The 72,089-nt window shown below is 34.1% G+C and overlaps 1 protein-coding gene across 1 annotated transcript; it reads right to left on the bottom strand.

The window, feature by feature from the left end:
* Positions 1-17,115: 17,115 nt before the first annotated feature.
* On the bottom strand, positions 17,116-65,836 carry LOC134842629 (uncharacterized). Its single transcript, XM_063859056.1, has 5 exons — positions 65,620-65,836; positions 63,265-63,427; positions 41,951-42,126; positions 17,787-17,920; positions 17,116-17,617 (listed from the first exon to the last, which is right to left on the bottom strand). Exons 1-5 carry the CDS (start codon positions 65,669-65,671, stop codon positions 17,153-17,155), a joined length of 990 nt encoding a protein of 329 aa, XP_063715126.1. The 5' UTR covers positions 65,672-65,836; the 3' UTR covers positions 17,116-17,152.
* Between the last annotated feature and the right edge of the window lie 6,253 nt (positions 65,837-72,089).

The raw sequence follows: 72,089 nt of genomic DNA, 5'->3' as shown, positions 1-72,089 counted from the left end.
AAAACATTGCCAAATAAAGTACAAACCTACAAGCAAAATAAAGTTCAAAGTGATATATTTCAATCGATTCTACTAACAAATCAATTATGGCTAATAAGCTTACTTCAATGAATTTGGAACAATTTTTCAGACGGATTAAATCTTCGATTACGCGTTAATAGCGCGAAATAAATCGCGCGTTATTTTTCCCAATTTGGCCAAAATGACAATCTTTAAACTTCAATAAACTTCCGAAAATTGATCCAGGTGAAAAATCGTTTCAAAGTTAGATTCAAGACAACGATACTTTCTTGATGATTTTGAAAAATTCCGTCAAATTTTGCTAGCTAAAAAGTCGAAATTTGTTCGAAGAAAAAAAACCCAGCCCGAGCACAAATAATCCGTTTTTTTTTGTTATGAAAACTTCACTGAAAAATTCCCTGTATTCGTCGCTAATCGTGTCGGCGAAATCCTCGAATCGACCACTTTTGATGTGTGGCACCACGTTCTGAGCGGCGATAATCCAGCTGATACCGGGACGCGGGGGATTTTTCGGAAGCCCTCAAGGATAGCAGCTGGGTTATTGGTCCGAGCATTCTCAGGACTACTGATTGGCCGTTTATACCCGACGAAAGTGTGATCAATAAATTTAGTTTGAACGGTCCTCCTTGCAATGTTGATAATTGCTTGGAAACATCATCTTCCTTCGTCACCGATGATGTCACTTCCATAAAAAATCCCGAAAACGGGTTCAATTGGGAAAGGTTCAGTTACTTTACGAGTTGTGAAAGAGTAGTCGCTTTTATGTTGAGGAAGCTGCCTTCACATAAGCATTTTTGTGGTGATGACTTACGAATCACCGACTCCACTGAACTTAATATTGCAGAAAGCTAACTGATTCATCTTGCTCGGATGGAATCCTTCCCCGTTGAGTTAAAAACACTCACCGCTGGCAAAACTATTAAGAATAGAATTAAAATTGCCACATACTCTTCGTTTATCGGTCCCGCTGGTATCATTTGTTCCACCGGACGGTACGTGCGCTTAGTGCATACCAAGTTTGATACTAAGCACCAAATATTACTCGACGCCCGACATACCCTAGTTCGTTTGTTGGCCCGCAGCGTCCATCATAAGCATTTTCATCAAAGCTTAGATTATATGCGCTCCGTTTTAAATATGAAATATGCAATACTTGGGTTGCGTCGACTACTTCGGTCTTCGAAAATTAATGGGTAACATGCCTTAAACGCAAAGCAAGTACCATCCAGCCTATTTTGTCCGATTTACCTGTCGAACGTCTCGGATATAAGCAACCACCCTTTAATCTAACGGGTGTGGATTACTTTGAACCGCTTTACGTTCCGGTTCGCAGAAGCACTGAAAAAAAATGGAGGATTTCTTTTCACTTACCTCACCTCACCACCAGGGCTGTACACCTTGAGATTGTTCCATCTCTGGACACTAGTTCCTGTGTCATGGGCATTGAACGGTTCATTGCGCGTCGTCGTATACAAAGCACGATCTGGTCGGATAACGGCACGAATTTCGTTGGTGCGGAAAAGGAATTACTTGCCTGCATCAAGAGCTGGAATGGCATGGCTCCGACAATTTTTTGCCCACAAAGGTGTTGCTTGGAAATTTAACCCGCCACGCGCACCCCATCATGGCAGCTCCTGGGAGCGCCTCGTCCGAAGTGTGAAGCGCGTGCTTTACGACATACTAGGCAGTAGACGAGTCACCGAAGAGGTGTTAGTAACAACCTTATGCTTAGTTGAGCAGGCTTTGAATTCGAGGCCAATCACTCCCGTTAGTACTGATTCACGTGCGTTATAAGCATTAACCCCAAACCACTTTTTTCTTGGACAACATGCCACAAGCTTTCCTTCGCTTTTACCTGGGGAGCACTTCGACCACAAAAAAAGGTAAGTGCGCGCGCAGTCGTATGCTAACGCTATTTGGTCTCTTGGGCTTCGCTATTTGGTCAAGTGGCACACTCAATCTGACTCCACTCTTAAGACAGGCAATCTCGTTTGGGTGATTGAGCCCGATAGTCCGCGTGGGTACCACCCCCTTGCCCGAATCGTCAAGTTATAGTACGGAAAGGGCGGTTGCGCCCGATCCGCCCTGGTTAAGACCGCAAACCGTGAATTCAATCGGCCGACTGTTAAGTTCGCTCCGGTTCTTCCTTCTTCAGGGGGGGGGGGGGGGGGAGGATGTTGCAACGCAATTATAAAACAGAGTTTAGATGCATATAAAATAAAAACAGTTGGCCGAGCGGCCTAAGCTTAAGTAAGGTAACGCCGACTAAAGAGACATGACAGTTGACGTAGGTTCGAGTTGTCCACCTGCCTATGTATTAATATACTAAAAAAGGGGGTTGTATCCTATTTTAACTGTTTTTGGTTCTAATTCGGTTCACCCTTGATTAAGGCTGACCGCCAAAAAGAGCAATTTGTCGCGAGGACATTATCGACCGCTTCTTGTGGCTAGCTTGCGCCAATTTGTTTATTTTGAAGCTGAATATTGGTGTTATATGAGCTTATGTTTTTGGATGAAATTTATCAAAATTGCCAATAATTTTATCTTGCCGATAATACGAATTTATTCTCGATTCTTTTCGAATTCAAATTCATGTTACGGAGATTGAGCGCACAGTATAAAAAAACATTTTTTTTAATATGAATGTTTTATGAAAATCATCTCCATACGCCATATAAAATTCAAAGTGATAAATTTTGCTCCTAGTAACAAATCAATTATGGCAAATAAGCTTACTTCAACCAATTTGGAACGATTTTTAAGACATACTTTTGTTTCTTGGCCAAAATTTCCTGTTAATTTCGCGTTAATTTTCCCAATTTGGCCAAAATGACAATCTTTAAACCCCCATAACCTTACGAAAATCGATCCAGGTGAAATATCGTTTCAAAGTTAGGTTCAAAACAACAATACATTCTTGATGATATTAAAAAATTCCGTCAAATCTTGCTAGCTAAAAAGTCGAAGTTCGTCTGAAGAAAAAAACCCACCCCGAGCACAAATATTCCGTTTTTTTTTGTCACGAAAGTCGCAACAAAAACTGAAATCGTATTGCTGCACAAATGATTTATGTTACATGTTTTCTTGAGCGGAAAGCTTAGATTATTTTATATCGCCGCGCATAGTATAAACAAACATATATGTAACTAATTTAATCTGATTGAACACCGATCTGGATGCGTTTCGCAAATAAACGTTTTTTTTTCCACAAATATCAGATTGACTAATTCACATTCAAGCCATTTTTTCAGAGATCCCTTGTTGTGGATATATTTTTGCTCTTTTAAAAATTCTTTTACGAGGCGCTCATCCAATATACGAGACCTCAAGCCTAAAAATAAGTGATACAAAATAACTACCCAAGAGAATGGGTTTTTCCATGAGAAAAATTGTCAGTTTCTCCCAAAATGAGAAAAATTGTCAGTTCTTGTCTGAACTTCTTCTTTTTCTTCCTCTCTCTCTCTCTCGCTATGTCTCTCGGCCGCTTTCTTGAAATACTTTCATCTTCTGCTGTAACTGCAACAACTGAGTTCTCTTTTTAAGGCCATGTGTGCCTATTGACAGTTCTCTATTGTCTATGTGACTTTCCTTCTTAATCTTATAATCCTTTTATTACACAACTCTGACTAGTGAAAGAGCTCAGATTTTTGTTAGAAACAATCAGTTTTGTTTTTTGACATATAAAGTTTCAGGAATATGCAGGAGACTAAAGTTTTGATAAGGAAGTTGTAGTAATCTAAACTATAAAAGTTTCTGATGTGTTTTAATACGTAACTACGCGAACAAGACTGGCCGCATCAGGGCAAAGCCTTGAATGTTCCCACTGCCACTTAAACGGCCTCGGTTATAGATACGCCACGCGTGTAGATTATAAAACGAGCAGTTTAGTCATATTCGTTGCAGGATGCTATAGTGCTGTGCATAGCAAGCTGGTACCATGGGGAACAAGAGGTTGATCTACCAAGGGACCAGAGTTTTGAAAAAAATTGATTTGAATAAAAAAACAACACAAACATATATGTAACTCAATTTCTTCGAAATTTGGAACAAATAAGACTGTTCGATCAAGACAAAGCCCCCCGGGTCGACCAAAATTGCTTATCATACAATTCTCATTAATGGGAACTTTCTTGTCATACAATTTCATACAATTCCATACGTACAGAAAATTTTAGGAAATCTCTATAATGAACTTCTTCCCATAAATGGAAATTGTTTGACTAACATTTTTGTCATAAATGGAAATTGTATGACTAAAAATTTGTCATTTATGCGAATTTTATGATAAACACTTTTCGGAGTTTTTTTTTCAAAAATTACATCAGAGCCCATCTAATATGCCGCGCAATCTCTGAAGAAGTTGCAACCTCAGTTTCCTAATTTTCTTCAGGAAATCTTCTCAATTCTTCAGATAGCAGATATCAACAATCTCATGAGCGAGCTAGAAGCCCGAAAAACAATTTTTTTTCTAGCAAAGATAACTATATCGTCACATTCACTTCGAATTGAGAAACGTTTCTTTTTTTAAAACCAAAATTGAGCTCTGTTAATGTTACGCCGATAGCTATCAACAAATTGCAAAAAAAATTACTGCGAATGTTTTGATATATGAAGGGCAGATCAATTTTTGAAGCGATATTTCAGGCCAAATCAAGCCCCCCAAACTGAACTATTGAATTTTTTTTCATCCAGAAATATTGCTGTTAACGCACTTCTATAACAGTACTGAAAATGTTTCAATCAATTGCGACACTTTTCTTCTAGATATTTTCATCTCTGAAGGATTTTTGTAAAAAAAAATTCTCACTTGTTTGGGATAGGCAAACTCAAAAAGTGCACGCCCAAGGCGATCATTTCAACCGTAAATTTATGAAAAAATAAAATCACTTGCAATAAACATTTTAAAAAACCTGAAAAATTGGTTTGTACCTCGCCCAACTAACCATTCTGCAATTCCAATCAATTTCTGCTAACATCTAACAAAAATAAGAAAAATCACTGCCTCAATTGCACCAGAGTTGTATAAAAACGAGAAAGTTAGGGCACAATTTGAAGAATTTATCGATAAAAGTTATCGACACTAGAAAACGATATCGAAACTAGCACGCCGTATTGAGGACTGTAAGCGCTTCAATTTGAGATTTGTAGCAATACACACAGTGTGAGGAGCCAAGCAAGTGTCTTCGAAATTAAGAACAGTGCAAGAGCACAAAAACACCTAAAAAACAATTGAAGCCAATCTTTGAGCGAGCCCGAAGCCCAAAAAAGGTATTTTTTACTTAAAAAATACAATTTGTCACAATCATATTACTTTTAGGAGCGTGTTGTATATCAAAAATAAGCTCTCCTAATTTTTTGTCGAAGCAAAAAAAGATTTAAAAATTAATAAGTTTTCACAACTCTATGACACAAAACTTGCGATAGGCAAGGATTTTGAAAAAAAAAATTTTTTTCAAAAAAAAATTAGTATTTTAACAACCACGCTGAGTTACGGAAAGTACTATTCATCAAATATTAGTACTGTTAAAAATCTAACGATTGCCAAAATTTGCAGAAATGAAATCTTTGTAAATTTTGATAAACGGCAGAACATTTTTTGAAGCGGTTTTCAGGCCAAATCAAGCCCCCAAAACTGACCTTCAGAGTTTTTTCAATAAAAATATTGCTGTTAACGCATTTCTATAACAGTACTGAATAGGTGTCAAGAACTTACGACGTTTTACTTCTGGATGTTTTCATCCCTGGAAGATTTTTGTAAAAAAAAATCTTTTTTTTTGATAAATTTAGGGCAGAACACTTTTTGAAGCGATATTTTAGGCCAAATCAAACCCCCCAAACTGATCTTATGAATTTTTTCATCCAAAAATATTGCTGTTAACTCATTTCATTAACAATACTGATTACGTGTCAATCAATTGAGACATTTTTCTTTTGGATGTTTTCATCCCTGAAAGATTTTTTGGGGAAGGCAAACACAAAAAGTGCACACCCAAAGCGGAATGTCGAATTGACTGTTCATGAAAATTTTGATTTTTTTGTTTGGTTGCTTTCATGCACCAAATAATTTTTTGTGACTAAATTACGAGGTAAAAAGTAAACGACGAGTAAAATAGTTCAATTCAGCAATAGAAGAAATCATTTCAACCGTCAAACTTTGAAAAAATGAAATCACTCGCTGTAAACATTAAAAAAGCCTATAAAATCGGGTTTTACCTCGCCCAACTAACCATTCTGCAACTTCGATCCTTACTCTGTTAATGGTCAACACATTTAGTGAAAGTGACTGCCTCAGTTGCACCAGAGTTGCACCAGAGAAAACAAAAAAATGGGTCATAATTTGAAAAATTTATCGTTGAAAGTTATCGACACCAGAAAACTATATCGAAACTAACACGCCGTATTTAGGACTGCAAAAGCATCAATTTGAGATTTGTAGCGTTAAACAACGTGTGAGGAGCAAAGCAAAAGTCTTTGAAATTAAAAACAGGGCAAGAGCTGAAAAAATAACCTAAAAAAATTGAAGCCAATCATTGAGCGAGCCAGAAAACCCAAAAAAAAACATTTTAAAAGTAAAATGTTATATTTGGTTACCCGTGCAGCGTAAAGCAAAGTTGTATATATCAGAATTGATTAATGGTATTGTTTTTTGATTCCAAAAAATCAGAATTTTAGTAAAAAACTGCGACGAGGCAGGAATTTGAAAAATTGGGTATTTTTTTGTAAAGTTGATATTTTCACAACCACTGAATATGGAATTTACTAGGCATTAATAATTAGGCTTTTTAGTTTTTTCCCGATTGTCAAAAAAGCAGTCAGAAATTTGTAGTATTTTTGATATTAACATCAGAACATTTTTTGAAGCAAGTTTTCATGCCAAATGAAGCCCCCCAAGTTGAAATCGTCCCTTTTTTGATCCTAAATGCTTCCTTTTAACGCTATATTTGAACAGTTTTTTAATTGTGATTACAATTCATACTGTTTTTTTTTTGAAAAATGTGACGGAATATGTGCTCGGGGTGTTTTTTCTCTCCAGATAAAGTTAGACCCTTTAACTAGCTATTTTTAACTGAAAAAAATAGTTTTCTAGTTTCGCTTTGGTTTTTGCCACGACACCCAACAGACAAATATTGCTCAAATAAAAAATCGATGGGTAACTTGTTATGAATATTGCTAACCAATGTGATTTTCATGAAATTTGAAAAAAGTTTTGATAGATTTAAAAATTGATAGAAATTGAAAAGAGAATAAAAATTTTGAGAAAATATCCTCTCTCGATTTCTCTAAGTACATATCAACCATAGGTTTTTCACAAAGCAACGCAAAATTCGCAGATATCACGTTTGGGTATGGAATTGTTAAATGTAAATTTTGTGAGCTCAAAAGAAATTCCAAATTTTTTTTTTCATAAAACCTGATTTGCAAAACCTGACTTTTACTACCCTTGTGCTAGAAAAAAATTTTTTTTTGCCTTTGTATCAAGTTATTGGGTCAATTTATTTGCCTCATTTCATTTTGGAGTGATTTTTTCTTGTGCACTCGCAACGAGTTAATAAAAACTAACATCCTCCTCCTTAATTTAAAAAGTTATATTTTGATTTACTTTAGTCAAACTAAATTTGTTTGTACCAAACAACTAGTTTGTTTTAATTGAATTTGGAGGCGGGTTAATTTGCTGCGGTAATTAGCGCAAATTTGGAAAAAAATCGTTTTGAATACCGGCATTAGTTCCAGACTATAAAAATGGCTCCAATTCTTTTAAATCCTCAATTTGTTTTGGGAGACAAAACTGCCAAGTTCAAAAAAACATTGGCACTATTTTCTAAAAACGAAACAACAAGAGCTTCCTTGATTTTCATTTTAGACAAAAACTTGAATGTATTTAAGATACCCGCGTTAGGGTTTTTATAATTCATGTTTGAAAAAAATTTCAAAGTTTTTTTTGATGTTTTTGAATCACTCATAAGCAATGTCGAGTATAAAGTTATGTTTTCTCGTACCAGGTTATTTGGAGCAATTAACTTTACTGAAAAATGTTAGATTTTGTTAATCTTGAGCAGAGGACATTAGATCATATATGAAAACAAGACTGCTCGTATCAGGGCAAACCCCTGAAGGTTCCGACTGCCCAAAGGACCAGAGTTTTGTAAAGCTGGTCTGAATAAAAAATTACTCCGAGCATATATATTCCTCTTTTTCTTCAAAAGTCGGAACCAAAACTCCGCCAAAAACTGTTAATCAAGAAATCGAATGTTCTGACTAAATAGGAACTATTAAAATTATAACTTTTTTTTCTAATTTATAGCTGTTTTTTTTTCTAAATTAGAACATTATATCACTATGCGTTTTGCTTTGCCTGATGAGTTTTAAAATTTCATCTTCACGGCTTCGTTTTCATTTTTCACGTTTTCGAAACTTTCAAGTTTCACGTTTTAGAACATTCTTTAGCTTTAATCATAATGATCGCAAAACTGCCTCCGAGTTTTTGATGGGCAGTCGGAAACTTCAAAATTTCATTTCAAAAAGAACAATTTTGTCTTATCATGATACCATTTTAATTGAGGCTCTTGCTTTTCTCACGTCTCTAATAGGAAATTTTTGGACCTGATGAAATGTATTTAGTTCATATTTGAACTTGAGCCAACATAGAATGCATACAAATAATATAGCTGAAACTTCATCTGGGCAGACAAGATGGAGCGTTCGAGTGTATTAGTCGAATGTTTTGTTAATAGTCAATCCCTCACATTTGTGGGAAAAAGTGTAATAATCAAACCTATTAGAATTGCAGCAAAAGTTTTCAATTAAGCTTTTATGGACGAAATCATAAATGTTAGCATCTCGGTGTCTAGGATAGCAGCAACTTCCATGTGGTTGAAATCTAAGCCTTGGCAACCTGAATTTTTAAAACAACTCAAACCTGAAACTCTACAAGGGCAAAAAAAAGACTTCTTGTTCTCTCAACTTTCGACTTATGCTTGTTGAATTCCATCTCAATGAAATATTGAGTTTAATGTCTTTTTGTTTGGATTTTCAAAGAAAACGGAATATTTAAGCTTAATATGGTTTTTTATTCCGTCAATTTTTGGTTATCGAAGTAATAGTTTTTAACAAACAAATTTGTACCTCATTGAAGATACTGACTTTCTCAATCAAAATGTAAAAGATATTTCTAACTCTGACCTGTTTTTGCAACGATTGAGAGTTTGAAAATAGCACACTCGGCCATGCTCTGGACTAATTTATGCGCGCTATCACATTACGAGGCCAAACTGTGCACTGGATAGGAGCACAATTTTGTGTCTGTGTGTTCATGGGTTCCAGAAACAAGTCTTTAAACATGTGAAAATTTTGTCGGAACGATCAAAGAAAATTAAAGAGCAAAAGAAGAAAAAAGGAAGTGTCCTTTTTGCGGAATCCGCTAAAGGATTGCACAGTTTGACACGAAAATTGATTGCAAGATTGCGCAAAAATGCACAGTTTGGCCTCGTAATGCAAGATATTTTTCATAAGCCTAAAAACGTAACGTGATTTTTTTTATCCGTGGCAAATTGTCCCGCATAACAAAGTTGTTCCCAATAAGTTTGAGGCTAACTCTCAAATGGTCATATTATTTTGGTACGACTAAAACTTTCAAGCTTGATTTTCAAAGTTGTCCAAAACTTATAGTTTTACATTTTTCCTTTAGCAGAAATTAATCGAGATCATTCAAAAGGCAGTCGGAACAATGAGGGTTTTGCCTTGATATACAAGCAGTCTTGTTCCTGCTTTAAGATCGTTAACCAAAAAGAGGATGTGATCTTTATTGTGATCTTTAATTGTGATCTTTAATAGAAAATTCCATTCCCCAAAAACCCAGAATTTTATTTGACAAAAAAAAAACAAGATAATTCGTATCTCGTATCAGAGCAAAGCCTTGATTGTTTCGACTGTCTTTCAAGGTCAACGGAGCAGTGCTTGAATTTTTTTTAATCATCCCCCACACGCCATAGAAAAAGTGATCAATTTCTCTACTTTTAAGATAGCATTTATGACAAGTATCCTGCTTTAACCAATTTGAAACGTTTCTAAGACGTATGAAATCTGCGCTGACGCGCTAATGGCGCGAAATTGATAGCGAGTTGATTACCACAAATTGGCAATCCCAAACTGGCAGGTTTGATTTTTCTAGTGAGGTCTAGAAATAAATTAATTTGATTCCATTCAAACAGTTTTTATGGTGTGTTTAGTATGGTTTCTGAAGAGTGTAGAAGTTTTGAGTAAACGCACGATGTAATTATCATCATGTGCGGTAAACATATCGACAGTCTTACTAAAGGGCATCGAAAGATTATTCCTCAACCTTTCGCCACTATACTCGAAAAACGATCCCGGAGAAGCCTGAACGACCCTGTGTTTAACTAAAAGATCTGTTTAATGAAAGTTTGTCGCAATTTACAAAAAAAAACTAGTATCGGAGATCTAGCAGTCATTAGCCTACAAGATGCCGTCGTCAAATTTTTCCGTGATTCTGAAATTTCAAAAAAACTTAGAGACAGAAAATATTTTAAAAATGATTTTTTGCAATCTTGCAAAAAAAAATTAGACTTGAAAAAAAATTATTAAAAAAAAGACTGCTGGTATATCACTTAGTATACTGATTTCCCGTCAGAATATTTTTTCTAAACAACCTTTCGTACTAATTCTTCTGCTCAGTTTTTTGTTCAAAAACTTGCAAAAAACTAGATCCTAATTTTAATTTAGAGAAAGTTTCATCATGAGTACAACCTGTATTTTGTCAATTGTAAGCGGATTCCCCAATAAATTCGCTTTCTTTGTTCGTCTTTTGTTCTTTCGTTTTCTTTACTCGTTCAAATTTTAACATGTTCAAATAATTAAATTTGGAACCCAATTACATACAGACACAAAATTGTGCGTCGAACACAAATTATCTATCGGTATTGCAGTTTGTCCAAAATTGGTTTCAAATAATGATAGAAGTCATAAACATGCTTTTTTAAAAATAAAAACAGTGATTTGAAATTGATTTGCGACTACTTTAGTTTGATTTGAGGATTTTTCGGTTCCATTATTGAAAATGAATTCTTTTTATATAGGAACTGATTGTTTGTTCGAATTAAATTTTTAAAATTTTTGATATTTCGAGTTCAGTTTTCAATTTTTTCTCATTGCAGAGAAAAAAAAAAGTTCGATGCTAAGCTAGAAAAAAACTGAAAAAGATTTAATTAGTTTTGCAGTTTTTGTTTTTATTCTGTAAAAACGATAATGAAATTGGAGAAAATTGATGGTTTTGAATTCTGCTGAGAAAACCACGTAATACCACTACAGTCCTGATTTCAATCATCTGAAAAAAAAGCGTAAATTTGGAGACATAACCGCGTTTTTCTCAAAATGGGTTAGTTTTGACAAAAAAAGAACAGAACAGAAATTGCTTAGAGTTCTAGCAGAACTGAAATGGGGCATTTTTTTTTATGGATTGCAGAAACAAAATAACCCCCAAAATGAGCTTTTTTAAGTTAGTTAATCAAGGGTTACCCTGAGGTAACCGAGTGAATTTAAAATAAAAATTCCGAGGGAGGTGGCGGGGGCGGGTTTGGGGAAAGCGACTGCTAATTCGTATCTCGTATCAGAGCAAAGCCTTGATTGTTTCGACTGTCTTTCAAGGTCAACGGAGTAGTGCTTGAATTATTTTTTTTAATCATCCCCCCACACGCCATAGAAAAAAAGTGATCAATTTTTTTTACTTTTAAGGTAGCATTTATGACAAGTAGCCTGCTTTAACCAATTTGAAACGTTTCTAAGACGTATGAAATCTGCACTGACGCGCTAATGGCGCGAAATATATAGCGAGTTGATTACCACAAATTGGCAATTGTTTTGATTTTTCTAGTTTGTAGTGAGGTCTAGAAATAAATTAATTTGATTCCACTCAAACAGTTTTTATGGTGTGTTTAGTATGGTTTCTGAACAGTGTAAAAGTTTTTGGTAAACGCACGATGTAATTATCATCATGTGCGGTAAACATATCGACAGTCTTACTAAAGAGCATCGAAAGATTAGTCCTCAGCCTTTCGCTACTATACTCGAAAAACGATCCCGGTGAAGCCTGAAAGACCCTGTGTTTAACTAAAAGATCTGCTTAATGAAAGTTTGTTGCATTTTACAAAAAAAAACTAGCATCGGAGATCTAGCAGTCATTAGCCTACAAGATGCCGTCAAATTGTTCCGTGATTCTGAAATCTCAAAAAAACTTAAGAGACAGAAAAAAACTTAAAAAAATGTTCTTTGCAATCTTGCAAAAAAAAATTAGACTTGAAAAAAAATTATTAAAAAAAAGACTGCTGGTATATCACTTAGTATTCTGATTTCCCGTCAGAATATTTTTTCTAAACAACCTTTCGTACAAAATCTACTGCTCAATTTTTTGTTCAAAAAGTTGCAAGAAAACTTGATCCTAATTTTAATTTTGAGAAAATTTCATCATGAGTCAAAACTGTCTTTTGTCAATTGTAAGCGGATTTCCCAATAAATCGCTTTCTTTGTTCTTCTTTTGTTCTTTCGTTTTTTTACTCGTTAAAATTTTAACATGTTTAAGTAGTTAAATTTGGAACCCAATTACTTACAGACACAAAATTGTTCGTCGAACACAAAATATCTATCGGTATTGCAGTTTGTCTAAAATTGGTTTCAAATAATTATAGAAGTCATAAACATGCTTTTTTAAAAACAAAAACAGTGATTTTAAATTGATTTGCGACTACTTTAGTTTGATTTGAGGATGTTTCGGTTCCATTATTGAAAATGGATTCTTTTTATATAGGAATTGATTGTTTTTTCGAATTAAATTTTTAAAATTTTTGATATTTCGAGTTCAAACTTCAATTTTTTCACACTGCAGAGCAAAAAAAAAGAAATAAGTTCGATGCTAAGCTCAAAAAAAACTGAAAAAGATTCAATTAATTTCGCAGTTTTTGTTTTTAGTCTGAAAAAAAACGAAAGTGAAATTGGAGAAAATTGGATGGTTTTTAATTCTGCTCGGAAAACCACGTAATACCACTACAGTACTGATTTCAATCATCCGGAAAATAGGAGAAAATTTGGAGATATAACCGCGTTTTTCTCAAAATGGGTTAACTTTTGACAAAACAAGAACAGAGCAGAAATTGCTTAGAGTTCTAGCAGAACTGAAATGGGGCATTTTTTTTATGGATTGCAGAAACAAAATAACCCCCAAAATGAGCTTTTTTAAGTTAGTTAATCAAGGGTTACCCTGAGGTAACCGAGTGAAATTTAAAAAAAATTCCGAGGGAGGGGGCGGGGCGACTGCGGGGAAAGCGACTGCTCTTTTCAATTCTGGTTGCCAAAATTTATCGAAAGGGCCCTTTGGTATATCGTTACGATATCCATTTTTGGCTGATCAACCCAAAATTTTGCGAAAGGCGCCTTTGGCCCCAATATAACTTTTTTTGAGGTATGAGCGCGCGCCGAAAAAAAAACAATTTTTTTGTCAAAGTTTTCCAAAGAGATCCTAAAAACGTCTTTACCTGCGTTGCGACGCAGAAAATTGTTTAAAAAATGAGGCCCTTACAGCACTTTCGGAGATCTCGAAAATCAAATTGATCCACCAGAAATTAAAAAGATTACCCAAAAAATTCATAACTTTTCAAATAACCGCCCCACATAGAAAAAATTCTGCCCGCCCCACTGACAGAAGCATCGAATTGAATAGTCTTTCGACTCTTACTTCTATAATCGAAAAACAAGCTTAAAGAATTTTGACAAATCCTATGTTTAACTGAAAGATCTGTTTGATGATCAAAAGGAGACGCCCAATCTTTTGATCAAAGAAAACAAGGAGCAAAAAGTAGACAACCGCCAATCAATTGAGTTCAACTGAAACGTTTGCATTTTCGTATGGTCTAAGCATAGGTGTATGTCGCAACAAACTTCGTTGCATTGTCCAAAAAAATTAGTATCGGATATCCACGCCGTGCCATAAAACTTCAAACCTCCTAAGACTTTTTCCCGTTAACAAACTTTCTTACAAATTGTTCTGCTTAATTTCTTGCTCATAAGTGTCTTTTGTTTAAACGTTTACTACGGCTTGAAAATTGACTTTGAATAACTCAAGCTAACTCCAAGTTGAAATCACGTGTTTTGTCGTCGAGCAATAAGCGTAACCAGAGGAGCTATCTGTACAATTTAGTTTGACATGTTGTTTTATGTTGATTGTGAATCAAACAAGACTGCTTGTATCAGGGCGAAGCCCTGAATGTTCCGACTGCCTTTTAAGGTTTATGGAGCAGTAATAACATTAAAAAATTAAGTGTACGAAAAAATAAAATGAAATTTTTTTTTCTAAAATTTGAATTTTTTAATGAAAATCATCCCCCCACACGCCATACAAAATGCAAAAGGATAGATTTTGCTCCTTGTAACAAACCAATTATGGCGAATGAGCTTCTGTCAACCAATTTGGAACAATTTCTAAGACGGATTACCTCTCCGCTTACGCGTTAATAGCGCGTATTATATCGCGCGTTAATTGTCCCAAATTGGTCAAAATGGCAATCTTTAAACCCTCATAACTTAACAAAAAATGATCACAGGTAAAATATCTTTTCAAATTTAAGCTCAAGACAACAATACTTTTTGAATGATATAAAAAAAATCCCGTAAAAATGGCTAGTTAAAAAGTCGAAATTTGTCTGAAAAAAAACCCACCCCGAGCTTAAATATTCCGTAACTTTCGTATCGAAAGTCGGAACAATAAGGAGAACTTCTACTCTTTCCGAACTATCTATTGAGCATTTGCATGTTTGCTTTTATTACATAGAAGGATCATCTTTTGACAAAAAAGCAGGAAAGACGTTTATGTGAATCGGTTTTACAGTTTTTTAAGCTGGTTTCAAATCATGATAGAAGTCATAAATATCTTTTTATAAGAAAAAAAATTCAATAATAGTTTGCGACAACTTTAGATTAAATTGACGTTGCTTTGGTTCCAGTATCGAAAATAAATGGGTCTACTATCGGAATTGATTCATTTTTTTTCAATTAATTTTGTGAAATTTTTTTTGTGTTTCGACTTAACACAAGCTGCAAATTTATCGTATTGAAGAACAGAAATAAAATAGAAATAACAGAAACAAGGTTGATCTTAATTCAAAAAACACAAAAAGTTGAATTAGTTGCGTAGTTTTGTCTAGAATCTTAAAAAACGCTAACCAATTTAGAAAAAATTGGATACTTTTTCGTTCTGCTGGGAAAATCAAGTAAAACAACTCTAGTCCTGATTTCAATTATTCGGAGAAAACGAGCATCATTGGAAATTTAAACGCGTTTTGCTCAAAATGGGTAAGATTTGACAAAATGATAATTGAGCAGAAATTGTTTAGAAATTTAGCAGAACTGAAACAGGGAAATTTTTTTTTCGATTTGCGGAACCAAATTTTTACCCCCAAAAATGGTCTTTTTTAATTTGATCAAGAATTACGCTGAACTACCAAGTAAAATTGTAGAAAAATTTTTTTCAGACGGCACAGCCTAAATCTGCAAACTTTACTTTTCCAAAAATTTGATGGGCTGTGTATGAGGTTATATAATTTTTTGATATCATTTTTCTGATATAGTTTTTCTGATATAATTTTTTTGATATAATTTTCTGATATAATTTTTTGATCAATTTACTGGGTAGTTTCAGCATAATTTTTTATTAACTTACATTGGCAAAATTGAACCTTTTTTGGGGCAAAATTTTTTGGAGCAAAATAAAATGCCCCATAGTATTTTTTGTAATATTCTAACCAATTTCTGATTCGCTGATTATTTGTCAACTTTTAATAGAATTTGAGATAAACGAGTTTGAAGTATCTAATTTTGCTCATTTTGTCCGAGTACTTCAAATTAGCTTTGTAATAGTGCATCGTTTTGTGTGGCACCGCGAATTATCTTTGTTCTTTTTGTCGCAATAAACTTTGAACTGATCTATAGATGTAATATACTGCTTGCCTTGGTTTTTGGGAAAAAAGAAGAGAGTTATTACAAAAAAACTGCTCGTATGTCAGGGCAAAGCCCTGAATAATCGGACTGCTCCTGAATTCGCCAAAACTTTAAAATTTTAAAATGAGCTCTTCAAAACTTTTAAAAGCTATTTGGAGAAAAAACCACCCCGAGAAAAAAATTACGTCACTTTTTTTGAAAATTATGGGAACAATTAAAAGAAGTCAAATGCCATTTTGCCGATATAGGAAATCTATAAACTTAAAATCACTAGTAAAATCAAAATTTGTTTCGACAGTTGTTTCAGAGAATATTTTGCCTGATATTTGTAAAAGGAAATTTTAAGAATTTTTTAGATTTGTTCCTGAAAAGAAACGTCCTAAATATTAAAAAAAACTCATTTCTTTCTCTGGTGTCATAACGTGTTTCTTGGAATTTGGTAATTATAGATCATCTTGAACCGAAATTTTAAAAGTTACAGAACTAATTTCGATTTTAACTTTTTAGTCTCAGTACTGCATATAATTCATTATTTAAAACTTATAGTGTTTTCTTGATTACAATCGCTCGCACAAAACATTATTTTTTGGGTCATAAGCAGGAGAAAACGTTTTGCAATTCAGTTTGATGAAGCTTTTTGTCACTCAGTTTGTTAAAAAATGCTGGATCTGAGCCCACCAATAATCGCCCGAATTTTTTAATTGGAAATGGGGAGGAACTTTGCATTCGGGTGTGTTTCAGTTTTTTCCTTTTGGTTTCCACGCAAAATCAGGTACCTAAAAAAATTGGATTGGGTTATATTGGACTAATTTATAGTTTTACATCAGATCTTTTTATTACACCACGCTAATATGAGAATTTTTTTCTTTTAAGTTTTTAAAGACTATGGTTGGATTTTTTTGTGCTAAATGCACAGTAACCGGCTATCCTTGTTTCCACTTTCCTGCAATGTATAAATAATATTAATAGTAGTTCTAGGTGTCGTTTGATTACAATCAAATGTAAAAATTCAAATTAAACATAATTAGAGTAATTCTAATGTTTATAGGAAAAAAAATTGATATCAATAATCAAATCAGTACATATTAAGACGTTGAAAGCTTCTTGAGTCAAATGGATGCTCTTCCTCCGCCTATCTGCGACTAAAACCATTTCGCTTTTTCCGTCCTGCTTTATTACTTCCTCCGCTTTTTGCCCCTTTTGTTGTACTTTTGCTCCCGCCATTAGAAGTGCCACTTCCAGAAGCTCCGCTGCTGGAACCAGATGAATCGCCTAAGCTTCCGTCGCTTCCATTTTTCGAGGAGTCTTTTTTCAACCCCTTTTTGGAATGTTTCTTTTTTTCATTACAAATCCAGGCGTTATCTCGGCACATTATGTTGTGTTTAAACCAGTGAAATGTTAACATATTTCCTGGATCGTCAAACGGAAAAACGAAGGAAAGAATATGTTGGATCCCGATATCGCCGCCGATGTCGCTACCCGCGATGACGTAAGGTTGACCTTCGACTACTTCGCTATGATGATCACGCCGTAGGTTTCCAGGGCCAAAACCGACATCCATGATTAAGTTCAGGCAATATTCTTCCAGGTAAAACGCCTGAAACACAAAGACATCCATATTTGATGAATCAATCTTTTTGCTTAGCAGTGTACCTCCAAGGAAGTGTACTTCATAAGATTTAATTTTGGTGCCAAAGAATTTTGAGAAGTAAGCTCAGCGAAGAGAGGTTATCTTATAAAACACGATAGTCGTTATATAACTTTACCGATAGATAGTTGAGAGGCTTGTTGTCCTCGTTTTTGTAGTCTGTGAGTTTGGCCATGTAATCATCAGGAGCCATCTGTTTGTTTAAGAACCCATTCACAAGGTACTCCTCCGCCTGCCCTCTGCAACAGTCCTCTAAAACAACATATATACCTGCAGGCAGGGGCGGATCAAGGATTTTCTCGAGGCAGGGACGGATTTTGAAAAAATTTTCGAAAATTTTCACGAGCTTTTTTTCTTTTTTTTTTATGTCGACCAAATAGATTTTCGGAGCTCTCCTAAAGCACTTAAAGGTGCTGTTTTGAACAAACAAATTTTCTGCGCCACAAGCAAATTTTTGAAAAAACAGGTAAAAAAAACGTTTTTGGGCACTTTTTGGAAAATTTTGAAAAAAAACGCGTTTTTTTTTGGCGCGCGCTCCCCCTTAATATATATTGGCCTTAAGAAAAATTTGAGGGCCGGTTGGCCAAAAATGGATTTCTTAAAAAAATAACCAAAGGGGGGACCCTTTGGGTCGGCAGGGGGTCGAATCCCTAAAGGAGGAGGGCGTCCGCCCCCTCCCCCCCCCCCGCCCCTCCTAAATCCACCCCTGCCTGCAGTTATATCTGGACAAATATATCTGAATTACTGTGAATGACTGTTGAAATCTGATAAAAAGAAATCGTTGTATCAATGTTACTCCCTCCATTAGAAGTATATATATGTATATATATACGATGATTTCTTATCAGGTTTCAACAGTCATTCACAGTAATTCAGAGTAATTCACATTAATTTGTTGGTTCTTTCCTTTTTAGATAAATCATTCTGACTAACTGAAAATAAACAAAATTTTTAAAATGTAGAAAATATTTATATCAATTAGGTGCAGCAGCTTCAGCTAGGGCAGAATGTAATTCAAACCGCTAAAGCTGTAATACTTTTTTAGATGTTAACTTGTCTTGTCCTGATAAGTGAACATGGGTACTGGTTAACACGGAAAAGACGATAGAATAAATCAAATCTGCATTGGCAAAATTAATTCAAACTCAAGATTTCTGCAACTGATGCAAATTCATATTAATGCAAGTTTACTTCCACCTTAAAAACAAAAGGAGTTAATGTAAAAATTTGTACTAAACTTAAATTTTTTAGATTTACAGTTTTTTTTACCGTTTATAGTTCTGATTAAAATATTTGGAAAATGTTTGATTCAATATAAAATGATTTTAAGTATCTTTCTTCCATTTTTTACTTAAATAATCACAATTAGAAAAATAATAAATCCTACTTTATACATTTGCTGAAACAGTTTAAAGTTTAAAATTGACATGTGCATATTGAAATAAAAGGGAAAAATTGGTGTAAGTATTCAAACTGAGAATAATATTTTTTCAATTTCTATCAACCTACGTGTTTGGAAATCAATGATCTGTTAAACAATTAATTTATCAAAAATGCACTACTCGGGTTGCATTTTTTTTCGTTTGGGATTGCTTTGTATTAATTAACTTATCTCTTATAGCGTTTTGATTGATTATAATGAAATTTTCTGAGTGCTTTGAACTTATTTGATAAAAGTACTCGGGGTTGTTTTTTCTCCAGAAAAACTTCGAATTTTAAAGTTGGGCGTTTAAAAGTTGCCAGTTTAACCAACTTGAGATACTTAGCGCGAGATCGTTCGTGCTATTATTGCGTAAACGCAGATTTTACGCGTCTTTGAAGTTTGTTCCAAACTGATTCAAAGCATGCTTTTTGGTTTATTTTTAACTATGAGATACTGTGCGAGATTCATTTTTTTTCAAACCGAACACTATTCCATAGAGCTTGAAAACTAGTCATTTTATTCAGAGCCTCGTCGCACTGATACGAGCATATTGATATTGATAATTGCATGTCTTTCAGTTCAATTGTTTTAGCCGTCAAATCCGAGAGAAAAACGATTAAGATTGAACGGCAGATTATTGTTCCGACTTTCGATACGAAAGTAACGGAATATTTGTGCTCGGGTGGGTTTTTTTTTCTTCAGACAAATTTCGACTTTTTAACTACCCATTTTTGAAGGAATTTTTTTATATCATTCGAAAGGTATTGTTGTCCTGAGCTCAAATTTGAAAAGATATTTCACCTGTGATCATTTTTCGAAAAGTTACGGGGGTTTAAAGATTGCCATTTTGGCCAATTTGGGACAATTAATGCGCGATATATTTCGCGCTATTAACGCGTAAGCGGAGAGTTAATCCGTCTTAGAAATCGTTCCAAATTGGTTAAAAGAAGCTTATTTGCCATAATTGGTTTGTTACAAGGAGTAAAATCTATCCCTTTGTATTTTATATGGTGTGTGGGGGGATAATTTTCATTAAAAAAATTTCAAATTTTCGAAAATTTTATTTTCATTTTGTTTTATTTCATTGAATTTTTAAATGTTATTACTGCTCCATAAACCTTAAAAGGCAGTCGGAACATTCAGGGCTTCGCCCTGATACGAGCAGTCTTGTTAAGTTTGTATAATTGAATGAGAACAGACGAGCTGATAAGTTAACGTGTTTGATGAAAAATTGAAAAAACCTACGTGCTTTTTCTTAAGTGTTTCAATATGCTCAGCGACAAAAGTCTCTATTACACCATTATTGCTTAACACATTACAGTTTTCGTTAAACGAGCATTTGTTCCAAGTAAAAATTGGACAGTTTTCCAAATAGTGATGTTGTGTTATGTTACTTGATGACCTTTTTTTCAATCTTTCGACCCTTCTTTTAAGCCAGTAATTTTTTAAGTGTACCAAAAAACATATAGGTGTCAGCGCAGATAAATTCCACTGACTGTGCTTGGTCATTTTAAAAAAAAATATAGTTTAAACCGTTAAGGGTTTTTAAGACTAGTTTTCGGGAGATAATTAGTTATCATTAGCATTCGAAGCGTGATTTTGATTTCTTGTACTGTAATTTTCTCAAAAAACTTTCAAAGTTTAGTTTCACATATTCGTATTTGAACTACTGAGGGAATTATATGGTGCATGTATGTTCACGTAGATTAGTTTCTTGTAATTTTTTGTCAAGTGTCTAAACAACAGTAATTGCAGCAACTCAACAAAACAACGGTCTGGACAATGGTATTTTCATGTCGCATTCATTCACTTTTCGCAAGTTTTCAAAATAACCGTCAAAAAATAACAGTCTGCATAAAATAAATTGCTCTCAAAACATATCTAACAGTTAAATACTTTTACATATTCCCTAGACAAAATAAATATCGTTTTTGTAGATTGTCTTGAGAAAAAGATTTTCTTTTCGGTCGTCTATTATTTTAAACTTTCGCATAACTTGTTTCAAGATTTTTGAAATCTCCTTTTTTAACACACAATTTAAACTGCCTTCTCCAATTGTAACATGATTTACATAAAACAAATTATTATTGTTTTTAGGTGTATATGGGTTTATTTATGTATTGGAAAAATTAGTACTAAAAAATGTTTAATAAAATTTCTTTGTTCATTCATCTTCTTAAACCTGTCCAACTCAGCATGACTAGCGCTCTGTAAAAAACTTACTCTAAGCTATTGGAGGAGAAACTTGCTAAATTTTAAACTACTCCTTATTTTGACCAGAGCATTATTTTTGTTTTGTCTTTGTGACGTTAATTGATGATCACCTAGCCAAATAGTGAGTTAGGACCAAAGTGGTTAACTCATAGAGTAATTTCGGATAGGGTACACCGTCTGCTCGTCACGCTATCTTATTTTCGGCCGGATAGATTCGTGCAACTTCTTAGTCTAATACCGATCCTAATCTTACTCTTATACTATCTAGTCTCAGGGTGTTTAACTAGTCTCTGCTAGGCTCAATAGATCTAGGGTATACTGGTTTATTGCGGCTGCTGAAGTCTTCTTGGAGAGTCAACTAATTTCTAAGTTAAATTCAAATCTCTCTGGTGCTGAAATTACAAGTAACTTCAGCACTTACAAATAAGTGGGTTGTTAGTTAGATGGATCATGATTGGTTAATATTAAATACTTTACAGTGGTAAAATACCTAATTTATCCAATCATAAAATATAGTTTAGATCAGGTTCCACCCATCCGGGTTTTACAGAGTTTTTTAGAATAGTCTTTCTGCAATTCAAAGGATGGATGATGGACGTTGGTATTTGGCGAACATCTTATTTCTTCTGGGTTTTCTTATTAGAGAAGTCCCAGATTTAATCGTTGTGTCTTCTTAAGACAACGACTGGGTTTTCGCAACAAACTCAAATCTGATTTCAGAATGGTTGGCTATGACAGGTTTTTCCGTTTCATGTAGAGAACTTCTTTTGTGTTTGACCTTGTCTGGGAATGGCGTGGAGATTGTGTGTGGAGGGGATGCCTGGTTACTCGGATCTGTACGTATACTTGAACATCGAGGTGGTCATTGGTCTAGTTCAATGAAGTCCTTTTCTGCGAAGTCAAGTCGTACTCTAAATCCTTTGAGTTGTGATTGTGGGCGGCATATTGATTGTTGTTGGCCATTCTTTTTCGAGTGTATTGGGATCATTTTGTCTTTGGATGTTCGTCTTTGGTGTTGTATGCTGATCTATATACTGCAAAGTATAATTTACATTTTATAAAATTTTTATTAGTTTGGTGTTTTAATTATGATTTTGGTTAGTTGTTTTCACAAAAGCTTTTTGTTTTAGTTCGGTTATTTTGAAGAGTTACTCACCCTTGTGTACCTCTTATTAAAAATAGGAGTGTGGTCACAAAGCGTGGATGTAGCGCGGTGGGTTAGGCCGGCTATAGAGCATGCTCAGGACGTCCTCTCTGGTGGGTTAGGCCAGGAGTGGGAGTATGATTTCGTGCGGTTTCTGTGAGAGGTCCTGTTATGTGATAACGTTTTATGTTGGGTTTATTGTGGTTTTTCTTATGTTTCGTTGGTTGTGTCCTTTTTTCAAAAATCAAATTGTTTTTGGTATGGGTTTGTCTTTCGACTTTTTTGTGTTTTATTATTTCTTTCTTAGACTTTATAATAGTCTTCAAAAGAATAAATTATCCAGTTTTAAACTGGGTTAATCCGGTTTGGGTACTGTTGGTTTCCTTTTCTTAGTCCTGCTGTTATTCTATGTGTTGTGGTGTTTAGTAAGCTGCATTGGTTAGTTTTGTTTAGTATATAATTCCTTTCCAACCGGGTTAAAGGAAAGTTTGAAACTTGTTATCGTGTGTTAGAATTGTTGAGTGTGAAAACTGGAAACTAAAATTCATTATTTAAACAATTCTTCGTGGGCGAGCTGTGCGAGTTTGGATAGAATTCTTGTGCGAGTGAATGAAAATATCAAAAGGTTAGTACTGCATTTGCGTTTTATTAATTTACTACATAGAATTCAAATTTACTGTTGGTTTTTGGGAAAAATTAAGTTACAAATTTTCATCATTATTAGATTTACTGCTTGTGGGGAAACAATTTATAAATTAATTTACTACATTGGTATGAATTTTATTTAAATTAGCTTGTGCAAAATATTAATAGAGTATTGAACAATTTGAAGAAGTTTTCTATTTTTTATTTTTATTTTGCAGATGATCGTGGGATGAAGACTAAAAAATCTAAATGAGACATGAATAAAGAATGGTTAGTGTTTTATTTTAAATTTATTAGTTAAGAATATGTATAAATTATACTTACCGTTTAGTCGTCGGGGAAAAAACCGTGGGGGAAGATGTCGTGGATTATGTCGGAATTTGTTAGTAACTTTGCTAGTATGCGAATGATGTTTTTAGTTTGAAGCAGTGGCCAAAGCAATTGAAGTGCTTTAATGTTTTTTAGTTCTTCAGTGCCAACTGCAAAATCATAAGGTGTGTTTTGGATTAGATTATATAATTTGTGGTTATATTTAGTGTTGTGGATGAATTCTAATATTGGGATTTCTATAGGTTGAACAAATTCGTGTGGGATAAGGAAGGGTCTGGATTCTTCTGCGTTGAAGGTCTTTGTGATGGGACAAAAAATATACATTTGGGTTATGGGATCGTAATTGCGAAGAATACCGTGAAGGTTAGTATCTTTGATGCAATATGTGAAGTTAAGAAAAAATGGTGATGTGTATTTAGAGTTAATAAATTGAAAACGATGGTGTGGTTGTCTTGATGGAGTGTGTAGGTCAAAGTGATTTTGTATAAAGCGGTAATATGTATATGTGTGGGTTTGTTTAGTGCGTAACATAATGTCGTGTGAGCAGTGCAAATCTCGTTCATGTGGTGCAAGGAAATGAAAGGTTAGTGAAAATAATTGAAATCTTTCTTTAAAACTTTCGTAAGCTTGTGTGTCGGTTAGTGCTTCAGAAATGATGTGGTCGAATTTGCGATCAAATATATTGAGTGTAAAAACATATGGTGTTTTGATGAAAAATTTTTCTGTGATTTGTGGGTTAGCGAAGCGATCATCATCTAAAAATTGGTCTTGGTTAGTTCGGATGATGTTATGATCGTAATATTCTAGCGTATATTCGTTAGCTCGGGGTGCAGTGTATGTTTTTAGTGATTTTTTATATCCGATGTAAGTAAATTGTCTATGTGTTAGTGGTGTAGTGAGTCGATATAGCATATTTTGATTTCTTTCTATATCGATGTGAGTATTAGATAAAGGTAGGCAAAGGGGATTAGTAAAATGATAATATGATGTCCAGTGGAGTGTAGGCATTAAAACTTGTTCGTCTACAAAGCTACGTGTATCGTTAGTATCTGTAGGGGTGTTCAAAGTATACTGTGGAAATGAAGGTAAAGTGATTGCTAAAAATTCTTTCGTGTTAGTGTGATTTGGATGATTGATATATTCACGGGCTGTTCCTGGTTTTGTTGGAAATGGATGGTTTGGGAATTTTCTTTTGAAAGTGCGGTAAGCTCTATTAGTGTTAGCTGATGATTCGGTGGATGTGGATGATGGTGCTAATGATGCGGTATAAGCTGAAGAGGGTGTAGGGGTAGGTGGGTTTGATGATTCTATGGTTGATGAAATCTGGTTTATAATTGACGTGTCAAGGTGAAAGGGTTGTTGTTGTAAGGTGATAAAATTATCTAGTTCTTGGGAGATTTGGGGGGTGTCTGGAGAATTGGATGATCGGTCTGAATGAAATGAAGAGTAGGTTGGGGTAACTTGTGAAGCATAGGAGGGTGTAGAAATGGATGGGAGTGGGTTATTTGGTGGGATTGGTTGAAAAGGGGGTTTCGAAAAAACTGAGGGATTGGTTTGAAAATTATTGGATGGAGATGGTTCAGAGTCGGCGAATTCGTCAGGGGTTTCAATATCTGGGTTATTGAGTTGTGAGATGGAGTATAAAACTGAGATGTGTGAGTTAGTGTCTGAATTCATGCCTGATGTTATATTATTGGTTGGGAAATCGGGTGGTGGGAAGGCAAAAAGTGGAATTATTGTAATTGGAGTGTTGAGGTTGGTTGGGTGGGAATTTGAGCGGTGTAGGGATCCAAGTTGTCGGCTCATCGTGGGCTAAAAAAATTATTATTTTGAGATTGAAAAGCGGTGGTATGGGATTGTTCAATAATTTGTTCATATGTATTTTCATCTAGGGGATGGTGTGTCATTATATGTTGAATGGGACTTTGTGATATGGTTGGTCTAAAATTTGGACTATTTGTTATTGCTAAATTTCGAAAACTTCGTGGGACTAGTGATAATGGATGGTTATGTGGTAGTGGTGGTAACTGTGGTGCTGTAGGCGTAATGTCTACATTGTTATGTTCTTCATCGTATGTGTTCTGTCTTGTTGCTATTTTTGTGTTGTATTCCTTTATTTGTGCATCTAAAAGAATTTTGTTTATTGATGATGAAAAAATTCCAAAAAATCCTGCAAATAGGATGCGTGCTACACTTGCTTGTCTATTTACTTGTGTGTGTATAGCGCATGTATTATAGATTCCTTTTAAGAGTGAGAAAAGAAATCCTATAAAGTTAAACATTGCGTATAAAATAGTCAATTTTTCTAAGATGTAGTAGGACCATCATAGAAAATCAAGAATTTCATTTTTGAGTGTGACAAAGCTAAAAATATTTATAGGTGAGATATCTTGTGGTCGGTATTTTTCACCGTTTAGATATATATAGTCTTTAATGTCTTTAAAATATCCGCTATAATCTTGTGTATAAATATCTGCAAATCCTGCTGTTTCGGCAAGTTTGCGTAAGTTTTGGTCAATTGATTGTCTTTGTATAGTGTCCATTTGTGTTAATAATTCTTGGAATTGTTGTGTTCTGATATGATGTTGTATATCGGATTTTGAATATATTTCAATTGATTGTAAGTCAATATTTGGGTTTCGAACAATAGCTCTAATGCTTTCAGGTGAAAATTTTTTGAGTGATTGCATTAATGTGGGATATGGGGTAAGAAGGTAATATTTATCTTCATCAGGGTTCAGTTGTACTACATTGTGGCTGTTTTCTGATCCACATGGGACTGCGGTATCCCAGAAATAGGTTCGTCTTGAAAGTGTGTCAACGAAGTGTACTTTATTCTTATAAAAGATAGGGATTCTTTTATAGCATCGTTTATCTTCAAAAACATATAGTGGTGATACTTTTTTGGTACAAGTGTAAAACCATAAAATGTTTCCTTCATAGTCTAAAAAATTTGATCTATTGCCTGATAATAAATATCCTGCGTAGGGTATTTTTAATACTGCTAGTGCAAGTGATTGTAGGATTTGTGTCCTTTCTAATTCGCATAGCTGGTGAAGTGTTTCTAATTCAGATAGTGACATTTCTTGAAAAATTCGGCTAATTGTGTAGTCTAATTTCATATCTAGGTGAATATCATAGTGGATGTTACCGAAATATGTACTATTCATTAGTGATAGTTCTTGTAAACGTGTGCTTCTAGTATCATGGGGTTTTAGATGTCCACCAGGTTGATTTTTACTTTTTTGAAAATCAACTGGTATATACGATGTTCCTTCGTTTAGAGGATGACCTGTTGCATATGGGTCGATTTTTACTTTTCCAGTGGTTATGTCGAATCCTTTTTCGTATTCAACTAATATCTCGGAGTATTGTGTTTTGTGAAGTGGATTTCTGTATTTACATGCAAGTTCTGTTTCTGGATATATTTGGAAACGTGTCAATTTATTTTCTATATTGTCTATGTTTCTAAAATTAGAACTTAGTTTTCGTGATGGATGGACTTGTTCATATGGAATTGATTGTATAAAATATTTTTCGTGAAATTTTATCATACGGGCGTGTATTTTTGCTACTTGAAATGTTGTACATGTGTCTTCGGGGAACCAAACAATTGTTGCTTGTGTTCGTGTTGTAGGGTCACAATAGCCTTGGTCGTTTTTACAAGGTAATCTAATTCCTTGATAGATCATTGTGTTGTCTGATAAATCGCGTGTGAGTTGTATTTTTTCGAGTTGTATTTTCCAATCGAAAAACATGATTTCTTGATATCCTTTATTTTTTGTGTCTGCTTTGCAGTTTGATGGGTCATTTATACCAATGTGTGGTATCCAGTGTTTATCGTGTATATCATAAGTTAATCTTCCGTGTGCGCCGTTGTATGGGTATTTTTCATCTAATTTTACATGTCCTTGATATCTTTCAAGTTCTGCTTGATGTACAGAATCTGCAAAAACTTGGAAATATACTAGTTTTCTATCTGTGTTTTTATTTCTTGTGATATTTAGTCTGAGTAACTCGTTTTTACAATCTTCGGGATTGAGATGTAAAAGTCGTTCTATATTACTCTGGTAGAATGATTCGTGGTCAAGTCGGTTTTTATTTCCATTTGAAACTTGTGAACAATGTACTTTCTTTTCAGAAAATGCTGCTGTGAATTTATATCCTATAACTGTTGTTGCTCGGGCTTTTGAATAGAGTGTCGCTATTACATTTGTTGTTTCTATGGCTTGTGGTTCTGTTTCGCATTGTGATACTTGATTTATTGCATATTTGTGTAGTGTTTTTTGTTCGTTTTCTTCACAATCGTAATGTGTTACTAATAAATCTTGGGGTCCTGTGCGGGGGGAAGGGTTTATGTTTTCATTTGAGGTTATTAGAAAAAGGAGTTGGAGAAAAATTAAAATTTTTAGAATATACATGTGTATGACAATCCTGAGTACGGGTTATAAAATGTGATGTAGCCAATTGTCTTTTTGGTATATCTGTCGTATTTGTATATTACTTCAGTTGTTATAAATGGTGGTGGTAGGGATTGAGCTGTTATATTTGGTGGATTTAATGGATAGGGATGTTGAGTAATGTTGTTTAATTTAACCGTGATTTCAAATTTTAATTGTAGACTATTTTGTTGGAGTATTTGGATGTTATGAGCACGAATGTCTTCGTGAATGTCTTGTCTATATTGTAGTCTATTTAGTGCCCAATTGTGGAGTCGGTTACTTTCTAGGTGTTGTCCAAATAATGGTGGAGGTGCTGTGAATGTATTCCAGTCTAGTCTTAAAGGAATATTTGTTGATGATTGTTCTCGATATCTAGCGTCGAGGTTATTTGGGAAATTTAAGTTAAAAGGTGGTGGTGAAATCTGGCTTATTGATGGTGTTGATGGTAGTGATAATGTTTCTGGTAGTGATGAGGATGTTGTTGTATCCGTAGAAATATATATTGGATCATTGACTAAATTTAGTTCACCTTGTGTGAATGAATGTGTTGTCCAATATGGTAGTCGTGATGCTTGGTTTGGGGGGTTAAAGGGATTTTCACGTATTTGTTCAGATGTTGGTGTTGAACCTAAGTAATCTGATGGTAGGCTTGAGGTGCTACGTTGTGAAAGAAGCGTAGGGGTTTCTGGTAATATACCAATGGGGTTTTCTGGAGTGTTTTGTGATGGGGATTGAGGTATATCAAAATGAACTCGGGGAGTTTGAAAATTTCTGTTTCGTCGAGGATGTATAATTTGTCTATTTATTTCTACTGTATTTTGGTTTTGACTAGGATTCTGTATTCTACTTAATTCTTGTGGTAATGTTGGGTATAAGTTATATGTTGGTTCACTTAGAGGTGCTTGTCGTTGAACTGGTTCTAGTGGTTCTGATAAGCGAGCGTGTCGTTCTTCAAAGGTATATGGGTTATCTTGAAAAGAAATTCGTGTAGATGTTTGGGGGTTTTGGGTAGTTGAAGGTGGTGTCGGGTTTTCTTGGGATGATGTCGGTGAAGACTGACTATGTGATTGTTGGTTAGCAATTTTTGATGGTTTTCATTTATTCTTTTAGTGAAAAAATTTATGTTTATTATAATATTCTTCTAGAAAAAGAATTAGGAGGATTATTGCTAGGGCGAATGTGATGATTGCTTTCTTTATACATTTGCATATTGTCAAGATGAGGGATGATAGAAATGTTACAAAAATTACAAATAGTAAAAAAATATCTGTTCTACAAAAAATGGTTCGTATCATTTAGATAAGTTTTGTGAATCGTACCTGTGGATATAGTCAAAAGCTTTTGAAAGTTGGAGGTATAGTTCAAATAGGGAATAGAAAATTAAAAAAATATTGCAAAAAATGATTAAGATTATAAGAAAAGATTCAAAGGTATCAAAAAGAAATATTATTATAAGTTTAAATATCGTTAAAAAGTTTATGAAAATGTTGAGTATTAGGTTGACTGATTGATAGAAGAGCATTGAAGAAATGGCTTCTTGATGGAATATTTTTTGTTGTTTGGGGCGGTTTTCAAGTGTGGTCGAATTATGTATTGGTTTTTTGACAAGTGGGTTGAGTTTTGTGAAAAATTGTTGGGGGCGAATTTTATGGTGATCGGGAGGTCTTTTTTGTCTTTATTTTTATTTGTCAAATGATCTGGGGTATTTTTGAGATTATTACACTTTAGGCTAATTAAAATGGTCCTTCTTTTACTTTAGGCTAGTTTAACATATTTGTTTGGGGGGTATTTGAGGGCTGAGTTGGGGAAATATTGTTGATCTTTGGTTTATTAGATAAGGGAGGGTTATGATATTATGGTGATATTTATTTTAGTTGTCAAGTTGGAGTGGTTTGCTTATTTTTGACCTGGAGGTCGTAAAGTTATAGTTATAGATATTTTTAATATTTTTCGTCTAGTTTAATATTTTTAATATTTTTCGTCTAGTTGGTTTGTGTTAGAGTTATAGAAGGTGACGGATTGGATGAATCCTATTGGCTAATTTTGAACTAGAATCGCTGCGTGTTTGTCAGCATGTTATTTTGAAAAATGAAGGTGTAAAATGTTTCAGAGGTGCAAAGATTATTAAGTGTAGAATTAAAGTTGTTTTTGAAATTCAACTTTCTTTAAGATTTTAGATTGTGGAATGAATGTCTTATAGTTCTTACGTGGTTGATTTCTAAGTCGTGATGACTCTCTATGTTCTGATTTGTCGATTTGTTCTTGAGGTATTATTTTTTCTATCATTTTTCTATTTTTTCTTTCTTTTTGTGGTGTATTTTGATCTAGCTTTTTTGTATTGTTTTTTGTTGTAGTTGGTTTTTTATTTTGGTTTTCGAGGTGAATGTCATGTTGTTCCTTTGTTTTATTTTCCGTATGTGGATAATTTTGAATAACTTTTAAACCTGTGAAAGAATATAATTGAGTTAGTTCGCGTAGTGCGTATTCTTTTGGGTAATAAGGTAATAGGTTCTTTCGATGTTGAACAATTTTTTTTTGTTCTGAGTCGGTAATTTTATATGTTACGTCAGTGGGTTTGGCAATTATTTGGTATGGTCCTTTTCGAAGGGGTTGTAATTTTTTAGAGATTCCTTTTTGAGTGTTAAAATTGGGTAATAAAACAAATGTTCCAATTTTTAAATCTGAGGCTGGTGTAAAGCGTGAATTTATTTGTTCATTAATGTTTTGCCTTTGTAACAACTTTTTTGTTACTTTTTGGTAAATTTCATTGTGTTTTTTATCTCTGTTCAAAATCCATTCGGTGTGTGTACCGGAGGCTAATTTAAGAATTTGTGGGTGATGAAAATGATCTTCATCGTGTGTGTGTAGAGGTAGGTTGTAACAAATTGAGTCTTTATTTGGTTGACAATAACTTTGTGCATTTTTATGAGAGTTTGCTGTAAACATAATCGGTTTGCGTGGCTTTTGGTTAAAAACCATTTCATAAGGTGACATTCCTAGAGTTGTCGTGATTTGTGAATTATATGCTAAGGGAAATAGTTTTACATCTGCTGACCATTCGGTATATCTTGTATCATTTCCATTGATGATACATCTAAGATATTCTTGTAGTGAACGGTTCATACCTTCGACTAAGCCGTTTGTCCAAGGTGCATGAGATGTACGTGGTTTGTGTTTGATGTTATATAAATGACATAATGTGATGATTTCGTTATTTATGAATTCTGTACCGTTGTCTGTAACTAGAATTTCTGGTAGTCCGAATTTGGCTATCCAGTGTTCATAGAGTGTTGTGTAAGCATAATAAGCGTTACAGTGTGGTACTGGGTTAAGTGCTACATAATGCGTAAATGCGTCAACAATTACCATAATGTAGGAATTTCCTTCGGATGAGGGTGAAATGCGTCCTTTTGTATCAAATGAAATACGGTGGTTAAAGTACAAACTTTGTCCTTTAAAATCTTGTTTTTGTGCTATTTGTTTTTGATTTGGATAAGGTTTATTTAGCTGACATACTATACAATGATTGCATAGTACTTTTATCCAAATTGGTGCATTTGGAAAATAAAAGTTTTGTATGAAATTTGAATATGTTTTCTCTGATCCAGAGTGTCCTTTAATGTTTTGTGTATGTGAAATATTAAAAGCTATAAGAATCATACTTAAAGGGAGACAGGGAACTGTTGATTCATTTAATTGGTATTCTAGAAGGTCTGTGTTTTCATTAATTGTTGTATTATTAAATTTTCGAAAATATCGGAGGAGTGTTTTATTTCCTAAAATTGTGGTATCTGCTTTTACGGGTTTAGTTTTATATTTGTGCCATGATTTTAGTTGTCTAATTACTGGGTCAAGATTTTGGTATTGTTTCAAAGTATTAATTGTAATTTTATCTGTTGGAGGGAGAAAAATGTTTTCAATTTCTAATTTAGATAAAGAAATTGTATCAAGTGGGTCATGGAGGTCAAATACTTGATTTATTGTGTATTTTGAATCGTTTGTTTGTGGTTCTGATAAATTTATTTTATCAGTTAGGTTTTCTTTTTCAATTAATGGAAAAAGGTCTTTTTTATGCGAGTGTTGTTTTACTCTTTTTTGTTGGGTGTTATTTTTTATCCATTGTGAGTATGGAATTGGTTTGAAAGTTGATGTTCCAAGTAGATCAACTTCGTAGTGATTATTTTGGCAATCTAAATAGAGTGGGAAGTGTTGTAGATTGTTTATCTGTGATTGTTCAACGTCAGTTTTTACTGCATATTTGCATTCTAGTCGGGGTGATGTTTCGTTTTCTGCAAGGTAGAATTTGATATTTTTAGGTATTTCAACTGTAGTTTTACATGTAAGTAATTCAGGTGGTGTATTTCGACTTAATGTGTCTGGTAATGCAAGATTTTTTCCTGCTGTCCAAACTATATGTATATTTGGGAATTTCATTAGAATTAGTTGAAATCTATAAACTCGGTGATTTGGATTAGATTTTTGTGTAAAGAGAAAAATGATTGGTTTGTGATCTGTGAAAAGAACTGTTGGATGTTTTGATCCAAGTATCAGAAATTCATATTCTGTTAGTGTATATATTATAGCTGTACACTCTCTCATTAGAGTTGAGAGTCGTAGCTCTGCTTGAGTGAATAATCGAGAATTTGCTGATATAAGATTCATTTTGTTTGTGCCATTGTGTGATTGTAATAATGCTGCGCCGATGCCAAAATTCGAAGCATCGCACATTGCGTAGAATGGTTGATTTGGATCTGGAATTTTATTCGAAATTTGTTCAGTTAGAAGTTTTTTAATTTCTTCAAATCGTGCTTGATGTTCTGTGTTCCATTCAAAATTATTTTGTTGTCTAAGTATATTATAAAATGGTCTTAGGTATAATTGCATTTTATAGACATATTTACTTAAAAAATTTAACATTCCAAGGAATTCTTGGATTTTCTTTTTGTTTGTTGGTGGTTGGAGTTTTTGAATAGCATCAATGCGTGATTTTAAGGGGATGATTGTTTTTCTTTCTATATTATGTCCTAAGAATTTTACTCGTGTTAAAAAGAAGTGTGATTTATCGGGGGCGGCCTTCAGATTTTCGTTCTGAAGTATTTTGTGATAGTGTTCTAAAACTTTAAACATTTCTTCTTTTGTCTATGATTGCATAAAAACATCGTCTAAATAAGAAATTGCGTTTTTCTTGAGTATTAGTGGTCTAAAAATTTTGCTCATAAAAGCTGAAAATGCTGCTGGTCCTATGGATATTCCATAGAATAGGCGGTTGAATTCATATTGTTGATTTCCAATAAAAAATTGTGTTAAGCGTCGCGATTGTTCATCTAATGGCATTTGGTTATATGCACTATTCATATCTGCGGTTGTAAAGTATTTTCCGTTTATTTTTGTTAAAATAACTTGTATTGGTTCAATAGGCCAATTGCATTTTGATTCGTATATTAGTGAGTTAAGATATCTAGCGTCTAGAACTATTTTTAATGATTCTCCTTTTGCTAGGATGATAACAGGGTTGATAAATGTGTTACCTTTTGGTTGTTCTTCTTTGTGTACCGGTGAGATTATATTGTATTGTTCTAAAATATCGAGTAATCTGTTCACTTTATCGTGTAAATGAATTGGTACTTTACTTGCTCTTTGTTTTTTGAAAACTGCGTCAGGTTTTAATGGGAGATGTAGTGATGAACTGATTTTGCCAACATCAAATTTAGATGTTGCATAGACTGATGAATATTTTATTAGCTGTTTGGCTAATTTATCAAATTCGTCTTGTGTTATTTGTGAATGTTGAAAGTTAAACATTGTTAAAAACTTCTGTTGAGATTCTGTGTAGTTACTTATGTTGAATGTAGGTTTGAAATATGGAGTTTTTGTGAAATAATCTGTATTTCTTTTTTCATTACTTATTATATTATTTATGGATAATTCTTCATTAAGAATTGTAGATTGGCAAATATCTAATAATTGGAGTATATTATTTACGCGATATTCTTTTTCGTGTATTGGTGATATCGTAGCGTTGGTTTCGCAATAGCCTAAAAGTCCTAAAGGTAGTGTTACTTGATAGGGTGTATTGTTGTATACATGTAGAGAAATAATATCTGAATTCGAGTTTTTCAAATATTTTATGGATGAAATTGTTATTTTGAAAAATTTGTGGATAGGTTTGAATTCAAAGTCTGACATATAGAGTTGTTGTTTGTTTTGTTTTTTATCATATTGGTGAACTTGTTTTATTGAAAAATTATATATGTTTCCTGATAGTGGTTTCAGGTGTTTTCTTTGTTGGTTATATATTGGATAAAATTTTGAAAAGAATGGTGGTTGTTTGTTTATTCTTTGAAAAAATGTTAGTGATGTGTCTTTTGTTTTTGTGTATTTATCTTTGATTAGTATTTTACTATTTAAGATGTTGATTGTTGGTATATATTTAGAGATAAATGGTATTCCAATGATATTGTGTTTAATATCAGTGATATGAAATATTTGTTTAAATGGTTTATTTAAAATTTTATTTTGCTCTATTGTTCTTGTGGGGAGAAGAAATAATTGAATTTTTCCATAGTTTACCAATGTTGATCCTTGTGCTGTTGCTAGTTTACTGGAGGTTTCAAGAGGCGTTAGTTTTGGGTGTAGTGATTTTATCTCATTCCATGTGGGAATGTTTATTATGTTTGATTCTGCTCCTGAATCGATTAAAAAATCAATTTCAAGATCTGGTGGTTGAAATTCTTTGTTTCTTGGACTTTCTAAAAGAAATGGTATTGTCCAAATTTTTTCTTTGGGTTGTTCTTTTTGTATGTTTTGATAGATGTGATTTGTATTTAAGCATTTTGTTTTGTCATTTTCATTGGATTTATTTGTAGTGTTAATTTCGTTTGTTTCTTGTGTTGTTTGTGTAGAATGGATGGGTTCAATATAATAATTGTGAAGGAGTTCTAATTGATTTTCATATATATGTGATGAAAAAGGTTGTTCATATATAATAGGTTCGTAATCATTTTCAACTGCTATCATATTTATGGAGATAGTGTTTTCTGTATCACTTTCTGAATCTGATGATTCACAGTTTATTTGATTCAGTTGTAGCTCGTTATTTCCTGTGTCATCAATACCTGGGGGGTCTGATGTTGTTTCTGGATTTGATTGTACTTGATTTATATTTCTTTGATGCTTAGGTGTACTACTTCTGTGGCGATTGTTAAAATTATTATAATGGTTATTATTCCTGTGTGGTGATTGGGAATAATTTCTATAACGATTATTATAACTTGAATGTCGATTTTGTGAATTATTTCGTGATCTGTTTTGGTAATTATTGTTTGGTCTGTTATAGTTCGATCTATTATATGAGTTATTCCTTGATCGATTGTTCGGGTAATTCTGGTTTCGGTTGTTTGAATAACTTCTATTCCGATTATTGGAGTAGTTTCTATTTCTATTGTATGATGAATTTCGTGATTGATTGTTTGGATAGTAATTATTTCTTGATTGGGAATTAGATCGAGAAACAAATCGTGTTGTATTTGAATTTGATCTGGAGTAGTTATTTCGACTATTTGGTCTATTGTAGTGATTTTGTGATGAATTTTGTGTATTTCTTCGTTCTGGTGATCTTCCTCTATAACTTGAGTTATATGGTGATTGATTTCTCATGTAGTTGGTATTGTTCGGAAGTGGTTTTCCTGAACTGTTGTTGCTGTATACATTTTTGTTCGGTAGATTTTGATCTTTCTTCATGTACTGATAGAATGATTTATTTGGTTCTTTATATTTTTGAGGTTTGTTTTGGTTATCTTGTTGTTTTTGTCTACATTCAGGAATACTATGTCCGTATCGTCGGCAATAATTACACCATTTTTTGAAAGATGGTTTGCCTTTAAAGTTTGGGTGCTTTTCATAAATATTGAGTATTTCAGTGATTTTTTCAACGAGGTCTGTATCTGAATCCTGTATGTTATTGATATTTGTGGTATTTGTTTCAACTCGGTTAACGTACTGTAATTTCAGATTTTCTGTTTCTTCAAGTTTCATTGTGATTTCCGCTTGTTCTAGCTTGTCTACTAGTTTTCGAAAATCTAAATCGGGCTCTCGAATTGAGGAGGGATGGGATGCTCTCTTTTTTATTGCTATTTTCCTTAATTGAGGTGTTAAGGTCATCATTAAGATTTCTGTCATCTTTGTGTTTTTATAGTCGTGTGTATTTAATGAATATGCTTTTCGAACTAGTGTTTCGATGCGTACTGCTAATTGTTTGATGGTTTCATTTAGTAATCTGCGAATTTCATTACATAATACTCTTTGTTGTTGTTTGTTTCTTTCGGAGTCAAACATTTTTGAAAATTCTTGTGTAAATCTCTTCCAATTTGATTTTATTTCTATAGGCAATACTGAAAACCATTTTTGGGCTGCGCCGTCTAGGGTTGTCTGTATCAACGCTGTGCGTCGATGTATCCAGTTTTGATGTAGTGGCGTATTAATTGGTTCAGGTCCTATATTTAAAATTAAATTTGCTGTTACTGCATTTAAATAATCTTCTACAGAATATTCAGGGTCTGTTCCTGTGAATACCATTCATGGTTTGTTTGACGTTATTGATGATCCACCCATAAGGTATGGATTCATTGTCATTTGTAATGATTCTGCTGCATTTGGCATTTGTGAAAAATTTGAAAGTTGATTTTTTGTTATTTCGTGTTGTTGAAGATAATATGGAAGTGGTATTTCATTTTGCATTTGTGTTGGTTGATATGAGTTTGTAATTATTGGGTTTTGTGGCTGAATTGGTTGAAAGGATTGTGTATTAATTGGGTTTTGCATTTGTATTGGTTGTTGATTTTGTGTATCTATCTGGTGTGGAGAAAAATTTCTATAATGTGTATATGGTTTCTGCATTCCTTGTCCGCGATATTCTTGGGTATATGGTGCAAATATATCTGGTTGTAAATGATCATCATCAGAGGATAGATAATCCAATTGATGAGATGCTTGTTTTTTATTTTTATTCTGTTGAAAGAATGGGTAATTTTCGCTATAATCCTGTGGAGGATGTGGATTAGCTTGAAAATTTACTGAATTGGTTGTTGCCATTGGATTATTCCAATATCGAGATCTGATTTGATTATCATGATTACTTCGTGGAGGATAGTTTGTTTTTGATGGATGTGTATAATTATAATTATGTTCCTCAAAATTGTTTCTTGTGAATGTTCTGCGTGTTTTTGACGGTATTGTCATGGGTCTATATGTTTGGTAATCCATTTGTGAATATTTTGGAGCAACCGAAGGTTTAACGGTTGATTGTAAGGTTACCTGTGCTAGTGAAGTGTTTGTATTTCTTGGTGTTGTTAAATTTGGAAATACTTTGTTGTGTAGTTGTTGTTGTTTGGACAATTTCTTCATTTATGAAGTGTGATGGTGTCTGAATATCTTGTTGAGTGAGATTCCTAGTTCCATTAAGGTTTTCATTGTGTATTACGGTCGAATTTAAACTGTTATTTCGCGTATCAGGTAAAAATGTATTGTAGTTTAATGGTGTTGCATCAATGGTTAATGGTACTACTCTTACATAATCTCTTATATAAGATATTGTACTTATTGCTTGACTTGCAATCGATTGTGGGATATTTATAAATGCATAATGAGACCATTCGGGGTCCCAAACGTAGTCTGACTGTTCTGTGATGGCGGTATCATCGTTTGAATTTTGAGGTCTAAAATTTTTTCTTGCTTGCGAAATTAAATCTAGATTATGTGTGAAATAATCTATTATAAACCATGCCAAGATTTTTTGTAAGTCATGTTTTGTATGTTGTGAAACATCATCTTTAGTGAAATTTTCTTTAATTATATTTAGAAAAGATGAAAGTAGTGTGATTTCATGTCGTACCCTTATATGTTTAGATGTCTCTGTCGGTGAGACATTTGAGATTGGGATTTCGTTTTCTAATATTGAGATATAACTATATATTATGGCAAAAACTTCATTAGTGAATATGGAGTTTGCTCTTTGTGAGTTATGATATTGTATGCTTTTTATGTATTCTGAGAATACTTTTGAAAATTCTAAATCAAGGTCGTCTGTTTGAATTACATATTTGCGGTGATTCGGGTTTGGTGAACTTAATTCTATTGTGTAGATTCCGTAGTGTTGTGTCAAATTACATATATTTTTCAAATAGTGATCTATAATTTGTCTTTTGATCCTTACATCTGGGAATTCTGTTTTACATGGCCTGTTTCCGGGTTCAAATAAATTTAGTAGTAAATTCTTGCAAAGTATATGCTGTCCTCTATCAGTGGGTGCATCTACGAGGAAGGGGAAGATATCGTCATCATCTGGACTATCTTCACTTGGAGTGTGTGTTTGGCTCATTTTTTCGTTTAATAACTGTTAATAGGTAAATATCGATGTGTCTAATTGGTTGATTCCAATTATACAAATGTACTGGTTTGTGTTTATATTGTTTTTTTATTCGTCTTTTTCCTCTTTTTGATGAATTTGAAGTTGTTTCTGAGTCGGAAAAATATAATTGATCGTGAATAGGGCAATTTTTATCTATAGATTCTTTTAATTTATAGAGTTCGTCTAAATTGCTGGCTTCTGATTCTGAAAATGCGTTTCTATTTTTGGAAAATCTTTTTCGTGTTATTTGTCTTTGTTTAGTTATTATTTTTCTTTTTAGTGTTTGTCGTTTTGTTCTTATGTATCCAACTGTTTGTGTATGAGGTGTGATTACAAGATCGTATTTTTTGTTTTCTATTTCACAGTTGTGCAAAACGATTGTTTGTTTGTTTCCTAGATTTTTAAATGACATAAGGTTTAGGATGACGGATGCAAAGGGTTGTTAGATGATTTCTATTTTCTTAAATTGCTAGTCCTTACGATTTTTTGGTTAGCTTAACCTGGGTCTATTTGTTCAGGGTTGGAGAGAAAAGTATATCGATTCCGAAGAATGATTTTTTACTTTCTCGTGGCTAGTATAAGCTAAGGTGTTAACTTACTTAATCTTACTTAAGGGTAGTGATTGTGTTCTTCTCTCTGGGGCCTTCAAGCTCCCCATGAGTGGCGTCACGTCACTTATCCCCTGTCTGATCACGGTCTGCGAGAGTCGTACTCTGCCCGTGTCGTCGATCGTTCCATAGGGTGCGGTCACCCCGGAACCTGGCGCATTCGTGTTGGCGACCAGTCGTCCAGCTGTCTCTATCAGCTTCCTCGCCGTTCGTTCCACGACAGGGTCACCCAAGGTGTGACTAGGGTCCGGGATTGTCACTCGATCTGTCGCTGTCGGGAGCCGTGTCTCCGTTGTCTGACTCATTTCTCGAGGCGTCAAGAGCTCCATCGGGGACTGCCCACGAGGAATACTCCTTGCAGGTATCACTTTCTCCACGGCCGTTGTCAACGCCATCCGTTCCGATCGCTCCTTGTAGTCCTGCCTCAAGCGCTCAATTTCTTGACCCTGCTTTTTGTTGCAGTCTTCGAACAATCTTTTCCACATATCCCGATCTTCCTCCGTAATGAGCATGGTTTTGGTCATCTCGTTCAGCTCCCTTTTCGTCCTTTCCAGTTCATCCTTCATCACAACCAGATCTTGCATGGTTTGGTTCGTCTGAACCTTTTGTCCTTATTTTGCCCTCTTTGGTGGCACAGCTGTTCTCAGTGGTGAACCAGACGAGGCAGCCTCGCTGTTCATCTCCTGATGCATTCTATTAATTTATAGAGTTCGTCTAAATTGCTGGCTTCTGATTCTGAAAATGCGTTTCTATTTTTGGAAAATCTTTTTCGTGTTATTTGTCTTTGTTTAGTTATTATTTTTCTTTTTAGTGTTTGTCGTTTTGTTCTTATGTATCCAACTGTTTGTGTATGAGGTGTGATTACAAGATCGTATTTTTTGTTTTCTATTTCACAGTTGTGCAAAACGATTGTTTGTTTGTTTCCTAGATTTTTAAATGACATAAGGTTTAGGATGACGGATGCAAAGGGTTGTTAGATGATTTCTATTTTCTTAAATTGTTAGTCCTTACGATTTTTTGGCTAGCTTAACCTGGGTCTATTTGTTCAGGGTTGGAGAGAAAAGTATATCGATTCCGAAGAATGATTTTTTACTTTCTCGTGGCTAGTATAAGCTAAGGTGTTAACTTACTTAATCTTACTTAAGGGTAGTGATTGTGTTCAAGGGTTGGAGAATAGTAAATCGATCCACAAGGTTCAGGTATAATTAGAACGCGAGTAGTTCGTTAGATACTATTTTAAACTTACTAAGCCTAAGATTTATCCTGGGTCTTGATAAGAGGAGGGTTCAAGTGAAGAATGAATAACCGAAGTTTTTCACTGTTTATCCTAATTTAAATGGTTAGTTTTGTTGAAAAATTTCTATTAGTCTTGGGTTTTTCGAAAGGGTTGGAGAGTGAATCGACGTTTGAGGTCGTTAGACACTAGCTAAGTGGGTGGGGGAGAACAAAATTGTTCTTTTTGATCCAAGGATAGGCCTTGATGATCAAGTTTTAAATTTTAATTAAATAGAAAATGAATTTAGATCCAAGGATAAGCCTTGATGATCTGGTTTGAAAATTGAATGAGTTTAAGTTTAAAATGGTTTAAATTTGTTTAAGAAAAGATTTAGTGTTTTAATGATATTAGTGAGCTTATGATTGCTGTTTTGTTTTAGGTGATGAAGCTGAGACAACTGATGATTTTATGATTACTAACAATTTATTGTCATGCTACTAATTTTTATTTTGATTTTTCAATAAATATTTTTCAAACATGTTTTGTATATTACTGCAGAATTTAGGAAAACGATCTGAGATCTTTTTATCAATCGTTATTGTATATTAATAATTTTGTTTAGCGCCTGAAATGATTTTGAAGATTGACTTCAAAATTTTATGTTTGCAAATGAAAATCTAAATTCATTGCTAGTAGTATTCTAAATACAAAAGTTTGTGTTGGCTTTTGCCGTACTATCATATAACTATCTGGTAAGTTTCTACTTTGTCGTATGTCGTCTCTGGTTCGAGGTCTTCTTGCAATTCCGGGTAGTTCTCTTATCGTTCGGAATATTGGCTTTGATCTATTGAGTCGTAGAGACATTTCGATTAAATTATCGTCGTATAACATTTTTTTTAAAAAATGTTTTGTCTAATTTCTAATCTATTTTTGGTTAATTCTAAGCTATTAAGGTCTTGTTCGAGACTTATGGTCGCACCAGATGAGTTAGGACCGAAGTGGTTAACTCATAGAGTAATTTCGGATAGGGTACACCGTCTGCTCGTCACGCTATCTTATTTTCGGCCGGATAGATTCGTGCAACTTCTTAGTCTAATACCGATCCTAATCTTACTCGTATACTATCTAGTCTCAGGGTGTTTAACTAGTCTCTGCTAGGCTCAATAGATCTAGGGTATACTGGTTTATTGCGGCTGCTGAAGTCTTCTTGGAGAGTCAACTAATTTCTAAGTTAAATTCAAATCTCTCTGGTGCTGAAATTACAAGTAATTTCAGCACTTACAAATAAGTGGGTTGTTAGTTAGATGGATCATGATTGGTTAATATTAAATACTTTACAGTGGTAAAATATCTAATTTATCCAATCATAAAATATAGTTTAGATCAGGTTCCAATAGTGACATCATTCAGAGTTTTTTGATGATTTTTTTGTATTGTCTTTTTCTGTACTATAGTCTGTACTGCAGTATCATCAGCGTACAAACTAATTTTGACTGGTCTTTATTACAAACATTATAATAATTGAAGACCATGAATAAAAGAGGACCTAACATAGATCTTTGGGGTACACTAAGTTTAAGCAACTGGGTTTATCTGAGTATTTAAATTATTTTGAGTTCTACTTGACAAACAAGATTGTATTATTTGATACACTGGTAGTCGTAGCGCTTAAGAGTAATGTTTTTTTTTAAACAAAAGATTGTGGTTTACAGCATCAAAAGCTTTGCAAATTTGTATTGCGATGTATCACGTTTTATACAACTAAGTTGAGATAAAAGATATCAACTTGATATAATAAAAATTTGAAAAAGGGTTGAAAATTTAATTCAGGGCTAAACAAATAAGAGCAACTTACTGTAGTTCCAAAAGTTGATCATATTGATTTTGATCCAGTTCTGTCGAATGAGGATACGAAACCAGGCAACACAAGCCTCCCGATCCAGACCAGTTCCCGAAGATATCAAGGCGGATTTGTTTGATCCACCCTCGTCTGGTCTCAGAGTCCTGTAGGAGTCCAGGCAGTACCAGTGGCTATAATAGTAGAAAAATATAGTTTGCTGTGAAAAATATAACTTGAAAAATATTGTTTTTTTTTGAAAATTGCTTTGAAGCTTCATTATGCGCTTCTTTTGTAACGACTTGCCTTGTTTTGTAACTTTCTTATCCTCGATTATTTTATATATAGTATCGCTCTACGTTTTCTTTATTTCTATCATCACAATTCATGGAAAAATCAATATGTTGTTTAAAAAGTTGTTATATGAATGTGGTCGGAAATTTCTGTGCTATTTGGGCAGCGACCAGCTATACCTAGCGTCCCTTAGTATGGATTTTACCTTTCAAAGGAAGCAACAAAAAATATAAACCTGAGGCGTTTTTTTATGAAGACCGGTTTTAGCGATAAAAATTATAGTTTTAAACGAAATATATTTAGACCCCCCAATTCAAAAACCAAATCTTGGAGTTAACTTAAAAAAAATTCACCTGCAAAAACTTTTGATAAAACTTTGAAGAGTTGAAAACTATCAGTTCACGCGCATTTCTAAGAGTTGATCTAAGATGAATAAAGCGCTAGCTCAATTTATCCAAGCTTGTCGAATAGTCCCGCATTCAAAAAATTATTTGAAACGTCACTTGGTCAATTGTTTATTTGTTCTTATTGCTTATTTTTTTTCTGATCATTTGAAAAAAGTAGAAAAAAGTTTCTATTCGGAAATGTTTTATTTTTTTCCACGCAAAACCAAGTACAACAATTAATCATCGGATTGGGTAAATTATATATCATAGCTCTTTCAGCTCGAAAAACATAAAGAAATTTTGAGTGTCGAGAAAAACCGGTGAAAAATTTAGTTCTTGGTCTAATTTTGAGCTAGTAAGGATAGCGTGCAGGCTTACAATAGCTTACTGAATCATAATTTGAGCCGTGAAAATACATTTTTTGTTTTGGTTTTTTCAGCAATGTTTTGGGAATAATAATTTCAAAAAATTTCTGCAAACACTTGAACAAAAAGTTTCCAGAATTCAAGAAAATTCTTTTTTTTAACAATGTTTTTTCCGTTTTTCTAGTCATGTTTCTTCAAAAACTATTTTCCTACTAGTTTACATGACTATGACTGTCAAATTTGCCTAGTTTTTATTTGTTCTTTTTATCATACCACACAGAAAAATCGACACTAATTTTGACAGAAAAAACTTTTACAAGTAGTTTTTATGACTATGGTTGGAACATTCTGTGCTGTTTGCACAGTAACCGGCATCCTTGTTTAACTAAACTTGGTATATCTTAAGCAGTCCAAATTTTTCAATTAAGGCTGTTTTTATATTGACAAAACCTTGAGTGTTACGAAGGCCTTTTTTCGTGTCTGAACAAAGCCATCCCGTACAAAACAGTCCAATACAAAACAGTCCAGAAAAGTATGAAAATGAACGGTGAAACAGTCCGATACAAAAAACTCCGAAAAACAGTCCCAAGTAATATTTGTTTTAACAAGCAGGTAGGCTGAGAGTTGTCTTTTGTTCAACAAACATAAAGAAAAAAATAGTGACCACCGCATTCGCGCCAACGTGTTGCAAGCTTGCCAACAGAGTAGGACTTAATACGAATTTTAGAGCCGGTTATCGCCCCGACGCGCGCGTAGCGCGCCCACCAGCGTCCTTACACCGGACTGTTTTGTAATGGACTGTTTTTCACTTCATTACATGATTATTTGGACTGTTATTTTGTATTGGACTGTTCTGTATGGGACTGTTTTGTATACGCACCCCTTTCTTGTATGCTTATCAGTTTTTTGTTCCAATCTTAAATTTTGAATTTGCTTCTAAGATTTTTTTAATTAAAAAACTTCTGTAGAGCTCTGTAGGGCAATGCAATGAACTGCACAAAACAGTACAGTTTGCGTCTGATAGCGTCTTAAACCGCTTGACCCTAATTAACTTGGAGTTTTAATTGGGCCGTTTTTTTGCTCGATACTAGTCTCAAATAATTGTCCTATGTTTGTAAAATAGCTAATTTCAATGCCCCACAACCTAACCAAAATGATCTCAAAAAATGTATTTTGTTTAGAGCATACAGCATCAAAAACGTTGAGTTGAGAAGATATAAAGCATCCCTCAAAAAATATTATGCAAATATTCGAAAACTGTCTAAAGAAAAAGGTCAGTCCGCCACGTTTTTTGAAAGTCAGATCATTAAAGACAAAAATGCGACTAGTTGTGCAGACCAGCGAAAAAGTTTTATTTACAACCAAACTGTTTTTTAATTGTTTTTCTTTCTCGACATTGTTTCAAACAGTTAGTCAACTTACTCAAACAATGATCAATTGGACAAAAAGACGAAAGTCAGATTTACACGGATAGGTATCTAATCAAAACCGAAAATCACGAAGGTGAAAAAACTTAAGACCATTCACAACTTAACCCATTTAGAAAACTTTTTAAATACGTACTATATCTAGATACTTGACCCACTTATTTCTCCATCAAAAATTGGAACAAACATATCACAAAACTGCACCATAAGCGAAAAGGGAATGTACAATGGGCTTGTACAATATGAATGTATATATAGAACTAAGGGTATGCACAAAAGAGTATTTTGCAAATACAGGTTGAGTGATCAACAACCCGTACCGAGAAATTTTCTTTATTTCTGGCATGAAATACTTTATATCTGTTCTAATTTCTGGTCAGAAATCCTTTCTGAAATATTTAAATAGAGCAAGGATTTTTCTGAATATTTATAATTCTCATCTTATTTCTGATCAGAAATTAGCTAAATCTAGGCTTTTGCTAGGCGTTTGTGCTAACCACTATACTACAGCACTTGACGAAGAGTGATAGTTATACCAAATTAACACTTTTTATAGCAAGTGTTAATTTGCATTGTATTGCTACTGTTATTGTGTTTACTCTGTTATTATATAAACTCGGAGCATGTTTATCTCGTTGCGGCTGAGCAGTAAACTGATTCCTGGTTATTTCTTTCCAGAAACTGTTTATTTCTAAACTAGAAAAAAAATCAATTCTGCACAGAAAATACGAGAAAACTAGGCTAGATATTCTATATAAAATTTTCTTCTAGAAAAACAGCCCCTGTTAGGTACGGGAAGTTAACATACAACTACATACAAAATTTTCTTACTGCGTAGGTACAATTGTTTTTAAGAAAAGTTGATGAAAAAATTAAGTAAGGTTAGAGTGGTGCGCCATAAATCGAACATTGTAAAATGTGAAGAAAAAATTGTTGTCAGGCACCAGCAGCTCAGTTTCACTTAAAATTTTTATAAAATTCGTGAAGATTTTTCAATAATTCTGTTTTTTTTCGTGGAAAAAATTCTGCTGTTGTTTCGCTATCTTTGTTTTTTGATAGGGTAATAAAAACGCTTTTTTGTGTTTTGGAACGTTTGACTGTAGAAGAATTATTTCCGTAGGCACCATCCCTGGAGAAATAGTTGTGCCTGGAGACCAATTAATGGTCGTTTCAGCGAACAGAGTTCACCAGAATAGGCAACTGGAACAAAAAATGGACGGATAAAAAGTCTGATTGATGGAGGGAAGATGAGATCCTAGTTAGGCTCTCGATTAGGCTTCGTTTTCCTCTGCAGAGTTTTTCACATAGTGTCCAATGTATCAATTTAAGTATTAATGTATCCAGTTTAAGCTTCGTCTGCAAATGACCGGTAGGCTGTCTTGAACTATTACTTCTGAAGCTTACTGCTGATCAATTCCTGTAAAAACCTTGCCTGGACTAGGTTCTTGGACCGATTGTGTTCCCGGATAATCAACCGCTTGTTATCTGCTACGCCTTCAAAAAAATTCTCAATAATGTCATCCTATGTTTCCAGATCAAAAGGAATGTTGGAAGAGACTGACAAAATTGGAGAAGAAAAAACGCTGACTACGGTACAAGAGGCTACGAGAGACTATTTTCTCATTATCTGTTTGTTCGGAGAAGTGAGGCACTTAGAACAGTGGTAAGGCGTTCGCTTTGAAATCGTAAGATCGTGTATTCGATCCCATGCCATGGCAATGATAGTGTGTGAGGACAAGATCTCACTTGACCTCCAGCTTCAAGTCTACCACAACCTGACCAAATTTGGCTGCAATAGTGGTACCACGTAAAAGTTCTAGACGCAAAAAAAACGGCCTTGAGTCGCAAATAACAGCTTCGCTCAGCAAAAATAACACTGTCTGGAATGTGGGGAGATAATACAAATGGACTATATTCGACAGGACTATTAAGGCCTACTGATAGCTCCTCTGCGATTCGCAGGAACTACACTTATTAATTATTATAAGTATATGACTTTGTATTCAAGGACCCCATTTTTACTATTGACTTTTTTCTATTATCCTGATGTTAGTTTCTTTCCTGGACTCGAAGTAGAAAACTGTGGCTCTAATGAGGGGGAGGGGGGGGGGGGGTCGGCGTGCTGTTGCCGTGAGACCAGAGGTCGTACTTGTCGGAGGTCTGGGTATTCCCTCTCGCTGCCGTCACGAAGTCCCCAATTCTGAGCTTTTCTTGTCGAGAAGATAGACTTGCTAAATATAATCAATGGCAATCAGGTTTCTTCACCTTTTCTAGCTGAATGGATTAAAACCAAGCACATGGTCGACTCTTATTTTTCGATTGAATCCTTGTAAAACGCAGTGAATGTTTAAGAAAGTGATGACTGAGAGTAAAATGGTGTGATTTGCACTTTTTGTTGAATGTCAATTTGTTGAAAGAAGTGTGATTTGCACTTCTTTCAGTCTAGATCGATATGCTCGCGGTATACCCGCGGTATCATCACCTCATCACCTAACATGCTGAAACTGTGTTTTTTACTGGCTTCGTCGCACAATTTTAGCTGACATACGTGCAACTGGTTTTTGTTTTGAAATAATGGTTTTTAAAAAATTTCGAATCAAAAACCAACTTAATGCACGTCTTTCTTTCTTTCTTTCTTTCTTTCTTTCTTTCTTTTTTTCTTTCTTTCTTTCTTTCTTTCTTTCTTTTAATGATTATTGGACTTACAAAACAGTCTTTTTGAAACATTTTCTTACAAATTTGTGACCTTCCGTTCAATGTTTAAAATTGTAGTGGGACTCGTTTGCCTCTGGCTTGTGTAGGTTCAAAAGGAGAATGAAATTGCGTAGTTTTCCGTTTTTTGATACTTTTCGATGCCTGTGAAGTTATTTCGAAATTTTTCCTGAATGTTTGCCGTAAAAGAGGTTAACATCGATGACTAGTAACTCCCATTAGGTTGTTGCCTGATAGAATTAATTGGTTGTGGGCATTTATTATGTTAACTTCTGTACCCAGTTTTGACAAATTATCAATTTCATGGGTTTCATTGATAAAAAAAGTTTTTTTTTTCGCAGATCCATTTGTTCAATTGCGGTCTTATTAATATCATCTCAAAGATGGTTATTGCATCATGTGTGAAACCGCAATATAAATCTTTGATCAGTTTTTTTCACTAGTAGGATCCTGAGTTTCTGCTCGTGGACAACTTGAGTTTGAGCTCGTGGACAACTTTTGGACAATTACAAGGCAAATAGAGTCGACTGGTATTTTCTTTTTCATCGCCATATTCCTATCCAAGCCAATTTAGAATATTTTCTTCACTTCGAGCCAGTTTTGGTCCTAAATTTTTCTGACGCTAAGATCTGAATAATCGTCATCGTCGCTTCGTCCCTGCTCACTTCATGAGTTTATTTCTCCGTTATTTAAAACGATCTTCTCTACGTGGTGTTTCAGAAAGGGAAATATTGAGTTGGGAATGATGGTGTAACTGATAGAAAAATTTCAGATAAGGTACACCGTCTGCTCGTCACGCTATCTTATTTTCGGCCGGATAGATTCGTGCAACTTCTTAGTCTAATACCGATCTTAATCTTATCTTATATCTCTTAGTCTCAATAGATCTAAAGTATACTGGTTTGTTACGAGTTGGTCTCTTGGAAAAGGCAACTAAGCTGTAAGTTAAATTCAAAATGCTCTGGTGCTGAAACTACAAGTAGTTTCAGCTCTTACAAATAAGTTGGTTGTTAGTTTGATGGAGTATGATTGGTTAGTCTTCAATATTTTTTAGGGATAAAATATCTAATTTTTAACCAATAATACTATACAGTTTGGATCATGTTACACCCATCCGGGTTTTACAGAGTTTTTGAATCTTTTATCTTCTATCTGTAATGAAGGATGGATGATGATCATTGGTATTTGGCGAGCATCATTTCTTGTCCGTTCTTGGAGAAGACAGCTCCAGGAAGCTAGAATCGTGGACATGACGTTGTCAGTTGTCGTTCGACAACGACTATGACAGCTAACGAAATCAAGCTGATTTCAAGATGGTTTGCTATGATTGTCTGGTCTTGATCGGTTGTGGAGAACTATGTTTCGATCTGGATTGGGAATGACGTTAAGCTCGAGTTTGGAGGGAATGCCCTGTAACTCGGATCTGTACGTATACTTGAACAACGAGGTGGTCATTGGTCTGTTTCAATGAAGTCCTTTTCTTCGAGGTCAAGTCGTACTCTAAATCCTTTGAGTTGTGGTTGTGAGCGGCATGTCGGTTGTGTTCAGCCATTCTGTAGGTTGTGCGTAATGAAGTCGTCTTAGCTGTTTGATGCTCGTCTTCGTGATTTTGTATGATCTATTATACTGCAATATATATTTTACATAAATAAATGTTAAGTTAGTCTTTCTTTTAGTTATGATTTTCTATTAGTTTTAATCGCAAAAGCTTTTATTTTTAGTTCAGTTATTTTAAAAGAGTTACTCACACTTGAGTACCTCTTATCAAAAATAAGGAGTGTGGTCACAAAGCGTGTGTTCTAGCACGGTAAATTAGGCCGGCTATTAAGCATGCTCAGGGTTTCGTCCTCTTCTGGTGCGTTAGGCCAGGAGTGAGGGTATGATTCCATGCTGGTTTTTTATGGGGTCCTGTTATGGGGTCGTGTTTGTTTCTGGTTTTTCCTTTTGTTGTTTTATATGTGCCTGTTCTCAAAATTAAATTGTTTGGCTTGGGTTTGTCTTTCGACTTTCTGGTGTTTTATGATTTCTTTTTTTGACTTATCAATAGTCTTCAAAAGAATAAATTATCGGTTCTTTAAGCTGGTTTAATCCAGTTTGGTACTGTTTGTTTTCTTTTCTTAGTCATGCTGTTAGTTTATGTTTCATGGAGTTTAGTAAGCTGCGTTGGTTAGTTGGGATTATTATATAGTGTGGATAGAATTTGTGTGCGGTTGATTCTTGAAAAGGTTAGTACTGCTAACGTTTGTATAAATTTACTGCTGAAATTTTTAATTTTACTGCATTGTGGGGATTGAAATTATTAAATTATTTTCAGTGTATTTAGATTAACTACATTGGGGAAAAGAATTTATAGATGAATTTACTGCTGTGGAGAAGAAATTTACTGCGTCATTTATTGCTGTTAGGTAAGAAAAGTTTAAAATTTAGAAAAAGGTTTGTTATTTGAAAAGCTTATAATCTAAAAATAGTTTGCTATTTTTATTTCTGTTTTCTGTTTTCTTGATTCTAGATGATGGTGATCTTAAGACTAATGAAGAAACCTTGATTAAGAAATGGTTAGTTTTTTTTGAATTTTTTAGTTATAAATTAACAATTCATTGTTACCTATGTATCGGAGAAGAAACCATGAGGGAAGATGTCGTGAAATGAATCTGATGTGGTTAGTAATTTTGCTAATACGCGAATGATGTTTTTAGTTTCGAGCAGTGACTAAAGCAGTTGAAAGCTTTTATGGTGTTTATTTCTTCGGTGCCTACAGAAAACTGGTGACTAGTGTGTTGAATGAGGTTAAAAAGCTTGTGATTGTACTTAGTATTGTGCATGAATTCTAAAATCGGGATTTCTATAGGTTGGATTTATTCATGCTGGACAATGAGAGGGTCGGGATTTTTCTACGTTAAAGGTCTAGGTAAATGGACAAAAAATATACATTTTGGTTATGGGGTCATAATTTCTGAGGATGCCTTAAAAGTTAGTGTCTTTAATACAGTATGTGAAATTTAAGAAAAATGGTGAAGTGTACTTTGAATTAATAAACTGAAAACGATGGTGGGTGGTTTGTCGTGAAGGTGTGTGCAAATTAAAATGGTTTTGAATAAATCTATAGTACGTGTAAGTGTGTGTTTGTTTAGTTTGCAACTTGATGTCGTGTGAACAGTGCAGAACTCGTTCTTTTGGAGTGAGGAAGTGAAAGGTTACTGAAAACGTTTGAATTTTATCGTGAAATGATTCATAAGCTTGGATGTCGATTAGTGCTTCGGAAATAATGTGGTCTTGTTTTTTATCTAGTGAGCTTAGTGTAAAGATGTAAGGTGTTTTGATGAAAAAGTTTTCTGTTAGTTGAGGGTTAGCGAATTTATCGTCGTCTAAAAATTGGTCGTGGTTAGGTCGGATGATGTTGTGATCATAATATTCGATAGAAAAATCATTTGCTCGGGGTGCAGTGAAAGTTGTTAGTAGTTTTTTATATCCTACGTGAGTGAATTTTCTAGGTGTTAGTGCTGTGGTGAGTCGAAAATTGTCTAGTTTACTTTTCTTTATATCGTGAAGTGTGTTATTTAGTGGTATCCAAAGTGGATTTGTGAAATAATAAAATGATGTCCAGTGAAGTGTAGGATTTAGTACGTGCTCATCGACATAGTGAGGTTCTTCAGTGGGAGGGTTGGAATGACTAATGGTATATTGGGGGAAGAGGGGTAAGGAAGTTTGGAGAAAGGCTGGGGTATTAATGTGGTCAGGGTGGTTTACATAATCGCGGGCTGTTCCGGGTTTGGAGGGGAACGGATGGTTGGGGAATTTTCTTTTAAATGTTCTATATGCGCGGTTATTTGTGGATGATGAATGGGTTGATGTGGAGGATTGATCTAAAGAAGGGGTATAATCGGAAGAGGGTGTAGGTATTGGTGGATTTGATGATGTTATATTTGATGATAATTGGTGAATAGTTAGGGTGTTAGGATGTTGTATTTGTTGTTGAAGTGTTTTTAGGTTATCTAGCTCTTGAGAAGTTTGTGTGCTTTCTGGAGAATTGTTGTTGAAATGATCATTGGTAAAGGGGGAGTCTGTCGGGGTTACTTGGGAAATATGAGAAATGGATGAGGGGGAATCATTTGTGGACTGGGAGTGAATAGGTCGAAAGGGGGTTGGGAAAATGCTGGTGGGCTGGGTTCGGAGTTTGCAAATTCGTCTGGGGTTTCTATGTCTGAGTTATTAAATTGGGATATTGTATTAAAAACGGTGATGTCTGAGTTAGTGTCAGAATCCATGCCGGATGATGTGTTAACGTGGGGTGATTCAGGTGGCGGGAAAGCAAAAAGTGGAATGATGGGAATTCGGTTTTGGAGGTTGGCTGGGTGGGAAATGGTACGGTGAAAGGATCCAACTTGTCGGCTCATCGTGGGCTAAAAAATTGATTGTTCTGAGACTGAAAATTGTGGTATGAGGTTGTTCAATTATTTGTTCATATGTATCGTCATTTTGTGAATGTTGTGTTACAATGTGTTGAATTGGACTTTGTTTATGATTTGGTCTTGAATTTGCGATGTTTACTAAAGCTAAGTTTTTGAAATTTCGTGGTACTAGTGATAGTGGATGGTTACGATTTAAACTTGGTAGTTGTGGTGCTGTTGGTATTGTATTTGGGTTGTTGTGTGACTCGTCATAGGTGTTTGGTGTAGTTGATTATTTTGTTTTGTATTCTTTTATTTGTGCATCTAGAAATATTTTATTTATAGATGTGGAAAATATTCCAAAAAATCCTGCAAAAAGTATGCGTGCTACGCTTGCTTGTCTATTGACTTGTGTGTGGATTGCGCATGTGTTATAAATGCCTTTTAATAAAGAAAAAACAAATCCAATAAAATTAAACATTGCGTATCATATAGTCAACCTTTCTAAGTTGTAGTATGGCCATCCTAGAAAGGCTAAAATTTCGTTTTTGAGATTAACAAAACTAAAAATATTAATTGGTGATATATCTTGTGGTCGATATTTTTCGCCATTTAGTTAAAATTAATCTTTTATATCTTTAAGATATACGCTGTAATCTTGTGCGTAAATGTCTGAAAATCTTGGTGTTTCTGCAAGTTTTCGTAAGTTTTGATCTATTGATTGTCGTTGTATAGTGTCCATTTTCGTAAGTAGTTCTTGAAATTGTTGTGTAGGTATGTGGTGTTGTATGTCGGATTTAGATAGATACCTATCGATTGTAAATCGATATTCGAGTTTCGGGCTATAGCTCTAATGCTTTCGGGTGAAAACTTTTTTAGTGGTGGCATTAATGTTGGATATGGTGTAAGTAGATAGTATTTAACTTCATCGGGATTTAATTGTACAACGTTGTGGCTTTTTTCTGATCCACATGGTTATGCTGTATCCCAAAAATATGTTCTTCTTGAGAGTGTATTAACAAAATATACTTTATTTTTGTAAAATATGGGGATTCTTTTGTAACATCGTTTATCTTCCAAAACGTATAGAGGTGATACTTTTTTAGTACAAGTGTAATACCATAAAATGTTTCCTTCATAATCAATGAAATTTGATCTATTTCCGGATAATAAATATCCTGCATATGGTATTTTTAGAACTGCTAGTGCTAGTGACTAGAGAATTTGTGTTCTTTCGAGTTCACATAATTGCTGTAGTGTTTCTAATTCTGAAAGTGACATTTCTTGAAAAATTCTGCTTATTGTGTAGTCTAGTTTCATATCTTGATGTATATCATAATGAATTGCTCCAAAATGTGTGCGGTTCATAAAAGATAGTTCTTGTAATCGTGTACTATCTGTAATTTGTGGTTTTAATTTTTCACCAATTTGTCCTATGTTTTTCTGAAAATTTACTGAAATGTAAGAATTTTTGTCGGTAAGTGAGTGAGATGTGGCCATTGGGTTTACAATTAGATGTCCTGTATTCATGTCGAAACCATTTTCGTATTCGACAAGAATTTATGAATACTGTGTTTAATAAATTGGCTTGTTGTATTTGCATGCAAGTTCTGTTTCTGGGTATATTTGAAATCGTGTTAGTTTATTTTCTATATTGTAGATGTTTCTAAATTTATTGTTATTATTTTTTATTTGGTCGCGGTTTACTTCTTCATATAGAATTGATTCAATAAAATTTTTTTGGTGAAATTTAATCATTCTAGCGTGTATTTTTGCTACTTGAAAAACTGTGCAGGTTTCTTCGGGAAACCATACAATTGTTGCTTGTGTTCGTGTTGTAGGATCGCAATATCCTTGGTCATTTTTGCAAGGGAGTCGGATTCCTTGGTAAAAAATTGTGTCGTCTTTTAAATCGCGTGTAAGTTGTACTTTTTCGAGTTGTATTTTCCAATCAAAAAACATTATTTCTTGATATCCTTTACTTTTGTGTCTGCTTTGCAATTTGAGGAGTTATTGATTCCCATATGTGGTATCCAATGTTTATCATGTAGGTCGTATGTTAATCTTCCGTGTGCTCCATGGAAGGGAAATTTTGTATCTAGTTTTATTTGACCTTGGTGTTTTTCAAGTTCTGCTTGATGTGCTTAGTCTGGAAAAACTTGAAAATTTTATTTCCGCTTGAAACTTGTGAACGATGTACTTTCTTTTCGAAAAAGTTTGCTGTACGTTTGTATCCTGTTAGTGTTGTTGCTCGGGCTTTTCAGTATATTGTGGCTACTATATTTGTTGTTTCTATAGCTTGTGGTTCGGAATCACATTGTGTGACTTGATTTATAGCATATTTGTGTAGTGTTTTTTCTTCGTTTTCTTCACAATCATAATGTGTTACTAATAAATCTTGATGTCCTGTGCGAGAAGAGGGATTGAGATTTGATTCGGAAAAAATGAGAAAAAGGAGGTAGTGAAAAGTGAATATCTTTAGAATATACATGTGTATGACAATCCTGAGTATGGGTGGTAAAGGTTATGTATCCGATTGTCTTTTTTTGTATATCTATCGTATTTATATATTATTTCTGTTGTTATAAATGGGGGAGGTAAAGATTGAGCTGTTATATTTGGAGGTTTTGATGGAAATGGATGTTGAACAATGTTATTCAATCTTACTGTAAGTTCGAATTTTAGCGTGAGACTGCTTTGTTGTAATATTTGGATATTATGTTCTTGTGTATCTTTGTTAATATCGTGTCGATATTGTAATTTATTTACTGCCCAGTTGTGTAATCTATTACTTTCCTGATGTTGACCAAATAATGGGGGGGATGCTACGAAGGTATTCCAATCTAATCGTAGTGGTATCTTTTGAGATGATTGTTCTTGATATCGTGAATCAAGGTTGGTAGGAAAATTGAGGGAAAATGTTGATGGTGATATTTGGCTTAAAGAAGGTGTTGAGGGAAGGAAAAGTGTTTCGGGTAATGTAGATAGTGTTGTATCGAATGAAACGTCAACTGGGTGGTTTACTAAATTGGGTTCACCGTGAGGCTATTTGTTTGTCACCCAATATGGAGGGAGTTCTGTGGTTGTTGAAATATTAAAAGGTTTTTCTCTAATTTGTTCTGAACCTGTAGTTGTTGAACCTAAGTAATCTGATGGAATATTTGAAGTGCTTTGTTGTGAAACAGTTGGAGGTGTTTTTGGCAGTGTGCTACTTGAAAGGCCTAAGGGACTTGATGTTGGTGATTGAGGTATGTTAAATTGAACTCTGGGAATTTGAAAATTTCTATTTCGTCTTGGATGTATAACTTGTCTGCTTAATTCGAGTGTGTTTTGGTTTTGGCTTATGTGTCTTACTCTGTTAAGATCTTGTCGTAGGTGTGGGTATAGATTATATGTTCGTTCGTATTGTGGTTCACTTAAAGGTGCTTGGCGGACAACTGGTTCTAATGGTTCAGATAATCGTGCGTGTCTTTTTTCGAAGGTATATGGATTTTCTTGAAAAAAAATGCGTGTAGATGAATGGGGATTCTGGGTACTTGTGGGTGTTGATGGATTTTCTTGGGACGTTGTTGGTGGGGACTGGTGAGGAGGTTGTTGATTAGCAATTTGGGAAAATTTCGTTGAGTGAAATTTTTTGAGATGAAAATTTACGTTTGGTCCAATATTCTTCAATGAAAAGAAACAATAGAATAGTGGCTAATGCGAATGTGATGATTGCCCTTTTTTATAAATTTACATATTTTCATAATAAGTGATGTTAAAAATTTGAAAAATATTACAAAGAGTAGAAAAACATCTGTTCTACTAAATAGATTACGAAACAATTAAATAGTTTTGAAATTATGGTATCTGAGGAGGTTATCAAGGATAGTGGAGAGGGATATATATACTTCAAAGATTGAGTAGAAAATTAAAAAAAAGATTGCAAAATATTATGAAAAGTATGAATATGTTTTCTATGATATTAGTTTAAAATATTGTAAAATTTTTTAGAAGATTTGAAAGTTTGATTAAAAGTTTGAACAATGTTTGTTTGAAATTAGTGACCGTTGTTGAAAGAAGCATTTACGAAGTGATTTGGTTTGTCAAATTGTTTTCGATTTTTGTGCTAAATTTGAGTGTGGTCGGATTATTTATTGATTTTTGACAAGTGGGTTGGATTTCGTCAAGAACTGTTGAGGGGTTATTTTGAGATGTCGGCGAGATCTTCGTAGTTTTGTTTTTATTTATGGAATAATTGGGGTTAGTCAAGAAATATTCGTACTTTTGGCTAAATGATCATGTGCTTTTTGTTCTTTAGGCTAATTTAATAATTTTGCTTGGGCTTTTTATGAGTGCTAAGTTGGGAAAATATTGTTGATCTTTGTACTGCTTGATAGGGGAGGGTTGTAATAATGAGATTATATTTGTTTTAAATGTCAATTTATAGCGGTTTGCTTATTTTTGACCTGGAGGTCTTGAAGTTATAGTTATAGATTAGCTTCGAGGCGAATATGTGTCCGCTAATAAAGTCGTATGGCTATAAATAAGGTGTCGTATTCGGAATGATTTCTTTGGTTGATTTTGAACTAGATCTGTTCGATTGTTTTTCAGCAAGTTAATTTGAAAAAATGGATTGTTCAAATCAATTAAAAGAAGATGATGGAAAGGGAAATGAAAGTTGTTTTTTAAATTCAATTTTCTTGAGTATTTTAGATTGAGGAATGAATGTTTTATAGTTTTTTCTTGGTTGACTTCTGAGGCGTGATGATTCTCTAATTTCAGATTTTTCTTTTTGATCTTGTGGTAAAAATTTTTCTGTCATTTTTCTATTTTTTCTTTCTGTTTGAGATATTTGTGTTTTTGTTTAAGAGATCATTGGTTAACATTTTCTTTTTGTTGTTCTATTTTTGAGCTTGTTTGATCATCGGTGTGGTGATTTAATTCAGTTTCTGAATTGTTTCGAGCAATTTTCAAACCTGTGAAAGAATATAATTGTGTTAATGCACGGAGTGCATATTCTTTTGGGTAATACGGTAATAAATTATTTCGGTGTTGAACAATTTATTTCTTATTTGTGTCTATCAATTTGTATGTGACATCAGTGGGTTTTTCAATTATTTGGTATGGTTCTTTTTGGAGTGATTGTAACTTTTTAGAAATTCATTTTTGTGTTGTAAAATTGGGAAATAAAACAAATGTTCCTATTTTTAAGTTTGTTGCTGGTGTAAAGCGTGAATTTATTTGGGTATTTACATTTTCTCTTTGTAGCAATTTTTTTGTTCTTTTTTGAAAAATTTCTTTGTGTTTTTTATCTCTATCTAAAATCCATTCGGTTTGGGTACCGGAGGCTAAATTTAAAATTTGTGGATGATGAAATTGATCTTCATCGTGGGTATGAAGTGGTAAATTATAACAAATTGAATCTTTGTTTAGTTGACAATAACCTTGTGCATTTTTATGGGCGTTTGCTGTAAACATTATTGGCTTACGTGGTTTTTTGTTGAATACCATTTCGTATGGTGACATTCCTAATGTTGTCGTAATTTGTGAATTGTATGAAAGTGGGAATAATTTCACATCTGCTGACCAACATTTCCATTAATTATACATCTGAGATATTCTTGTAAAGAACGGTTCATACCTTCGACTAATCCAATTGTCCAAGGTGCATGAGATGTACTTGGTTTATGTTTAATGTTATTTAAGTGGCATGATGTGATGATTTCATTTTAATAAAATCAGTGCCATTGTCTGTGACTAAAATTTCGGGTAATTCAAATTTAGATATCCAGTGTTCGTAGAGTGTTGTATATGCATAATAAGCATTACAATGGGGTACTGGGTTAAGTGCTACATAGTGGGTAAATGCATCAACAATTACCATTACGTATGAGTTTTCTTCTGAAGATGGTGAAATTGGTCCTTTTGTATCAAATGATATTCTGTGATTAAAATAAAGATTTTGTCCTTTAAAATTCTGTTTTTCTGCGATTTGTTTTTGATTTGGATAGGGTTTATTTAATTGGCATATTATACAATCATTGCATAATACTTTTATCTAAATTGGTGCATTAGGGAAATAAAAATTTTGTATAAAATATGAATATATTTTTTATGATCCGGAATGTCCTTTTGTATTTAAGGTGTGGGAAGTGTTGAATGCTATTAACATCATACTTAAAAGTAGGCATGGTACTTAAAAATCATGTGTCTGATATTCTAGAATGATTGTTCTTGAATGATTTGAGTTAATTAGTAGTGGTTTTCCAGAGCTGTTGTTGCTATGAATATTTTTGTTTGGTAAACTTTGATCTTTCTTCATGTATTGATAGAATGATTTATTTGGTTCTTTGTACTTTTGTGGTTTATTTTGATTGTCTTGCTGTTTCTGTCTGCATTCAGCAATACTGTGTCCGTATATTCGGCAATAGTTACACCATTTCTTATATGATGGTTTACCTTTAAAATTTGTTTTTTTTTCTCATATATAATCAAAATTTCAGTGATTTTTTCGGATAAATCTGTGTCTGATTTATGTATATTATTTATTTGTGTTGTTGTTGTCTGAATATTATTAACGTACTGTAATTTGAGTTTTTCTGTCTCTTCTAGTTTCATAGTGATTTCTGCTTGTTCTAGTTTATCTACTAGTTTTCTGAAATCTAGATCTGGTTCTCGGGTTGAGGAAGGATGTGATGCTCTCTTTTTAATTGCTATTTTTCGTAATTGAGGTATTAAGGTCATCATTAATATTTCTGTCATTTTTGTGCTTTTATAATTATGAGTATTAAGTGAGTATGCTTTTCGGATTAGTGTTTCGATCCTTACTGCTAATTGTTTGATCGTTTCATTTGGTAGTATACGAATTTCATTACATAAAACTCTTTGATGTTGTTTGTTTCTTTCTGAATCAAACATTTTTGAAAATTCTTGTGTAAATCGTTTCCAATCTGATTTTATTTCTATAGGTAGAACTGAAAACCATTTTTGAGCTGCGCCGTCAAGTGTGGTTTGTATTAACGCTGTGCGTCTATGTATCCAATTCTGGTGAAGTGGCGTATTTATGGGTTCAGGTCCTATATTTAAAATTAAATTTGCTGTGACTGCATTTAAATAGTCTTCTACAAAATATTCAGGATCTGTGCCAGTGAATACCATCAATGGTTTATTTGATGTTATTGATGATCCACCCACGAGGTATGGATTCATAGTCATCTGTAGTGATTCTGCGGCATTTGGCATTTGTGAAAAAATTGTAGGTTGATTTTTTGTTATTTCATGTTGTTGTAAATAATATGGTAGTGGTATTTCGTTTTGCATTTGTGTTGGTTGATAATAGTCAGTATTTGCTGGATTTTGTGCATAAAAACTATTATTTTGAGGTTCGTAATTTGGTCTAGGTTGTCGCATATGTTGTTCTCGTGTATATGGTTCAAAAATATCTGGTTGATTTACGTGATAAGACTGGATTCTTTGGGCTTGAGAATTTTGTTGATGGTTTTGGTCATGAAAATTGTCATCATCTGATAATTAGGTTTATAGTAAGGTGTTTTTTGTTTGTATTGGTATAGTTTTTTATGATTTTTATTTTGTTTAAAAAATGGATAGTTTTCACTTGGATCTGTTGGATTTCGTTGGTTATCATTAAAATTTACGAAATTTGATGTTTGTTGTTGGGAATTTTGTTGTTGTGGAAATGAACGATTATGCGGGTTTGTACGAGGAGGTTTAGACGTTTGTGGTCTATTTACATAGTTATAATTGTGTTCCGCAAAGTTGTTTCTAGTGAATGTTCTTTGTTTTTGTATCGGTTTCATCATTGGTCTAAAGGGTTGATAGCTCACGTGTGGGTATCTTGGTTCAATGGTGGGCTTAACCGTAGATTGTAGTGTTACTTGTAGTAAAAATGGGTTTTTTGGTCTTGGAGTTGTAAGGTTTGGATGTATTGGTGAAATACTTTGTTGTGCTGTTGTTACTACTGTGGTGACTACTTCTTCATTTGTGAGATGTGATGATGCTTGAATATCTTGTTGTGTGAGATTCCTAGTTCGCTTTGGATTTTCTGGTCGTATGACAGTTGAATTTAGGGTATTATTCCGTGTTCTATCGGGTAGGAATGAATTATAGTTTCAAGGTGTTGCATCAGTTGTGAGTGGGTATATCTTAATATAATCTTTGTGTATAGTTATTGTGCTAATGGCTTGACTTGAAATATCTGTTGGTATGTTAATGAATAATGGATGAGACCATTCAGAGTCTCAAACATAATCTGAATCTTCTGCTAATGCTGTATCATCTGTTGAATTTTGGGGATGAAAATTTTTCTTGCTTGTGAGAATAAATCAAGATTATGTGTGAAATAATCTATGATGAACCATGCTAAGATTTTTTGTAAATCGTGTTTTTCGTTTTGTGAAACGTCGTTGCTGCTTAAGTTTTCACGGATTAAGTTGAAATATTCAGAAAATATTGTGATATCATGTCTTACAGTTGTATGTTTTGATGTCTGATTTGGTGAAAATCCTTGAGATTCTCGTTTTTCTAATATAGATAAATAGCTATAAATTATTCAAAATACTTTATCAGTAAACATTGAATTTGCTCTTTGTGAATTTTGGTGTTGTATATTTTTTATATATTTTGTGAATACTTTTCAAAATTCTATATCTACGTCGTCTGTTTGAAGTGCTTAAACTATTAGTCCTTACAATTTTTTCGGGTTAGCTTAGGCTGGGTCTTGTTGTTTAGGGTTGGAGAGAAAAGCAAATATTGATTTCGAAGAATGATTGTTACTTTCTCGTGGCTAGTTTAAGCTAAGGCGTTAACTTACTTAATCTTACTTAGGGGCAATGATTGTGTTCAAGGGTTGGAGAATAGTAAATCGATCCACAAGGTTCAGGTATAATTAGAACACAATTAGTTCGTTAGATACTATTTTAAACTTACTAAGTTTAAGAAAAATCTTGGGTGAGGTAAGAGGGGGGATCAAGTGAAGGATGAATAACCGAAGTTCTTCACTGTTTATCTTTTTAGAATGGTTAGTGATATTGAAAAATTTCTCCTAATCCTGGGTCGTAGAAAGGGTTGGATAGTGAATCGATAGTTTAGGTTGTTAAACACTATGTTAATGTGTGGGGGAGAACAAAATTGTTCTATTTGATCCAAGGATAAGCCTTGATGATCAAGATATAAATTAATGATATAAAGTTTAATTGGTTTTAAAATGAAATGGAGATCCAAGGGAAACCTTGATGATCTATTTAGTTTAAAAGCTTTGATTTAGGTAAAAGTAAAAATTAGAATAGGCCTTTTTAAAGTAATTTAAAGTTTAATTTTTAGTTTTTTATGATGTTAGTGGTTTATGATTTGCTTGATATAGGTGATGAAGCCTATATGATATAGGTGATGATTGATATAGGTTTAGGTGATGAAGCTGAGATGAAGAAATGATTTGTATATTACTAACAATTTTTGTATTTACTAACTAATTTTTATTTTCTATTTTCAAGAAACATTCTTTTCAGATATCTTTTCAATTTAGTTTACTGCAGTTTCAAAGAAACGATTAGAGATCTTTTTATCAATCGTTTTTGTACAATAATAGGTTTAGCGCCTGTAATTATTGTTGAAGAATTTTCTTCAACTATACTATGTCTGCAAATGAAAATCTAAATTCATTGCTAATAAAACTCTAAATATAAAAGTTTGTGTTGGCTTTTGCCGTACGATCATGAAACTTGTGAGTAAATTCCGTTGTAGTCGTATATCGTCTCTTGTCCGAGGTCTTCTTCCAATACCAGGGAGTTCTAGTATTGTTCGGAATGATGGCTCTGATCTATTGAGTCGTAGAGACATTTCAATTAAACTATTGTCGTTTAACATTTTTGTGAATGTTTTTGTCTAAGTCTAATCTATTTTTTGTTAGTTCTAAAGTATTCGATTGCTTAAGGTCTTATTCGAGACTTATGGTCGCACCAGATGATTTGGGACTCATGGTCTAACTCATAGAGTATTTTCAGATAAGGTACACCGTCTGCTCGTCACGCTATCTTATTTTCGGCCGGATAGATTCTTGCAACTTCTTAGTCTAATACCGATCTTAATCTTATCTTATATCTCTTAGTCTCAATAGATCTAGAGTATACTGGTTTGTTACGAGTTGGTCTCTTGGAAAAGGCAACTAAGCTGTAAGTTAAATTCAGAATGCTCTGGTGCTGAAACTACAAGTAGTTTCAGCACTTACAAATAAGTGGGTTGTTAGTTAGATGGAGTATGATTGGTTAGTCTGCAATATTTTATAGGGATAAATTATCTAATTTAGAACCAATAATAATATACAGTTTGGATCAGGTTCCAATATGTTTTTTTTTATGTGTACCGGGTTTTACTGTATGAAAGTTATACATTTTTTTGTTGATTCTCAAAGTTTCGAAAATTTTCTTTATATTTACAATTTATCACAATTATTTCTTTCACTGGTCTTATGTTCAAGTTACCCTTCCTAAACGCGTTTTCTAAAACATAGGTTACTCCCCTCTATGTTGAGATATGGTTATTTTTCACATGACTTTTTACCTTGAATGATTTAAAATCAAGCCAGGAATATGATGATTTAGAAATGCGAGTTTGTTTTTGATTTTTATAACAAAGTTTTTCGCCATTGAAAGCTGGACTTCCTTTGGGTTTTATCATAAATAGGGTTTTTTCTCTGGTCTCGCTGCCTCTGTAATCTATTCGCTCAGCTTCGTCTAATTTCTTGATATTGCATTTACTGGCTAAATCTGTAAGAGCTCTCCAAATTTGTTCGATGCATTCCAGGCCTTTTTTGTATCAGTCAAGGTTTGCAATCAGAGATTTATCAAAAATCCAGCTCAGAAGATCCCAATGAAAGATAAGGTTACGTTTTAATTCTTTAGTTTTTTTTTGGCTAAAAACGTGTTTACTTTGGTTCGCCAGAGCGAGGTATAAAATAAAGCGTATTGTTATCAGCTTTCCTTGTCCCATTGATTATCTTCTTCTAATCGTTGATGCGTTTTTACTCACTACGTTTGTATTGCGTTTCTTATTTTTGTTTCTGTTATTTCTAGCCGACACTGCCTCCTCATGTGCTGCTTGTTTGAGAATCGGATTTGATTCTCCGTTACTCTGGTCTGGTTAAAATTTTAAAATCTAATTTTTTTTCGCAATTGTCTTCAATTAAAACTGTCCGCTTCCTTCATTCCAGGTTGTCGAAATTTGACTGTGTGATTCGACCAGAGGGTAGAAATTGAATTCCTTGTAGTTTCATTGAATTTGACTGGGCCATTTAAAAAAATTCTAATACTGCTACTAAATATGTATACAGTACAGTTGAAAACAACTTAAACAAAAAATTAAATAATTGAACTAAAATGTCAAGCAGTGAGCAAGTCGACCAAAGGTTGAAGCTCAGGTATAAATTATCTAATCACTACAGAAGATTACGTAAAATGAAAGCAAACTAAAATCAAATCACCTCTATCGGGCTACCAAATTGGTTTTTCAAAATTTACAGACAATAAAAAACTGAATTTGCAAAAAAAGAGAGATTGCGCCGCAACTAATTGAAAAAACCTTGCCATTTTTTTGCTGAGTCATTAGTAGAGAAATTTGGGGAAAAATTGTTGTTTTTTCGACGCATGAAAAACGCTTCTAGAGAAATTTCAGGCTTCGTTGGTCAAAAACGGTTCTTTTAAATTAGTACAAAAATGTGACACGTTTTGCGGTGAAGGTCGAGTTTATTGTGACTATCAAAATTACCTGTGCTTGCGGCATTCCTTTCCAAATGTTCCCACTCCATTGGCTATTCTGAAAATGAGTGATTCCCAGTCAGAAGAGGGAGCATTAATAGAAAATTTGGCATCTGGCTTCCCCACATCAATCTGGGCAATACGGCTGCAACATGAATTCCCGAAGAGGTACGCTGAAAGTGCAAAATCAGTTCATCAAGCGTCTCTAAGTTCTTTGAAACCTTGAACAGACCAGCAAATTCAAAGTTGTTCTCCTTTCGAATGAAAAAACAACAAGTTAAAATCAATGAAACTGCCATTCACTCGCACTTGGCGAAAACCAAAAATTGGGCCAGATCAACATAACCCGGTTGTTCGTGAGGCGACAGCTCGGTCGAGCGGAGAAAGCGGTCACTACATGCCAATGCGTTTTAAGAACTGCCGCTTCTTACAAATATTACCAGGTGTCGCTTTTGACAAGCTATCGCCTTGCCCTGGTGGTTTAGGTCAAATGTTTATTTCCCCTTATATTTACTTATATCAAAGGCTATCAAATTGTATATCTTGCGACGCAAAGTTTGATCTACAAGGGAGGAGAAGAGTTTTCACTTGACTTCAAATTTCATTGTGCGACAGCCCCACCAATTTCAGCTTGCTGGTGTGGTAGCAGGTGGAAGTTTAAGACGTGAAAACGGCAAAAAAGGGGCTTGCTCACAAAAACGAAGGTCTAAAATGTGGAAAATGACATCAAATGAACCATCCTTAGACACCCCGGTTGACCAAAACATCTAACCATACAACTCCACACATACAGAAAGTTGTATGATATCTCTATGATAAGCATTTTTCCACATATGAAAATAGTATGATAGTATTATTCTATAAAACAAAAAGTTAGTTTTTTTTCTAACTTCAATTCCTGAAAATTTTGGTTGCGGATCTAGGATTCTCTCGAGGGGGGAGGGGGTATTTTCAAAAAATTTCGAAAATTTTGTCGACTTTTTTTAGGTAACTAAATTGATTTTCTGAGCTTTGCTAAATCACTATAAAGACCCCATTTTGACCAATTTTTCTGCGCCGCAGGCAAAGTTTTGAAAAAACAGGCAAAAAAAATTGTTTTAGGCACTTTTTGTAAAATTTCGACCAAAAACTGCGCGAGCTCCCCCCTTCAAAATTAGTATACATTGGTGCCAAATGCGCCCTAAGAAAAAAACCTAAGGTCCGTCAGAAAGAATAGATTACTCAGAATAGTAAAAAAAGGGGGGCCCCGTCCCCTCCCCTAAATCTGCTGGTGGTTGTGTTCGTAACGGAACGCAAGTGACAAAAATCTTAGATAACTCACAGCTGGCGTCACCAAAGATTGGACGGTCTTGCATTTACAGTGCATAGAAAGCGAAAAATCTTAGAACTGTCCTACACAATTGATAGAAGGAAAGTAACAAACTTACAAATTTTGGCAAATTTTTTTTGCATTTTTAATTTTTAAACTCTGATCAAGGAAAACATAAACATGCCATGCAAAAAAAATTTCTTAGCGTTTTTGAAAAAATTTATTACGCAAAAAGGAAAAAAAACCAACATTAGGGCATCCAGGACTACGTTATGCACACAAAAAATTAATATTGGCAAGCAACCTTTTTTTGGAAGTTGTTTAATTCAGTAAAAAACTCGATTTGCGGTTGGAAAGACACCAAAAACATTTTGAGGCAATTTCAAAATTACTAGAAAACATTTTGTTGTCGCAATAAAAAAAAGCTAGTCATGCTATTTCCGTATATGGAAATTGTATGATTAGCATTTTTCTGACAAAAAATTTTTTCTTTTTATCTAGCACGATACACCGCATTTTTTGCCAAAACAAAAAAAAAACCTTTGAAACTTCGATTGCACCATTTTAGCAAAATGTATGAAATTTGTATGATTAGTTTTTTTTTTCATAGACTTGGTTTATGGAATTGTATGATTAGCATTTTCGGTCTATAGAGCAGGGGCGGACTTAGGGGAGGGGATGGACGCCCCCTCTCCGCTCAGGGATTCAACCTCCTACCGACCCAAAGGGACCGCTTTGTACTATTGTAACCTTTATTGGTTGACGGAACCTAAAAATTTTCTAAAGGCGCCTTTTGTCAAAATTTTTCAAAAAGTGGCTAAATTTTTCAAATTTTTGCCTAGGGCGCAGAAGCTTTGGCCACAAAAAAATAGACAGAAATTTCGAAAAATTTTTGCAAATCCGCCCCCCCCCCCCGAGAAAATTCTAGATCCGCTCCTGATATGGGGTCAACCTGGCAGTCTTGACTGTCTGCGCTAGATTTTCTGCGGTTTCCTAGACCTGAAAAAGTTACTACAGGCCGAGAAAGGGCTGCAAAAACGATAGTTTTCAACTAACCTGATATTATCAAAAAGGCATAAGTTTGGAAGATGAAGTGTTTAGGGTCCATTTTTGTTTTTGAGAAAAAATTTAAATGTTTTCCTAATACAAGTTTCAACTTTTTAAACTTCAAAAAGTTGTGCAAATTTCCTGATCACGTGATAAAATGTCAACTTGATTTGGAGTTTGTGCAAACTGATTTACCCAATTATAGCTGGCAATTTTGATGACAAACATAATCAGCATACCTCTAGTAAGTAAAGTTCATTTAACAAAAGTAAATAATCATAGTCCAGATTTATTAGAACAGTCTAGAAAACAAGTAAAAACTGAGGCCACAGAATACGGTTTGATAGTTTAATCCGGATTCTGCTCACGAGAATGTTAAGGAATCAATAGGTAGAGGATATACAATGGCTTTTTGTGGGCGTAGAGAGTATTTAATTGAAGAAAATAACATGTTTTTTTCCGCTATCGGTACTGTTAGGATAATCCTTGGGATAATTAGGAGAGTTAATTACTCGGCATCAATTAGAAAAGGAATAAAAAACATAATAAGAGTTTTTTAAAAAATAAAAAAACCAGAGGTCAGCCTCAAGTCAATTTTTACCGAAATAATTTGGTCCAAAATCCTTAAATTTTAAAACAGAACAAACTCGACAGAACAAACTTTTAAAATTTTTTATTAGAAACCGAATAACGGAGTTTTTTTGATGTCACCCTTGAGCTTAATGATCATTCTTCGGCGTATGCATAAAGCTGTGGAGAAATGACACTCGCCATAGTTCATCCTGACCACTTTTAGAGAGTTGATCGGAAGGAGAATGTCAGAAAATTTTGAAGCAAACAAAAGCTTGAAACTGCAGTTTTGCTTTAAGGCTTTCGAAAAAATAGGCTCTCGATTAGGCTTCGTTTTCCTCTGCAGAGTTTTTCACATAGTGTCCAATGTATCAATTTATGTATTAAAGTATCCAGCTTAAGCTTTGTCTGCAAATGACCGGTAGGCTGTCTTGGACTATTACTTCTGAAGCTTACTGCTGATCAATTCCTGTAAAAAATTTGCCTGAACTAGATTCTTGAACCAATTGTGTTCCCGGATAATCAACCGCTTGTTATCTGCTACGCCTTCAAAAAATCCTCAATAATGTCATCCTATGTTTCCAGATCAAAAGGAGTGTTGGAGGAGACTGACCAAATTGGAGAAGAAAAAACGCTGACTACGGCTTTTACTGTATGAAAGTTATACGTTTTTGTGTTGATTCTCAAAGTTTCGCAACTTTTCTTTATATTTACAATTCATCACAATTATTTCTTTCACTGGTCTTATGTCCAAGTTACCCTTACTGATCGCGTTTTCTAAAACATAGGTTACTCCCCTCTAGGTTGAGATTTGGTTATTTTTTCACGTGACTTTTTACCTTGAATGATTTAAAATCAAGCCAGGAATATGATGATAAGAAATGCGAGTTTGTTTTTGATAGTTATAACAAAGTTTTTCGCCATTGAAAGCTGGACTTCCTTTAGGTTTTATCATAAATAGGGATTTTTCTCTGGTCTCGCTGCCTCTTTAATCCATTCGTCTAATTTCTTGATATTGCATTTACTGGCTAAATCTGTAAGAGCTCTCCAAATTTGTTCGATGCATTCCAGGTCTTTTTTGTATCTGTCAAGGTTTGCAATCAGAGATTTATCAAAAATCCAGCTCAGAAGATCCCAATGAAAGATAAAGTTATGTTTCAATTCTTTAGTTTTTTTTGGTTAAAAACGCGTTTACTTTGGTTCGCCAGAGCGAGGTATAAAATAAAGCGCATTGTTATTAGCTTTCCTTGTCCCATTGAATATCTTCTTCTAATCGTTGATGCGTTTTTACTCACAAAGTTTGTATTGCTATTCTTATTTTTGTTTCTGTTAGTTCTAGCCGAAACTGCCTCCTCATGTGCTGCTTGTTTGAGAATCGGATTTGATTCTCCGTTACTCTGATCTGCTTAAATTTTTAATATCAAACTTTTTTTCGCAACTGTCTTCAATTAAAACTGTCCGCTTCCTTCATTCCAGGTTGTCGAAATTTGACTGTGTGATTCGACCAGAGGGTAGAAATTGAATTCCTTGTAGTTTCATTCAATTTGACTGGGCCATTAAAAAAAATTCTAATACTGCTACTAAATATGTATACAGTACAGTTGAAAACAATTTAAAAAAAAATTAAATAATTGAACTAAAATGTCAAGCAGTGAGCAAGTCGACCAAAGGTTGAAGCTCAGGTATAAACTATCTAATCACCACAGAAGATTACGTAAAATGAAAGTAAACTAAAATCGAATCACAACAATCGGGCTACCAAATTGGTTTTTCAAAGTTTACAGATATTAAATAATCGAACTTGCAAAAAAATTTTTGAGAAAACCTTGCCATTTTTTTGCTGAGACATTAGTAGAGAAATTTGGGAAAAAACTGTTGTTTGTTCGACACATCGAAAATGCTTCTAGAGAAATTTCAGGCTTTGTTGGCCGAAAACGGGTCTCTTAAATTAGCTTAAAAGTGGGACACATTTTGCGGTGAAGGTCGAATTTATTGTGACTATCAAAATTACCTGAAAAACAAAATTGCCAAAATAAAAAAATTGCCAAAACAAAAAAAAAACCTTTGAAACTTCGATGGCACCATTTTAGCAAAATGTATGAAATTTGTATGATTAGTTTTTTTTCATAGACTTGGTTTATGGAATTGTATGATTAGCATTTTCGGTCTATAGAGCAGGGGCGGACTTAGGGAAGGGGAGTGGACGCCCCCTCTCCGCTCAGGTATTCAACCTCCTACCGACCCAAAGGGACCATTTTGTTGTATTGTAACCTTCATTGGTTGAAGGAACCTAAAATTTTTCTAAAGGCGCCTTTTGTCAAAATTTTTCAAAAAGTGGCTAAATTTATCAAACTTTTGCCTACGGCGCAGAAGCTTTGGCCACAAAAAAATAGACAAAAATTTCGAAAAATTTTTGCAAATCCGCCCACTCCCCCCTCGAGAAAATTCTGGATCCGCTCCTGATATGGGGTCAACCCTGGCAGTCTTGACTTTATGTGCTAGATCTTCTGCGGTTCGCAGAGCTGAAAAAGTTACTACAGGCCGAGAAAGGGCTGCAAAAACGATAGTTTTCAACTAACCTGATATTATCAAAAAGGCATAAATTTGGAAGATGAAGTGTTTAGGGTCCATTTTTGTTTTTGAGAAAAAATTTAAATGTTTTCCTAATACAAGTTTCAACTTTTTAATTTTCAAAAAGTTGTGCAAATTTCCTGATCACGTGATAAAATGTCAGCATGATTTGGAGTTTGTGCAAACTGATTTACCCAATTATAGCTGGCAATTTTGATGACAAACATAATCAGCATACCTCTAGTAAGTAAAGTTCATTTAACAAAAGTAAATAATCATAGTCCATATTTATTAGAACAGTCTAGAAAACAAGTAAAATCTGAGGCCACAGAATACGGTTTGATAGTTTAATCCGGATTCTGCTCACAAGAATGCTAAGGAATCAATAGGTAGAGGATATACAATGGCTTTTTGTGGGCGTAGAGAGTATTTAATTGAAGAAAATAACATGTTTTTTTCCGCTATCGGTACTGTTAGGATAATCCTTGGGATAATTAGGAGAGTTAATTACTCGGCATCAATTAGAAAAGGAATAAAAAACATAATAAGAGTTTTTTAAAAAATAAAAAAACCAGAGGTCAGCCTCAAGTCAATTTTTACTGAAATAATTTGGTCCAAAATCCTTAAATTTTAAAACAGAACAAACTCGACAGAACAAACTTTTAAAATTTTTTATTAGAAACCGAATAACGGAGTTTTTTTATGTCACCCTTGAGCTTTATGATCATTCTTCGACGTATGCATAAAGCTGTGGAGAAATGAAACTCGCCATAGTTCATCCTGACCACTTTTAGAGAGTTGATCGGAAGGAGAATGTCAGAAAATTTTGAAGCAAACAAAAGCTTGAAACTGCTTAGTTTTGCTCTAAGGCTTTCGAAAAAATAGGCTCTCGATTAGGCTTCGTTTAGAATCACTTGCATCCGGAAATGCATTACAAATTTTCAGGATATCAGATGAAATCGATGATCATACAGTTAAAAAGAAACAGTAATGACAACAAAAAACTATAAACAGTTCAATTTGTTCATTCCGAGTCATAAAAAAACCGGGGTGAACTCGGCCATATTAATCCAAAAAATTTCTCATCCTTGACGGCATATCTACCACGGCATGCATTTCCTGTTACCAACTTCGATCTTAATTCCTGTAACCCATCCTCCATCCCAATTCCTGTAACCCAACTTCGATCCCAATTCCTGTTACCAACTTTGATCTCAACTCCTGTAACACAACTTCGATCTCAATTTCTGTAACCAAACTTCGATCCCGATCCCTGTAACCAAACTTCGATCCCAATTCCTGTAACCAAATTTCGATCCCAATTCCTACCATCAATCTCAATTCCTGCATAGTGAACAAATTGAACAAACTTATGAAGTAAACTCGCATCTAAATTAATCAATTCATTTCAATCAATTAATTCAATTAAAATGTAAATACTTTATTTTAGCCTTTTTCGAGTGTTTTCAAATAGCGAACCTATAGTTTGACAAGGCAAAATTTTCGGGAACATATTTTGGTTTTGCAATTAACATTAACTTCAGCTGTAGTTGTTCAAATTTTGTTATTTTTTATCAAAAAGTTATTTACTCAATGTATTTTCTTTCAATAGATAATTTACTCCTTGTGAGCAAATTACACCAAATAGATAGTTTTTTCATGAGCAATTTTGACGGCCCGGCAAAATTTTTAGACCATAACACATATTGCATACAGTAAAAGGAAAAAAGACAAAGTACGGTTAATTTGAAGAGCTCAAATAATAACAAACAGTCCATACAAACAGTTAAAAAGAAACAGTAATGACAACAAAAAGTATAAACAGTTCAATTTGTTCATTCCGAGTCATAAAAAAACCGGGGTGGACTCGGCCATATTAATCCAAAAAACTTCTCATCCTTGACGGCATATCTACCACGGCATGCATCTATTTGGCATCGAATTTTGCTCATGAGGAAATCTTTGTGTTCGTTGAACTTGAGAGATTTGATCAGAGTGTCGAGCTCACGCTCGTTTTTTGCTGGCAACAAATCCCATTTTCCCCCAAGCACAGAATCCCAAGATTGATAGCATCCAAAAATTAATGAGGTTATACTGCCCAAAAACTTAGCAGCACACTGTGTGGGTGATAAACCGATGGCCTTTCTAGTTATTGGTGTAGGTGGAACCAATATGCCTTGTTTTTTTCCTCATCAAGCCAACGCATCTTTTTATTGCCCAAAAGGTCGCAAAAGTTTGGCTGAATGGGTGAGTGTTATCACTCAGATCGCAGCTAATTTTGTTATAAAACGAACCACAAGAGAATAAACCATATTTGTTTTTGCAAAAACAACGAAATTGAAACAAACAGCTACATACCGGAAAATATTCATCAGCAAGCTCCGCCCTAACAGAAGGCATTCTCAGGATGACATCCGCATTTTCGATGGAATTAATTCCAGCAAATGCTCGTTTCATCGAGCAATCGAATTCCAAAATAATCATCACGGAAATTTTCTCCGGCGCGCAAGATAGTCGAACCAAGCTAAAATCTCAATTTAGAATACGGTGTATATTAAGAATACGGTAAATTATAATACCGATAAAAATAAAAATCACTTGCATCCGGAAATGCATTACAAGTTTTCAGGATATCAGATGAAATCGATGATCATACAGTTAAAAAGAAACAGTAATGACAACAAAAAACTATAAACAGTTCAATTTGTTCATTCCGAGTCATAAAAAAACCGGGGTGGACTCGGCCATATTAATCTAAAAAATTTCTCATCCTTGACGGCATATCTACCACGGCATGCATTTTTTTGGCATCGAATTTTGCTCATGAGGAAATCTCTGTGTTCGTTGAACTTGAGAGATTTGATCAGAGTGTCCAGCTCACGTTCGTTTTTTGCTGGCAACAAATCCCATTTTCCCCCAAGCACAAAATCCCAAGATTGATAGCATCCAAAAATTAATGAGGTTATACTGCCCAAAAACTTAGCAGCACACTGTGTGGATGATAAACCGATGGCTTTTCTAGTTACTGGTGTAGGTGGAACCAATATGCCTTGTTTTTTTTCCTCATCAAGCCAACGCATCTTTTTATTGCCCAAAAGGTCGCAAAAGTTTGGCTGAATGGGTGAGTGTTATCACTCAGATTGCAGCTAATTTTGTTATAAAACGAACCACAAGAGAATAAACCATATTTGTTTTTGCAAAAACAACGAAATTGAAAGAAACAGCTACATACCGGAAAATATTCATCAGCAAGCTCCGCCCTAACAGAAGGCATTTTCAGGATGACATCCGCATTTTCGATGGAATTAATTCCAGCAAATGCTCGTTTCATCGAGCAA

The sequence above is a fragment of the Symsagittifera roscoffensis genome, chromosome 3 (genome assembly GCF_963678635.1).
Source record: "Symsagittifera roscoffensis chromosome 3, txSymRosc1.1, whole genome shotgun sequence".
Classification (NCBI taxonomy): domain Eukaryota; kingdom Metazoa; phylum Xenacoelomorpha; order Acoela; family Convolutidae; genus Symsagittifera; species Symsagittifera roscoffensis.
Note: the sequence above shows the minus strand (reverse complement) of the source record. Positions and strands in the feature narration are given on the sequence as shown.

What these genes read in the sequence shown, in the direction of transcription:
- LOC134842629 (XM_063859056.1), bottom strand. Translation starts at nt 65,671, where the DNA reads ATGGACCCTAAACACTTCATCTTCCAAACTTATGCCTTTTTGATAATA. An exon ending in TGCCTTTTTGATAATATCAG is followed by an intron (nt 63,428 to 65,619) that starts GTTAGTTGAAAA and finishes TTGCACTTTCAG; the next exon opens with CGTACCTCTTCGGGAATTCA. An exon ending in AAGGAATGCCGCAAGCACAG is followed by an intron (nt 42,127 to 63,264) that starts GTAATTTTGATA and finishes CTACTATTATAG; the next exon opens with CCACTGGTACTGCCTGGACT.